The sequence below is a fragment of the Lactuca serriola genome, chromosome 4 (genome assembly GCF_051521515.1).
Source record: "Lactuca serriola cultivar US96UC23 chromosome 4, Lser_US96UC23_V15, whole genome shotgun sequence".
NCBI classification, from domain to species: domain Eukaryota; kingdom Viridiplantae; phylum Streptophyta; class Magnoliopsida; order Asterales; family Asteraceae; genus Lactuca; species Lactuca serriola.
This window is the reverse complement of record NC_136411.1, coordinates 144698044-144770132: the sequence shown is the minus strand read 5'-3', so window position 1 is coordinate 144770132 and position 72089 is coordinate 144698044. Positions and strand designations below refer to the sequence as shown.

At 35.8% G+C, this 72089-nt stretch overlaps 1 protein-coding gene and 1 long non-coding RNA gene across 5 annotated transcripts; one reads left to right on the top strand and one right to left on the bottom strand.

Annotated features, from left to right (window-relative positions):
- Window positions 1-43788: 43788 nt before the first annotated feature.
- Window positions 43789-45202, bottom strand: LOC145102672 (uncharacterized). 3 transcript variants are annotated; one of them, XR_013706225.1, is made up of 3 exons: window positions 44989-45202; window positions 44820-44888; window positions 43789-44023 (listed from the first exon to the last, which is right to left on the bottom strand). It is a non-coding gene; the product is annotated as an uncharacterized LOC145102672 (long non-coding RNA). The 3 variants fall into 3 exon arrangements; XR_013706224.1 differs by having other exon boundaries at window positions 44473-45202; XR_013706223.1 differs by having other exon boundaries at window positions 44820-45202.
- Window positions 45203-46179: 977 nt separating this feature from the next.
- LOC145102671 (protein BONZAI 2-like) lies at window positions 46180-52277 on the top strand. 2 transcript variants are annotated; one of them, XM_079040127.1, is made up of 15 exons: window positions 46180-46425; window positions 47341-47388; window positions 47546-47694; window positions 47777-47825; window positions 47998-48054; window positions 48210-48398; window positions 48495-48629; window positions 48814-48875; window positions 48968-49185; window positions 49686-49762; window positions 49850-49987; window positions 50070-50234; window positions 50339-50452; window positions 50746-50842; window positions 51779-52277. In XM_079040127.1, the coding sequence occupies exons 1-15, from the start codon at window positions 46282-46284 to the stop codon at window positions 51877-51879; spliced, it is 1743 nt and encodes a 580-aa protein (XP_078896253.1). In that variant the 5' UTR covers window positions 46180-46281; the 3' UTR covers window positions 51880-52277. The 2 variants fall into 2 exon arrangements, with proteins under 2 accessions (XP_078896253.1, XP_078896254.1); XM_079040128.1 differs by lacking the exon at window positions 46180-46425 and having other exon boundaries at window positions 47527-47694.
- The last annotated feature ends 19812 nt before the right edge of the window (window positions 52278-72089 follow it).

Below are 72089 nucleotides of genomic sequence, written 5' to 3'. Positions count from 1 at the left end.
ACCAATAAAACGAACAACATTGGCATGCTGAACCTCCCTTCACACACATACACACATAAAGCTTTGTTTATTAGTTCAATTAATAGGGTTTTAATTTAGAGTTTTTTAAAATAAAGTTACCTGAGCATGGCTACTTCATGAGCGGATTCATTCCCCAATGTTTCATCATTTAAATGTTCAGATCTAAGAATCTTGACAACAACATGTGCTTCACGGATGTTGAGCTCTATGTCGGAAAGCAATGCTGAAAGCTAGGAGAGAGGAAGATAGGTTAGGATTGTGCTTCAAGAAAAGGATCAGACATGTTTAATAGCAGGTTAAATATCAAACTAAATTACTGCAAACTGTTAAGTGTTGACATTTTGACAATGGAACAAACACCATTATCTGATGACAGCTGGACCTTTTCATTTAGTAGTGTGTTATAGCTTTCATGTAGTCGAGTTGGTTGGTTGGAATGGAATGGACACGGTAATAGAATAAGCAAGGTAATGGAATGTGTTATTACATTCCATGATCAAGTTTGGTTAGCCTATAGGAATGGAATACAATGTATAGTTTTAATGGATCTTTTATTAGAAAAATAAAAATATTAAACATAATAAAAGGTCGTCAAAGCCCAAAGTTACTCTTGGTTATCTGAACATATGAGAAAAAAATGGCAACTTTGAATTGGGTAGGAATTTTCATCAGAAATGATGATGAATCAAATACTAGAAAAATAAAAACATGGAAAACAAAGGTATGTCCAAGAAAGAAAGATTCCAGGATACCTGACTGCGGAGCTTAGGCTTGTCGATAGCAGAAAATATGACTTCATGAATTGGCATATCTGGAACATCCACTCTGCAAACATTCATGTCATGAGTGATGAGTCATGACATGCTAATTTATTTCCCCCATATCAAGAAACATCTATGAATCTTATATAACAACATCAAAAACAAAAGAATGCATAACAACACAAATGTTGACAGATAGGATTATGTTGGTTTCTCATTTGAGGCGTCCAACTCCTGAGAAGGCCTCTTCCTCTGATCAAGAAAAAGTGGAGGAGGGTCAGCAGACGAAAAATGAGTCCCAAGAATTAGCTGGGATGGTGCCTAAAACTGAAACTGCTGGTGAAAGAAACAGTGGTACTGGTAATGATGATCAAGTTCCTCCTTCTATTCCTTTAAATGGCTCTGGAGTCACACCTGCAGTAGATGATGAATATCAAGGGGGCACATATGCAACTTTGGGACAACCTCATGATATGCAGTTTGATAGCAATGATAGTGGTGTGAGGGATGTTGAGGCCGTGAGCCAAGAAAGTAGTGGAAGTGGAGCTACATTAGGAAAAAGCCTTCGGAGTTTGGATGTTGAAATTGGAAGCGCTGATGGCCATGACGATGGTCCCACAAGGAGAACAAATGTTCTTCCTGAGTAGCAATTACATCAATGTTAATACCATATGAAGATATATACATATTTGCTTGATCTTCCGATAACAACAAGCAGCGATTGGAAGAACTTGCGTATTCAAAATCTTATGGGAAAGTACATGATTGTATATTTCAAAAATAAAATGACTTTTAACAAAAATTTGGAAAGACAAACCACCCAAATCGGAAAAAACTCTTACACAAATCAAACCATGTGATCTTGATAGAAAAATAAAAACTGAATACAAATTAGGGCTCACATAATCAAATCTCGAAAATGAAATCACCTTTAAGAAAATGGTGGAGCAGGTATCCTTAGAGGATTTGAGCTGAGGTGACCGACTTTGTTTCGGGGAAGGGAAAAGAATCGGTAAGTGCCAAAGGTAGATAGGAACAAGAAAGAATGGGAAATCTAGATATCGATTTGTTTGGAATGAGAAACTGAGACACCATAGCATCCCCAAAGCATCCCCAAATCAAAGGCCCCAATGGAGATTCATAAGCATCTAAATGAAGAAAAAAAAAGGAGAAGGGAAACTCTTGCAGAGGGAAAACCTTGATGATTGTAATGGAAATGATATCGTCGCATCCATTTGAATCACCGAAATTGTGATGAGATATAGTGGTCATACCTTCCGTTAGATGTGGTGGAGTTTTTGTTGAGCCGTGGTCGCCATAGAGATGTAGAATGGAAGGAGGCGAGATCTAGGGTTTGAGTATGAGAAAGAATTATTATAGAGTCGCCGGTGATCAGATATCATCAGTCGTACTCCAGACTCTCAGATCCTTGGGTTCGATGGTGAAGGCGGCGACTTAGGATTTGCAAAGAGAAGGGAAGGAGAGAGTGATCGGCCGGTGGAGATGTAGAAGAGAGAACGTGCAGTAGAGGAAGGCGGGGCAAGTTCTTGAAAAAAGCCCTAAAAAAGGTAGGCGGGGTTTTTAAGTAATTGGGATTTCATTTTTCCCTCTGGAAGGAACGCGCTGCTATTAATTTATAAAGCGATAGCCTTAGACGACACACGGTTTATTCTAGGTGCCCTCAGTGTTTTTTTAGACACTAATTTCAAGGCACGCAAAAATGCGTGTTCTAAATCCTTTAAATTTTAAGAGAGATGACATTATTTTTAGGGCACCCACAAATGCGCATCCTCTATCAGCGAGTGTCATTGAATGCGCGTCATTAAAGGGCTTTTTTCTAGTAGTGCAGAATCTGGAGAAGGGAAGAATGAGCGTTACTGAATACGCTGCAAGCTTTATTGAGAAAATGAAGCTTGTTTCTCACCTCGTCCCAACTGAACTCTCCAAGGTTAACAAATTTGCCCTCGGATTACCAGCGGACTTTGGTCCAAAGATCAAGCAAAATACCATTCTGAAAGCCGCCATCTGGGTTGCTAAAAATGTGGAGACCCAGATACGAGAGAAGGGTCTGGAGAGAGCGGAGGTGGGAGAGAAAAGGAAATTTGACGGATCCCCGAGGTCCAGTAAGAAGGGTAAATTCTTGAAGTCTGGTTTGAAAGGAGGAAGAACCGAAGCAAAATGGTGCCACAAATGCAAGAAGCACCAGGGGAAATGTGATGGAGGAGTCACTTGTTTCAAGTGTGGAAAGCCTGGGCACTATGCCAACGAATGCACGTTCACTAAGAAGGTATGTTATGAGTGCAACGAGGAGGGGCACATTTCAAAGGATTGCTCGAAGAAGAAGGAGGCAGGAAGACCCAACATACCACCGAAGCCAAAGCCGAGAGCCTTCCAGATGACGCTCGAGGCTACGAAGGAGGCAGCAGACGTCGCTTCAGGTACCTTTCTTGTAAATGGTTTGCCTGCAAATATACTATTTGATTCCGGAGCCAACTACTCCTTCGAGTCGCATAAATTTAGTGGGAAATTAGCATTGCCTGTAGAAAAACTTGATAATGCCCTGATTGTAGAAGTTGCCAGTGGAAAATTCGTACCTGTTAGTAATCGTATTAGGAACATTGTCATCGACCTAAACGGAAACGAATTCCACGAGGAGCTATTACCCATAGAGCTAAACGGTTTCGACATCGTTTTGGGTATGGATTGGCTTAGCGCCAACGATGCTGAGATCCAATGCCGAAAGAAGATAGTAAAAGTAAACCCACCCGGAAAGGAATCATTTATGGTGTACGGGGACAAACGCAGAGTGAATTTTGGAATCATCTCCCTGATGAAAGCCAGGAATTGTTTGTCCAAAGGATGTGCATCATACTTGGCATTCGTAATCGATGCTAAGAAGGAGAAGAAAGAGGTGCAGAATATATTGGTTATGTGTGATTATCCAGAAGTCTTTCCCGAAGATCTTCCCAGATTACCACCTGATAGACAAGTGGAGTTTCGTATAGACTTGTTACCAGGAACAACACCAATAGCGAAAGCACCATACCGATTAGCACCAACAGAGATGAAGGAGCTTATGACGCAACTTCAGGAGCTGCTGGACAATGGTTTCATTCGACCTAGTTCATCACCCTGGGGAGCTCCGATGTTATTCGTAAAGAAGAAGGACGGAAGTATGAGAATGTGTATAGACTACCGAGAGCTAAATAAGGCAATTGTGAAGAACAAGTATCCATTGCCGAGGATCGATGACCTATTCGATCAGCTGCAAGGTTCGAGCTACTTCTTAAAGATCGATCTTAGGTCAGGATATCATCAGCTGAAGGTGAGAGAGCAGGATATTGAGAAGACTGCATTCAGAACTCGATATGGACACTACGAGTTCTTGGTTATGTCATTTAAACTAACCAATGCTCCTGCAACATTCATGGATTTGATGAACAGGGTTTGTAAACCATTCCTCGATAAATCCGTGATAGTGTTCATCGACGACATTCTCATCTCCTCAAAAAGCCAGGAGGAGCATGGCAAGCATCTACGAGAAGTGTTGGAAGTATTGAAGAAGGAGACACTTTACGCTAAGTTCTCCAAATGCGACTTTTGGATACGAGAAGTCCAGTTCTTGGCTCACGTGGTTAACCAAGAAGGGATAATGGTTGACCCCGCAATGATCAAGGCTGTGATGAAGTGGGAACGTCCGAAAAGTCCCACAGAGGCTCGGAGCTTTCTAGGATTAGCTGGATATTACCGACGATTTATCCAAGGCTTTTCTTCGATATCCGCTCCATTAACAGCTTTGACCCATAAAGGAGCTACGTATACGTGGAGTGAGAAACACAATGAGGCATTCGAGAAGCTAAAGAAGAAGTTATGTGAAGCACCGATACTTTCTCTGCCCGATGGAGTTGAAGATTTCGCGGTTTATAGTGATGCTTCTAGAGTCGGGTTGGGTTGTGTTCTGACCCAAAGAGAAAAGGTGATAGCATACGCATCAAGACAATTGAAAGAGCACGAAAAGAACTACCCCACTCACGATTTGGAGTTGGTAGCGGTAGTTTTCGCTCTAAAGATATGGAGGCATTACCTCAACGGCACGAAGTACAAGCTTTTCACTGATCATAAGAGTCTCCGTTATCTCTTTAATCAGAAAGAATTAAACATGAGGCAACGACGCTGGCTAGAGTTACTCAAGGACTACGACTGTGAGATACTTTACCACCCCGGTAAAGCAAATGTTGTCGCTGATGCTCTCAGTCGGAAAGTCAGCCTTGAAAGGAAAAGGCCAAGAGCGTTGAGAATTGAAGTCGTCTAGACGATTGTGGAAAGCATCAGGAAAGCTCAAGAAGAAGCTTTAGAGAAGAATGACCGAAAGGAAGAACGTTTGGTCAAAACATTAGCGTTCGGTACAAACAGTCAAGGACTAAAGGTATTCCAAGATCGAATTTGGGTACCTAAAACAGGAGGAATAAGAGACCTTCTGATGGAAGAAGCACACAAGACCATGTACTCGATTCATCCCGGTAGCACTAAAATGTATAGGGACCTAAAACCCTACTACTGGTGGCCGACGATGAACCTCGATGTTGCAAAATATGTGGCCGAGTGTGTAACTTGTGCAAGGGTTAAGGCACAACATCAAAAACCGTATGGGAGTTTAGAACCTTTACCTGTACCCATGGGTAAAAGGGAAGACATCACCATGGATTTTGTGACTAAACTTCCCAGGATAAAGAATGGACACGAAATGATTTGGGTAATCATGGATCCTTTCACCAAGAGTGCACACTTCATAGCAGCCAACGAGAAGTGGTCTATGGATAAGCTTACAAATGCTTACGTGAAGGAAATTGTAAGACTTCACGGTGTTCCTCTTATGATTGTATCAGATCGTGATAGTCGTTTCACGTCGAGGTTTTGGAGGAGTCTACAAGAAGAGTTGGGTACAAAGTTGTGTTTGAGTACTGCTTACCATCCGTAGACTGATGGTCAGAGTGAAAGAATGATTCAGACACTGGAAGATATGCTGAGAGCATGTACCCTTGAGTTCCAAGGGAGCTGGGACGAGCACTTACATCTGGTAGAATTCTCCTACAACAACAGTTTTCACTTGAGTATCAAAATGGAACCTTATCAAGCCTTATATGGAAAGAAGTGGCGTACGCCGTCTTGTTGGCTTGAAGCCGGAGAGAAGCATTTTATAGGCCCCGAGATAGTCCATGAGACTGCTGCGAAGTTGAAGGTGATTAGGAAAAGAATGTTAGCAGCCCAGGATCGTCAGAAAAGCTACGCTGACAAGAAAAGACGATCGATAAACTTCGAAGTTAGGGATTTGGTTTTGCTAAAAGTCTCACCATGGAAGGGACTTATACGATTTGGGAAACGAGGAAAGTTGAGTCCAAGGTTTATTGGACCGTTCAAAGTTCTTCAGAAGATTGGGAACCAAGCTTACAAGCTCGAATTACCCGAAGAACTATATGGTATTCATAACACCTTCCATGTGTGTTATGTGAGGAAATTCATGGGAGATGTTCCCGGCATAATTCTAATCTCAGAGTTAAGGATGGATGAGAACAAAAGGTTGATCTAAGAGCCTGAGGCAATTGTTGACCGTAAGACTAAGAAGTTACGACGCAAGATGGTCGACTTAGTGCAAGTCCGATGAAAACATTCGAATGGGCCGAATCTCACTTGGGAAACAGATGATGACATGATGAGTCGCTATCCACATATGTTTGCTGATGCATGATTCCGGGACGGAATCATCTTAAGGGGGAGAGAATTGTAACGCCCGGGTTTCAGGGCTAAGCATTTTTGACAATGTAATAGTCTAGGTCAACTATTGTAACTCTTTTTGAAGTAATAAAGATGTAATATTTGAGTATTATGTGAATTATGTGTATTTATGTGCTTATTATTTAATTATAAGTGTATAATTAATAAAGAATAAAAATAAGCGTCAAAATTAAAGTGTGATATAAACCCAATATCTTTATATAAAGTTTTAGTGGTCGAAACAATGATTCCGGGGATATAAAGAACGCCGAAATCCGAGTTATAACGAAGAAGTTATGGCCCGTCGAAGTTTTACGGCAAAACCGGCACGACACCGGGAGACGTAAAAAGTGAATTTATGATAGAAGACTTTTTAGCCTTAGTGATATAAACCAAAGTTGTAGAGTATGTTAAACCGAGAAAATCCATAAAAAGGACGCCCAAATCTGACTTCGTATGAGGAAGTTATGATTTTTCAAAGTTTCGGCTTAGCAGTGTACAACCCGAAACTTGAATTTTAGTTCGAGCGGTTTTTGGCTTACGCGACCTAAATGAGAGTTGAAGATCTCATTAATAGGAACTCAACGGTAAAAAGACAGACGAAAACAGAGTCCATGTGAAGGAGTTAATCTCCTCTTACTGTTAAATTTAAGATCGGTCAAGAATTAGCCGATGGAGTCTAAATGAAAGTTGTAGATCTTGTTTTTACCTACGCGTGGAAAAACGGAGCTCGTATGCGAGAGTTATGATTTTTCTAAGTCGGGAGGCTGCTGTGCGAAATCGGGTGACGTGGCGCAATCCTGGCCGTTGCTTCCTCCCCAAGGCTAGCCACCAGATGGTGACACCTGGCCTGGAACTCGACGAGTTTGAGGCCAACTCGACGAGTTTTTGGCTTTTCCAGCCTATAAAAAGGGAGCCGGGGCACCCTCATTTCTCACACATTTCCCCACTTCTTTCTCTCTCTAAACTCTCTCTCTAACCCCCCCAAACCCCCCTAAAAGCCTAGGTAAACCCCCTAGCACCCGAAGAAGCCCCGAGGCTCCCGGAATCCCGAGAAAAGGGGTCTTTCGGTTTCAGAAATGCTGCTGCGAGCAAATCCCGGTTTTCTTTAAAATCTGATGTAAGTGAGCTACGCTTACGCAATTTTTAATATAGCTTTCAAATAATTATAGGAATGTTATTAGGTCCTTAAAATAATTATTTGGGTTATTATTATGAGTTATATTGAGTGTTATTTAACGCTTATATAATAATAATAATAGTCAGACTATTAATTTGTCGCGGTTATCGTTAGACTAAACCTTAGTGGCATTGATACTAGGTTTTATCGAAAGAAAATTGTTTTAAGAGTATCGAAGCGCTGTCCGAGTGTTGAATCACCACCTTTCAGGTGAGTGCATATTCACTTTCAGCTTACACATAAATATGAAGTATTTTATATAAATTACGTGCTATGTGTGCATAAACTTGCTATCTATGATGGATGAACATTGTTATACATGTTTTCAATGATTTAAACTATATATGTATTTTATATCTACGAAAATGTTGGGGTAAAACATGGGTAGATGTAATAGGTGATGTATGATAAAATGATGAGAGGCCTTGATGTTGATGTTGTTGATTCTGTCATCTAGCGGAGTATGGATGACGACCACGGACACTTCTAGACAGTCAAGTGGAACACTAGCAGGCTCGCAACCTGTAGGTGTTTGTGAACGATGTGTTCACCGGTATACTCCATCCCCCACATGGTTGCCTTTAGGACATTTATTGCTGAGGAATCCCCTTAGCAGTAGTGTCCATCCCGATGATGATCCTTAGGCTAGGTCCCTTATGATAGGTGTTTAGGGACGTAAAGTGAGGATAACGGGAATGGGTAATCGGATTATTGTTGATTGATGAAATTAATAAACTTATTTATTGTGGGTTGAAAACCCTATGTGCTCACCAGGCTCCCCAGCCTGACCCACTCAGTTTCTTGTATTACAGGTAGTGGCGTTCGAGCATAGATGTGATGTTTTGGATGAGGGATTACGAATATAGGCCTTTAGATACGAAATAATGTAGTAAGGCTTATATTGTATTGTTTATGCTTTTGATATGTATCAAACATGACATCCCAAGTCTTTTAATGAAATACATTTCCTTGGAAATGCTTTTGATAAATCTTTATCATATTTGTTTTGGGACAAATTCCGCAACACTTTTATTTAAAATGTTACTCTGATTTTCAAACAAAGCATAAATAAAATCGGTCTTTTCTGGCCGTGAAAATGGGAATGTCACACGGTTTTTATAAATATGGTTTTAGTAATGTTTTAAAAGAAATTTTTAGTCGTGAAAATTGGGTCGTTACAAAGAGCTATGAATAGGATAAGAAAATTAGTGTTAAGTGTCATGGATATATATATATATATATATATATATATATATATATATATATATATACTTGGAAATTCTAAGGGTTGTCCTAAAGACAACCCAATATTGTGGTGGATTGGTTAGAAAATCAAAATATATTGTTGTTGCAGGCAATGAATATATATATATATATATATATATATATATATATATATATATATATATATATATATATATATATAGAGAGAGAGAGAGAGAGAGAGAGAGATAGAGAGAGAGAGAGAGAGCTAGGTTCAAATGTTTCTCATATCTATTGTGTGTTAAAATGCACCAATAAGAATTTAGTGAAAATTAAATTATCATTTAATCAAATAAAGATAGATATTAAATGATTTCTATAATTATATGTATATTAAATGATATTCATAATTATATGTATATTAAATGATATTCATAATTATAATTATTTTTTTATGAAAACTAATTAAATTTGTCATTAATATCAGCAGTAATATTCTTTCAAACTGAATTCGCATATATTTCTTCATGTATGGGTTCGTATTTTTTTTTCATGACCAACTCACTCTAAATACAACAAAGTTGCCTAAAACATGGAGAACGAGAGTGTATTCTTATAGAATGAGAGTTAATTCTAGAAAATAAGAATATATTTTTAACGGAATGAGAGTGTATTCTAGTAGAATACACTCTCTTTCTTCATATTTCATGCAACTTTGTTGTATTTTAAGTGAGTGACTACATAAACAAAACACGAACCCATAAATGAAAACATAGATGCGAATTGATTCTGAAAGAATGTTGTTGTTGACATTAATGACGAATTTAATTAATGTCCAAAAAAAAGAATTACAATTATGGATATCGTTTAATATATACATACCAATATGGAAAATGAAGTGATTTGTACACAATAGTTTTTTGTCATACACAACAATTTATGTATTATAAAGTTGTATAATACAACATTTTAAAACACCAATTGTTGTGTATGGAGAAAAATTATTGTGCACGGATCTGCTCCCTTATGGAAATCATTTAATATCTATCTTTATTTAATTAAATAATTATTTAATTTTATTAAATTTCTATTGGTGCATTCTAACATATAATAACTGCAAGAAACACATGAACCTAGCCATATATATATATATATATATATATATATATATATATATATATATATATATATATATATATATATATATATATATATATATATATATATATATATATATATATATATACACACACCAAACTTATAAATTAAATTTCCCCGAACCGCACCGACTATTTATTTAATTTCTTTATTGTTTAATTAAATTTAATAAGTTTTTTAGGCCATTTATGTAAAATGAAAATTGAGAAAACACTTTTTTCGTATTAATATTTACGTAGTTCATAACAGTTGTCCTCAAACTAATGAGTAAGTTCATGGTGAACCATGAATCACTTTTGTATTTGTTTTAAAAAAATGGTATATATGAAATCGTAATCTAAAGCGAACATGCATATTAACATATTAACTGTAAATAAAAGTGTCTTATTTTATCAGAAACGTGCATTACATGAAAACATTATTACGTAGGGGATGCATTTGTGGAAGTGGAAGAGGGTATTAGTCGATGGTGCATGGAGGAGAAATGATGCTCCCCAATCGGCTGGCTCGAAGGATATCTATGATTTGAAGTAAATCAAGTATCTTGGAAGAATATGCGGAAAATAAATTATTGAAAATAATATATTTGAAAGTTTATGAATTTTCAGAAATACAATAAAACCAAGTTGTACCTGAACTTGTTGATTCTTTTCTATATGTATAATTTTCCATAACGATGCTTTATGATAAGTTGTCGTCCAAAAATTTGATTGATCTTGTTTAGGCTGCCGAGATTAGAAATCATTCACATGTATACATCAATACATGTGAAAAAAACTTATATTAACTATCACAAACCAAAAACCATCGTAGGGAACAATATGAAAGGTCAAAATACATAATCAAACCTTACAATAAAAAAAATTATCTTTTAAAAGACTTTCAAAAGTTCATTTATTAAAAAGAAACATATTATTTGGAAAAAAAACATATTACAAAAAAGATAAATACTTTTAGATATTTGTTCAAACTAAGAGAAATTAAATTGTCTCTTACCTTTTATGCATGCAAATATTCATATCCACTAATATTATGACACATGACACCATTCTATATTTACTTAACTATTTCATTAAGAGTATATATTAGGAATATATCAAATTAAATTAACTTGAATTGTGAAATGATGACATGTGTCATAATGTTAGTGGGTAGAAATATTTGTAGGCATAAAAGGTAGGAGACAATTTAATTTCTCTCAAACTAATATCGTATAAAGACATGATATCTCATATTTTTGTCATTATATAATATCTATAATATCTCTTGCCTACAAATCAAACAATTTTATATGGGACATCTGGAAAGCTGTAACATCCTAAAAATATGAGTAAAATTTTAATTTTTCAAATACAACCCAATAACCATAATTGTTTACAAAACATTGTTTCAAAAGTGATAGTCAATAATCAGAGTATCCCAAAATCTCAATAACATAAAATCTGAAGGATGTGCACGATCACACATTCTCCTTGCAACGATCATCTGAAGTATCTGAAATAATAAACTGAAACTGTAAGCCAAAGCTTAATGAGTTCCCCCAAAGTACCACCACACAAACATATTTCCAAACAAATATTGGGTCCACAACCTCCTGGTTGGATTATGTCACACCCCCAACCGAGACGGAACATGTCGGGAGTGCGACTAAGTTCATGGATCATTGATAAGTTGAATATATAGCACGAGTACAATGGTAAACAAAACAACATTTGTATTCAATCATTAAGTTTGAATACATGGTTCTTACAGATAATAATAGTACAATAGTTGCCTTAAACAGGTAAGTAGATAACAAAAACTATATAGTTAGGTCGTCTGTAATCCATGACCAATCTTTTGTCTAAACGCTTGTCTAATGATCTCTTGATAATACATGTAACTTTGAGGGTCAATACAAAGGTTGGTGAGTGTCACATGTTTTCTAAAATAATGATATTTTTAATATGATCTAAAAAGTATTGCCTTTGTTGTAAATAAAACCGTGTTTGGAAATGTTTGATAAAAATACAAATCTAAATTATGGTTTCTAGATAATGAAATCTAGCATTAGTACAAAAATAACCTACAGACACACCAAAAAAGTGTGACCATATGCATATAATGACATTTTTTTTTTCACTGAAAGTATGACGAAATATGACGTCATCATATGGGTCTTATGGTCACTTTAAAATATAGTGTACGTATGATATGAAAACATGTGACCGTATTATAAAAGTGTGGCAATTGTGTACAGAATTTTGTTCCTAAAATCAATCATTTTATCCAATATTGTAGCGTTAAATCGTCAGTAGACACATTTATTTAGTAATTGTAGTGACTGTATATCACCAACTTGCAACATGCATCTTGTTTTAGTGTGGTTGTTTTCTAATATATTGTCACACAGTTTAAAGTTTATTAAGACTATTGCCTATCTTTTGCAAACTTGTAATTACGGTGAGGATGACCATGTTCGTTAAATGGTCACATGTAATTAATTCCATAAGTGACGATTTGCTAATAATTAGTCAAAAAAACAATCAATTTTTGTGACTATTGGGTATCATATAGACACGCACAATTAAGTGAAACACACTCATAAGAATCATAAAGACACACATTTTATTAAAATTAAGGACTATTGGGTATCGTATAAACACTATTGGGTATCTTTTAGAAACATGTAATTACGGTGAACATGACCATGTTCGCTAAATGGCCACATGTAATTAACTTTGTAAGTGACGATTATGGTATTCATTTGCCGCATAATTTTTTTAATGTTGTTATTGTTTAACTTATAGTAAAAAAAAATTTAGAAAAAACATCATTTTAAAACAATTGTAGACTCATAATTCTTGTATATTATGATTATTGTTAACCGTTTAGCCACATGTTAAAAAATGATGTAAATTAACCATTGTATAATTTTAGAAACATTGAAAACCTATAAAACATGGCCGAATTTATAAAAAAATCCACAATAATTCAATTTTTATTGTTACTTTTTTCTATATTGTAGACACATCAAAATAATATAAATTAAAGTAATCAAACCCAACAATATGAAACAATATCAAAATTCAGAATTTGATATTAGTAATAATTTAAATCCAAATACATACACTAAATTCCTAATTAAAATACCAAAAAAATTATACTAATTGCAAGTATTTAAATTATGTTAAATAAAGCAAACACATCATAAACCAAAACCTAGACATAACTAGGGATTCATCTTATTGATATTGTTCCTTGTCTTCTTGAGAAGGGTATCAAATGATCTGTAAGTTGGTTTCCTTTTCTTTGAGTTTTGAATTTCATGGTCTTGATGTAATATCATATCTGGTACCTATACCAATAACATTGAAACAAAACAACGAGTTCATTAAAAACTTAGTAGACTAGTTTATGAAGAAAAAAAAGCGTAATGCACAAAGAAGTTAACATAAACAAACCTTTGAATCGACTTTCACAATGTGTTTTGGCCATGGAATAAAACTTTTATATGCATGCCCAAATATTTTGAATTCTACAGTTTCATGGGGTAGAAATGAATCTCTTTTTACCAATTCAGCAATGGAAACTTTATAGCAATCATCTTGTAGAGGAATTCCAAGAATGAATTGTCTTTTGATGATAAGTGAACAGTACCACGAGCAACGATGTTCCTTTTATCCGGATATGATAGACTACACTTGATTGGCTACAATGATAAGTAATATTAGAATCAGAAAAAAAAAAGACAGAAATGTATATTTAGCATGAAAAAAAACACTGACCCGGTGAAGGTTTTTTTTTTTTATGAAATTGTTGGTATCTCAGGATTGATAGTGGAAGTCTTAGACTCAACGGCTTTTCTGATGGGTTTTGTATAAGCCTAATATAAAGATTTAAGACATATATGTAAAATTATATTTTAAAATAAAAGAGAAATTAAAATTAATGAAAACTGTAAAGTTAGTATGTACCGGTGTTGCAGATTTTAGGGAAGGCAATTATGTATCGGGGGTTGCAATTGCAAGTTTGGTTTGAATTATTTTCTTGGTAGGTTTTGCAATTACCTAAATAAGTTAAAGTCCTAAATGAAAAAGAAGAAATTAGTACAAAAAAATATAACAATGATGATCTTGTGAGATGATGACATACTAGTGTTAAGGGTTCTGATGGTTACTTGGTTTTGAAATTAACAGTAGTTTCACTACTTTCAACAATCTTGTCACTTGAAATACTCTAGCAAATATAAAGAAACAGGGGAATATATATATATATATATATATATATATATATATATATATATATATATATATAGAGAGAGAGAGAGAGAGAGCTAGGTTCAGGTGTTTTAACTAAGTATTGTGTTATTGTATGCATCAATGTGGGCCAATCAAAATTAAATAATAAAATAAATAAATAAGGGTAAGTTAGTCATTTGTTTAATAACTTCCAAAAATAATCTCTATAATCATGGTATCTCTCTAGTTTAAATCTCGTTCCCCTCTTTATCTAAAAATCGATTCTGAAAACCCTAAATTGAAAAAATCGACCACCACCATATGCCTGTTTTTCCGATTGCTGAGCACCACCATCATCTTCATCGCTGATAACCACACCATCATCGTATGACTACCCACTTCCTTCCTCATAGCCATCGTTGCCGACGATACCACAACTACCCTCTTCGATCAAAACAAAAGGGAATGACGAACGAGGAAGACAAGAATCCAACCAGAGACCAATACTGATATCAATTCGAAAGTCAAAGGACAGGTTAGGGTTTATCTTTTCGTTTTATCGGCAAGGGAGCGTCAAATCCAAATCGAAAATTGGCTCCTGGTACTTTTCTTTTTTCAAATTATCAATGTTACATATAATTGATCTCGTTGATGAAACTTTCCGTAGTTGAAATTGACTCGTAATTAATTTGGATCTACAATTGATTTTGAATGATAATTCAAAACACACATAAACCACTGATGACAAACCCAATTTTCCAATCCAGCTTTCTCAGGTATAATCATGCACATAAAACATTCGACAAAATGCATCAATGGTTCGGTGGAGGCAGGGAAGAAGAACTGAAATCAGATGGGTGTTTGGATTGAGGCTGTGAAATCAATGGGCAAGCAGAAGAATAAAGAAAGGGTTGTTGCTGGCTGGATAATCACAGATTTCTTTAATATTTTTTCTTATTTTGATTGATTTACTGTAAATCAATGAAGTTTAATCGATAGGTTTAGATGAGTTTTTGGGTTTGATTGGTTGAACACAAATCATGGTTGTTTTGGTTGCTTATTTGACAGATGAATGCTTCAACTGAATTGAAAGTTGTTTTCATGCACACCAAGTGCTCACTAAAATGCTTCAACTCAATGGTATTTCTTCGTTTATAGCATTCTATCAGAAAAGAATGTTTTTTATGATAATCATGAACATATTCTGTGAGAATTACCCGAATTAATATAATTATTGGTAAATGAATTCCAATTCTATCAGAATAGAATCACGGATTCCAATTATGTTGGAATGGAGTATGGATATTTTCTCACTAATTTATTCATTGTATTTGTTTCTACAGAAGCTAATGCTTGAAGAACGGACCACGAAATTTGAACGACGTCTCTTAGCAACATTATTCTTGTAGAATGTATTAGTGTTTTTGTTAGATTTTGATGTTTTTTTTTTTTTCAGATTTGAAAGTTTTTTTAGTTTTATTCTTTAAAAATAAATGTAATTCTTAGCAATTGTTACATGTATTTTATAAGAATTAATGTAATTTTTGTTTTAACTCTTCAATTGATGGTTCGAGAATTTTGTTATTCTATAAGAAATTTTGTTATTTTTGAACATACTCAAACATATTCTGTCAGAATGTCCGAACTAAAAACCTTATAATTTGTAAAATCGGACTTTTAAAATTAATAGAATCTTTGATCCCTTAAAATATGCAAATTTCCTTTATTAAATCTATGTTAACTGACTAAAATACCCTTCTAGTTAAATTAGATGGTATTTTTCAATTATATTTAATTAAATAATATGTATTAATCACTTTCTTAGAATAAATAAAATGATTGACTCACATTTATGCATACAATAACACAATAATTACTTTGAATAGAATAACCTAAGCCTATATATATATATATATATATATATATATATATATATATATATATATATATATATATATATATATATATAACGTCCGTAGATCCGGGTTAGTCAATTTAGAGATAATAGGGGTCGAAAACGACTTTTCGACAAAACATTATTTAGAATAAATAATCTTAACCAAGTTGTAGAATATGTCTCAAGGGTTCCGTACATATAAAGAACGCCGAAATCCGAGTTATAACGAAGAAGTTATGACCCATCGAAGTTTCGCGACGAAACCGGCACGGCACCGGGAGCGTAAATAGTGAATTTACGATAGAGAAATTTTTAGCCTTAGCGATCTAAACGAAAGTCGTAGAATACGTTAAACCGAGAGCTGCCATAAAAAGAACGCCCGAATCTAACTTCGTATGAGGAAGTTATGATTTTTCGAAGTTTTGGCTTAGCGGTGTACAGCCCGAAGTTCGAATATTAGATCGAGCGGTTTTTAGCCGACACAACCTAAACGAGAATCGAATATATCGTTAATAGTAGCGTAATGAGAAAAAGACAGACAAAAGCGGACGTTGGATGAAGAAGTTATGAGATTTTAACGGACCAATCCTGTCCCGGTCTGTTAATAATATAACTTTTAAGATAAAGTCAAAATTAGCTGACGAAGTCTAAACGAAAGTTGTAGAGTACATTCATGCCTATGCGTGGATATAAAGAACGTCAAAAACAGAGCTCGCACGCAAAAGTTACGAATTTTTAAAGTTTGCACTTGAATTTGCGAAGCCTATAGCGAAACCGATGACGTGGCTCGATCTGGGCCATCCATCGTTGATCATGGAACACGCTTCGGATTGCTACACGCCACCCTCGCTACGCTCTGTTTCCGAGGCCAATTACGCCCAGCGTACTTCTGTTATTATCCGTCCGAGGTGCGAGCTGGCAACCCTATCCGGAGTTACGCCCAGCGTAGTCCGAGGAGTTGCAGCCTATAAATAGTTGCGAATTCTTCCGAGTTTTTCACTCAAAATATCTTTCTCTCTCTAAGTACTTTCTCTCTCTAGGTTTTCTAACCCCCCTAAAGCCTAGGTGAACCCCTAGCACCCGAAAGAAGCCCCGAGGCTCCCGGAGTCCCGAGAAAAAAAAAAAGGGTCTTTCGGTTTAGAAACGCTGCTCCGAGCGAAGCCCGATTTTCTTTAAAACCCGTTGTAAGTGAGCTATGCCTATGAAATTTTTAATATAGCTTCTAAATAATTATAGTAATGTTATTAGGTCCCTAGAATATTTAATTGGGCTATTATTATGGGTTATATAATGTCGTTATAATATCTTTTTAACCACTCGCAGTACGGGGGTTCCAGTTTGGAGAGTCGCTTGGGTTGCTGGATTCAGAAGTGCTTATATGCCAAAATGATCCTGCCCACCGGTGTTCCATGTCTGTCCTTGTCTGTATATATAGTGGGTGAAAAGTATTGTGTCACGCTTATATAATACTAATAATAGTTAGACTATTAATTAGTCGCGATTAACGTCAGACTAAACCCTAGTGACATTGATACTAGGTTTTGTCGAGGGGTAATTGTTTTGACATAACGAAGCGTTGTTCGAGGGCAGAATCACCACCTTAACAAGTGAGTGCATAGTTACTTTCAGCTTACACATAGATATGAAGTATTTTATAAATTACGTGCTATGTGTGCATATTATCTGTATAATTGTTATCTATGTTGGATGAACGATTTTATGCATGTTTTAAATGACTTATACTGTATATGTATTTTATATCTATAAAATGTGTTGGGTAAAACATGGGTAGATGAAATAGTTGGTGTGTGACAAAAACAAAATGAAGAGAGGTGACATAGACCATGAGATAAGGGTGAGAGGTGAACCATGAGAGAAGCCTTTTACCCAAATGTTGGCCCCGTTATCTAGCAGAGTATGGATGACAACCACGAACTATTCTAGACAGTCCAGTAGAACACTAGCAGGCTTGCAACCTGTAGGTGTTATTTGAACTGTGTATTCACCAGCTGTACTCTAAAAACCCATTGACATGTATTGCGAGTGGATTCTCGGAAATGATACTGTCGATAAACGAGATAAAAATCCATTGACATGTATTGCAAGTGGATTCTCGGAAACGATACTATCGATAAATGAGATAACCTTGACATCTATGGATTTAGTGCCTGATGAGAAAACCCTGGCAACTATGGATTTAGTGCATGTTGAGTAAACCCTGGCAACGATGGATTTCATGCCTATTCCTTAGGATAATCCTTAGGAAAGAATGAACGAGGAATAACTGAGTCTTAGGGTAGATCCTTAAGAGTAAAGAAGATAATGGGAATGGGTAATTGAGTTAATTGTTTGATGATTAAGTATAATAATTATATTATTGTGGGTTGAAAACCCTATGTACTCACCAGGTTTCCCTACCTGACCCACTCAGTTTATTTATATCACAGGTGTTGATATGAAGTCACATTACACTGAGAGATTAAGGAGATATAAATCACTAGTGATAATGAATGTAAGTTTTGTTTATGTTTATGTTTCTGTATTGACGATGCCATCTCAAATGTTTTAAAATGAAAAAAAATACTTTTCTTCAGAAATGTTTTGATAACGTATTTATCATGTTTTACTGGGAACAAATTCCGCAACATTTTTATTAAAAGAAGTACTCTGATTTTTATAAAACATAAACAAAATCGGTCTTTTCTGGCCGTGAAAATGGGGATGTCACAATATATATATATATATATATATATATATATATATATATATATATATATATATATATAAGAAATGCAATTTACAAGTAACATTGTCAATTGATGTTGTTTATAAGATGACTTACAATTGTTTGAGGCAGATTTGGAAAGTCGGCTCCTTTTGTAGTAAGATGAGCCAAAACTAGATTTAGTGTTTGATCTTGTTCATTAACTTTATAGACAAAGCCTTGAGCTAAACATTTTTTTTCTCAAGCTCAAGTTTTCCATTCTGCAGTGCAACTTTAAGATCTTTAATTTCCTCTTTAGAAGATCCTTTGCTGCGAGGAACATTGAAATATATGTTGTAAGTGACTACAGTGCCAACACCCTTTAAAAATCCGCCCTTTTCCTCGCCAAAAACTAAGGTCATGGCATCCGTGCCCGGTTCAACATTTAGTTGTCCTTCTTTTTTCTGCTTTTCATGTTCCATCTAGCACACAAAATATGATTAATTATTGTCCTAAAAAAATTGATACAAATGGCCTTAAACTAAAAGTAATAAAAAAAAGTTTAGTGAAGTTACTAGTTTATCCGCCTTGAGTTTAACATCTTCATCTTTAAATTATCCTTTACTTTCACGTCCTTTACACCACATAACCTTGGGGGCATTTCTTCCTTTGAAATCACTTCCTCTTCAATCTTGATAAAAAAAAATTGTAAAAAATATAAAGCAAAATCATGTTAACTACAATGCTATGAAGTTAACATCATCGGATCATATAGCTAAAGACCAAGCTTACCAACTTTTGCCTTAGAGTTGTATACCCCCCTCGTCCCATCCGATGAGCATACTTTGACATCTTTCGCGCTTTGATAGTCCTTTGTGACACAAACTGTAAAAAAAAAAAGATTTGTCAAGCACTTTTTGGTAAGTTTATGATAAATAAATAAAAATGTTTTGGAAAAAAATTATAACATTAAACTCTTCAGATTGCGTATGCGTATATTAGAATCTGAATTGCTAATGTACTAAATCTTGTTTCCTTCCCCATCTTCGGTGTCTGAATCATACATTTGTGTTCCATCATCTTGCTCATATTCCAGATCATACTCGGGCATATCATCATGTTGTTGGTTGCTCACCTCCATGATTCTTTTCATTAGTGGTATGTTAAATGAAAAGATATAAGTAACATATAATACTGACAAAAATTTCACATAGGCATTTCATCGAACACTTGATGTGCAACAACCACAATAATATGAAGAATGGAAATTTTCGTTATTTATGTATACTACATCAATCAATATAATGAAGAACATTGAAATCATAAACAGATAGTATACTTACACTTGAATTCATGCAGAATGCGTACTTACTAATGTTGATTGATTAATTAAGAAAAGATAAAATTCTGGAATAAATCAATGTGATTTAAATAGTATAAAATTACTACACCATAAATGGAGGTTTGTTACTAAAATTACCGAAAATTCCTTGAACCCATGGAATGATATTCACAGTTTTGGCGGTGAGATAGATGAAAACTTCCCACCTTGATTTGGAGCCAAAAAATGATATCGAAACAGGTTTGCCTCCCATTGTAATTGCGTAATTTTCTTAACATAACCAAATCTTTTCTAGTTTTTGATCTGACCCTATACCAAGAGAACCGTAAAACTGTTTGGAAACATGGACTTCCCTATACCAAGAGAACCGTAAAACTGTTTGGAAACATGGACTTCTGGCAATTGAATCCTTATATATGCATTTTTTATTTATTTTAATATAAATAATACACATTTGGTCCTTGTATATTAATAATTTTAATTTCAGATATAATTGTATGAGTATTGGAAAAAAAATATGTAACATTTAATCATATATATATATATATATATATATATATATATATATATATAAAATAGAAACAATTTATATTATATTTATACTTTAAGATCCAACCCCAATTCACATGTGCCACTGACCTACTCAGCTGTAACCAGCCCATACAACTAACTCATACATCCAAACCCTCATTCACCTGTGTCGCTAACCTATCAAGCTCTAACCCATACACCTAACTCATACATCCAACCCTAACTCAGCTGTTCTACTAACCTACCCAATTGTAAGCATGTACCGACCCACACACCTACCTCACACATCCAACCCTAACTCACCTTGTCACTGACCTACCCAACTATAACCCACACACTTAACTCATACATCCAACCCTAACTCACCTGTGCCACTGGCCTACCCAACTCTAACCCATACACCTAACTCATACATCTAACCCCAAACTCACTTGTGCCACCAACCTACCCAGTTGTAACCGGCCCACACACCTAACTCATACATCCAACCCTAACTCACATGACCCACCCATCTCTAACCCATACACCTAATTCATACATCCAAACCCTAAATCACCTGTTCCACTGACCTACCAAACTCTAACCCGTACACCTAACTCATACATCGAACCCTAACTCACCTGTGCCACTAACCTACCACGCGCTAACTCATTCACCTAACTCATACATCCAAACCTAATTCACATGTGACACTAACCTACCCAACTCTAACCCACAAACCTAACTCATACATCCAACCCTAACTCACCTATGCCACCGACCTACCTTGTCGTAACCTGTACAAACACCTAACTCATACATCCAACCCTAACTCACATGTGCCACTGACCTGCCAAGCTCTAACCGATACACCTAACTCATACATCCAAACCCTAAATCACCTGTGCCACTGACCTACCAAGCTCTAACCTATACACCTAACTCATACATCCAACCCTAACTAACCTGTGCCACTGACCTACCCAATTGTAACTGGCCCACATGCCTAACTCATACATCTAACCCCAACTCACCTATGCCACTGACCTACCCAACTCTAACCCATACACCTAACTCATACATCCAAACCCTAAATTACCTATGCCACTGACCTACCAAGATCAAACTCATACACCTAACTCATACATCTAACCCTAACTCACATGTGCCACTGACCTACCAAGCTCTAACCTATACACCTAACTCATACATCCAACCTTAACTCACATGTGCCACTAACCTACAAAGCTCTAACTCATACACCTAACTCATACATCCAACCCTAACTTGCCTGTGCCACTGACCTACCCATACACCTAACTTATACAGCCAACCCTGACTCACCTATGCCAATGACCTACCCAGCTGTAACCATCCCATACACCTAACTCATACATGTAAACCCTAAATCACGTGTACCAATGACCTACCAAGGTCTAACCCACACACCTAACTCATACATCCAACCCTAACTCACTTGTACCACTAACCTACCCAACTCTAACCCATACACCTAACTCATACATCGAACCCTAACTCACATGTGCCACTGACCTACCCAGCTCTAACGCGTACACCTAACTCATACATGCAAACCCTAAATCACCTGTGCCACTGACCTACCAAGCTCTAACCCATACAGCTAACTCATACATCCAACCGTAACTCACCTATGCCACTGACCTACCCAACTCTAAGCCATACACCTAACTCATACATCCAACCCTAACTCACAGGTGCCACTAACCTACCAAGATCTAACCCATGAACCTAACTCAAACATCCAACCCTAACTCACATGTGCCACTGACCTACACAACTCTAACCCATACACCTAACTCATACATCCAACCCTAACTCACCCGTGCCACTGACCTACCCAGCTGTAATCGGCCTACACACCTAACTCATACATCCAACCCTAACTCACATGTACCACCGACCTACCCAGCTCTAACCTATACACCTAACTCATACATCCAAACCTTAAATCACTTGTGTCACTGAGCTACCAAGCTCTAACTGATGGGTTTTATACAAAATAACATCCTATGTGCTTATGCAAACCCTAATGTTTGGATCTAGGTTTCTCTATTATACATGCAATTCATCCAAGACTTACAAACCCTAGATCTAGTGATATATTTCGAAATAGACATAAGCAAACAGATCTAGATGATTACCTTCTTCTTCAATGGCTTGAATCTTCTTGTCTTTGGAGCTTAGAGTCATAATTGTCACTCCTCTAATGGTTAACAAACACCAAGAGCAAAAGAATGACTAATGAGAAGGATGAGGAGCACCAATAACATCCTAGGGTTCTTCCAAAAGAGTTCACCACATTTTTGGGGCCATAGGGGTCTTTATATAGTGAGGCCATTAGGGTTATCAAACAAGGAAACCCTAATTTGACTGCTTAGGCTCCAATCAGCCCATGAAATCCCTTTAGAACACCCCTTGGACGAATTACTTATGGGCTTCCCATAGAATTCGTCCAACCTATGTTCCAAGGTGATACATAGCCCAATTGCAATTATCTTATAATTACAATTCCAGTCCCCTAAGTTTAATTAATGTCTTCTAGTCACAAAACTAATTATCAATTAATTCTTGACTAATATTAATTAAACAATATGATTTATCCTTTAATATATTATTCATATAACATATTAATAAATCATAATTAATCCTCTTTCTCCATAAATCATCCTATCAAGTTGCTTTGGTGAAGGCAACCCAAAAAGACCATGCACAACCGGGTAAAGTACATACCAAATATAGTTACGATCTTAGACACTAATCCAACACTAACCCATACATCCAACTTATACATCCAACCCTAACTCACATGTGCCATTAACCTACCTAGCTTTAACCCATACACATAACTCATACATCCAACCCTAACTCACCCGTGCCACCGACCTACCAGTTCTAACCCATACACCTAACTCATACATCCAACTCTAACTTACATGTGCCACTGACCTACCTAACTGTAACCGTCCTACACACCTAACTCATACATCCAACCCTAACTCACATGTGTCACTGACCTACGCAACTCTGACCCATACATCTAACTCATATATCTAAACCCTAACTCACCTGTGTCACTAACCTATCAACTGTAACCGGCCCACACACCTAAATCATACATCCAACCCTAACTAACTTGTGCCACTGACCTACCCAAATCTAACCCATACACACATCCAACTCTAACTCACATGTGCTACTGAACTACCATGTTGTAACCGGCCCACACACCTAACTCATACATCCAACCCTAACCATATTTGATCTCAAATTTATTACTATACGTACAAATATATTCTCAAATTTATTAATAAATTTGTAATTCTATTTTTTCAATAAACCCCATACGTAGATATATAATAATGTACAAATTAAAAATTAATTTTTAATGTATATGGTTACAAAAAACATAAACAATATTAAATATGATAATTACTTAATACTATATTAAAATATTATACATATATATATATATATATATATATATATATATATATATATATATACATAATGATCATCATTGCCGTCGTTCGAACTACTCCTCCTCTGCAATTAGTCAATAATGAATGATGATACTCTGCGTCGATGTCTCTTCAGCTGCGATTCATCATCCCTATAAACCCTCCGAATATATGAAAATGTTCATTCTTACACTTGGTAGACACGAACCTTCATCATCAACCGACGATCATTTACAAAAGAAAATTTTCTTGATCGATCAATGGCATGACAGATGAGCACCGATCCATGGGCGAAGAAATGGTTTCAACATTGGAGCATTACAAAGGAACCACCAACCACAACTCCAATCATACAATACGGGAAAGGTAATGATAACAAATAATGATTAGAGTGGTTCGTGGAGGAAATTTTACCGATTTTACAGGTAAATCCTATGCAAAAACATCAGTATCTTACATTACTTGGGTCAACATCGAATTTCTAGACATGGAGTTGCTAGGAAGAATTTCTAAAAGTCTGGGTTATGAGACATTTGGTTACTGGTATTATATGCCAACTGAAGAGCAATATGGGTTGACCATGACCCCTATTATAGATGAGAACGTGTTGGGAAATTTCAAAATGATGGCTAGGGCACACAAATTTCGTGAAATTGAACACTTGTATGTAGAGCACAAGACTAAACTGTGCCAATGACTTTCCTCCATTACTATATGAACTCATTATCGAAGAGGATAGAAACTCTTATCCATCTCTTGGTCACAGAAGACCCAAGAGCAACAGTTGATGATGGAACTGCATACATCGAGAAAATGATGAACATGGCAATTCCAAGAGAAAAAACTGAAGATTTGATGGACATGGCTAAAGAGAATGTCATTGTATGGAAAATGTTGTCATGTACACAAGTTTAATATGTTTTTGTTAAGTTAGCTTAATGGATGTTAATATGATATATATGCTATGAAAATGTAGATATAACACAACATCTAATATTGTAGTTATTTTGAAACTCTTTTTATTATGGTAATATAATATCATTGTAATTCACAAATTGTCAATATTTTATTATGGCATTGTACTTTGTAGTTGCAGTTGGTTTAAACACATTTTCATAAAGAACTGATGTGCATTAGTGTCTACGATAAGGGTTACTATAGTAAAGTGAACAATTTTGAATATGGAATTGTACTTTAAATTTAACCATTTGCCTCTTTAGTTTTTATGTTAATTACTTATCATTAGAAAGCTAAAAAATTATTAATTAAATGGTTTAAGATGGAAGGCAAGCAGGGGTGTAATTGTCTCTTTTTTTCAACTCAGGAGACTAAGTAAAAACGTTCAATAAAAAATTTTCAGAGTGAGTGTAATCAGGGGTATTTTTGTCTTTTTTTATGTTAAAACAAAGATATCAACTTAACAGTTTAAGATGGAAGGCAAGCAGCGGTATAACTGTCTATTTATTTTCAAGTCAGAAGAGTAAGTAAAAATGTTAAAGATTTTTTTTTACAGTGAGTGTAATCAGGGGTATTTTTGTCTTTTTTGTTTTTTATGTTAAAACAAAGAGATCAACTTAACAGTTTAAGATGGAAGGCAAGCAGGGGTATAATTGTCTATATTTTTTTCAAGTCAGAAGAATAATTAAAAATGTTAACGATTTTTTTTGACAGTGAGTGTAATCAGGGGTATTTTTGTCTTTTTTCTGTATTTTTATGTTAAAACAAAGAGACCAACTTTACAGTTTAAGATAGAAGGCAAGCATGGGTATAATTGTCTGTTTTTTTTTCAAGTCAGAAGAATAAGTAAAAATGTTAAAGAGAAATATTTGACAGTGATTGTAATCAGGGGTATTTTTGTCTTTTTTATTTTTTTTTATTACCAAATATAATATGTAATATGTATTTATGGTTTTCTTTTATCATATCCAAATATATTATGTATTAATACGCAACATAGTTGGTCAATGAAGATGAATTTACCACATATTTATTCTAGAAGATTGTGGGTTCGAACCCCACTTACAACATTGTTTTTTATAAATTACATGTTTGTTAAGTCTGTCACACATTAGATAATATCCTTAAGTAATTCCTCTATCATTACGTAATTTCCTTCATATATTTTCCTTTTTTTCGATATATCATTGATGATCCATACGCATTGACTAAATATGCATATTCATGCAATATAATTTTTCTTTGACGTATTCTCTGGTCAATACAAAGTCGTTGCTAATACAGAGTAACTTCTATACAAGACATTGACACAGGTATGCATACATCACATTTGTATATGTTCTTCAACAACATAAAAAACAACACTTAATATAAAAAAATTTGATATTTGGTTTGATAATGAATTTAATTAGTATGCATATATGCTATAATCTACAATTAACGTTGAATTGGCTTCCATGAATTGGATTTATATTGTATATCGTGTTATTCCTTTATGTACATAAACTGTTTGATAAAAAACATCAATGGATATGTGATCTTAATTACTAAATTCATGTATGACTTTTGTAGCATCAAAATGGACAAGTCTTGGATGGGATCATACAGAAACATATAGACTTATGTAAAAGGCGTTGTAGAATTTAGGGTCACGACGTGAGGAGTAATTAAACAAAGAGGTTAAATGATGTTGATCTCACAACGTGAGCAGTAAGAAGCTCATGGTGTGAGATATGCTGCAGCCTAAGCCCATGATATTTTAGGGTTTCCTTCGTATTTAAGCTCCATGAACCTCATTTTAAGGTTTCTAAACAGCCTCCTTCATCCCTAAAATCATAAAAACCCTAATCCTAGCATTTCTTTGTGATTCTTGAGCTTTTGGTGGATTGAAGAGGAAGAGATCACCATGGAAGCATAGTTTCAGCTTGGAAGTTTCATTTGTAACCCTTAGCAACACTTCTAGACCAATGTGAGTAATCAAGATCCAAGCTTTATGTTTCCATGTTGCTAGATCTAAGGTTTTATGCATATTTATCCAAGATCTTAAGAGTTAGAGTGTTGGGACTCCATAAATTTGGCAACTTTATGGGCCCTTACTGCCCCTTGGTGCTTATATGTCATGGATCTGGAGTTTAAAGGATGTTTGAGTCCATACTTGAGAAATTACCTCATTTTTCTTCATGAATGACCTAGTTTGAGATCGAGTGATAGTTTCATTTTATTTATTTCTTTTTATAGTTTATTTTAGAAAATTCCATCTCATTTTAGTTAATCTTCATGCATATTTTCTCTTTTTTGTTATTTTTCTCTTTTACCGGGTGCTTTCCAGTCTTTTAAGCTTATTTGCAGGATTTATCAAAGACTATTTGTTATTGGAGGTGTGGAAGGAGTTCGGGACTATTGGGGGCTTGCAATTTGTTCGTGGACTTGAAATGTGGCGATTGGGCTCAGTATCAATACAAGCGGGATACACGTTGGATTTAATTTTGGATGAGGACTCGAGTTGAGGAGGATTAAAGAAGCATTGGACCATCATTGGAGGCTTTGGAATAACATAATTGGGCTACCAAGAGTTGTGCCTGTGGGCTGAAGATGAATGAGAAAATTTGGGCTGGACTGTATTTTAAATGGGCCAAGGCATGCAATCAGCGAGACCCACGCGGTCCGCGTGGATCGTGCTCTGGTGAATCCGAGTTTTGAATTTTTGACTCTATTTTGGGAAGGTTGGTGGGGAACTATTGAATTCGAAAGAAAACACTTTTACTGGAGATTTGGTGGGGATATTCATTATCAACACCTTGAAGAACAACTCTAATTTTCTCTCTAGAAGGCTTGGGAAGATTTTGAAGATTGTTGTCATTTCATTTCATCTTACACTCTGAATCATGTTTGGTATCTCTAAACTATATTGTATTTCTTTTACTTTGGCCATGCTTGGCTAGATTTTCATTTGGTTGATTAGGGTTTAACCCATGGATGATTAGTTGCTTTGAAGACTTATTATCATCTTGTGTTTGAAGTTTATGGAAATGTTTTTTAGTTAAAAATCTTGTTGTGTTTATTTTTCTTTGATCATGAGCTTAGATGAATAAATGCTTATTTTTGTTGACTAATTTCTTGGTTAAGTAATGGGCCCTCAAATTAGTAAGCAACAAATGGTTTATATGTTTGTTTTCATTTCATTTAGACCATATGAATGTTTCCTCGATAATGATATTGTAAGCATTTGATTATCTTTTGGACTTGGTAACTCTTAGAACTTAAAGCTAATCGATTTTCACAAGATTATATGCTTCATTGATTTTGTGACTTTAATTAAGGAAATGTGTTAAGAGCTCCTCTACCTATTTTAATAACAATTAAGAGTTGAGGTAATTTGTGTTTATGGATTACTATAGCCAAGTTAATTAATTCACAAGTGTTATTCCATTTAGTGTAATGATAAAGTCAACCATGTCTTCCATGTGTCACACCCCAAAACCGGAACGGCGGAAACGTTTTGGGTGGATGACGTCATGTCAAGTATCACAACATATGCAGTATAGTAATCAAAGTACAACAACCATTGCATTAATAGTAATAATTTTACATCGGTTACATGCTATAGTAATATCAAAGTAATACAGAAACTCGTATAGATGCAGCTCGGTTCTAGGCTGGCTTCACAAAAGCTCCCGGGTGTACCTGTCTATTGCTGACCTGAGAATAAAAGTTATTTTGAAAGCGAGTATTAGCATTTTTATAAATGTTGGTGAGTTCATAAGTATCTAGTGTCATTTGTGTAAGTAAGCATTTTATTCAAAATAACTTTATAAAAAGTAGTAGTTTAGAATCTACGGTGTATTAGCGTCCTTTCCAGAAAATCCTATATTTTCTAATTAAAAGCAATCTTCTACCAAGACTCGACAGTGTTATGTTTTAAAGAGAAACTTTCCCTGAAATACTATCATTACCAAAATACGGTATTTGACTTTAAAGAAAGTAGGAGAATATCACTAGTAAAACTACTAGGGGAAAATAAAGTATGCCTCAGTAGAAAATACTGCTGACTAAGGCAAAAGAAATCATAGACTCCAGGAGAGTATAGAATGAATGATACGCCTGGCTCAGTCTAACAAGACGAAACACAGACCCTAGACGGTATCAAATGTACGATACGGCTAGCAAAGTCTAAAACAAAGGAACACAGACCCCAGACAGTATCAAATGAACGATACAACTAGCAAGGTCTAAAACAAAGAACACAGACCCCAGACAGTATCAAATGAACGATACAACTAGCAAGGTCTAAAACAAAGAAACATAGACCCCAGACAGTATCAAATGAATGATACAACTAGCAAGGTCTAAAACAAAGAAACACAAACCCCAGACAGTATCAAATGAACGATACAGCTAGCAAGGTCTAAAACAAAGGGTAATCCTAAGAGTGTTGTTTCAAAAATACAGTGTTAATTCTCGTTACCTTAAGGCCATGAATTATAAGGTAAACATGGAGATACTCGTAACCATACTGATTGACACTAGAGTACTTGACGCCCTACAAGCGTCGGTATAAATGTGACATTTATCACCCCTTGGCTTGGTAGGCCGTGGACTGTAGCTAGCAGTCAGGGTGCAGGAGTGTCACTCCCGTATAGATCTATACACATAATGCCTGCTCTCCCTCCAGGAGACTCTGGTTACCAACTTGACAACGGGTAAATCCGTGTCCTGAAGATGCATCTCGTATTCTGAATTCTATTAGAGGCGCTGGAGAAATGATATAGACTCGCGAATGAACTGAATCCTTTGGAATTCTCATACTAGAAAGAGTAAATAGAACCTCCTAACTATTCCTATAATAGTTACTAGTGTCTCTGATCTATGAATGATGAATGGAAGGATGCCCTTGCTACCCAAGGGAAATGAACTGGTCGATGTAAACCTTTATGTCTATACGTGTATACATGATATATAACTAATGTTTAAACGACCTTCGGACGGATATTCGATACCCACCAGACCACATCCCAACGAGGAAAAGGAAATAGGGCGAACTAGCCTTCCTAAGTCTTTTAAACATTATTTATATAACTATACAAACACAGGCATGCATTTAACGAAGTAGAAGCCTAGAAGTATAGAAGAAAACTTTGGTAAAACCTTTGGAAAACCTTTAAAAATAAGAATTTACGACTTGATATCGTTATGTAAAACAAGCTTTAAAAACCGTTCTTAAACGCGTTTTGAATATAATTTGATAACACAATATAAGTAAAGAAAACCTTTGTTTAAAACACTGCTGTAACTGGTTTAGAAGTAAAACATACAGCACGAGAGATAATTTGAGAAAAGATTTAAACAAGTAAAGACGTTTTGGAAAACCATCTATAGTATTATACTTGGTAAAACAGCTGAAAGTGTGATAAATCCTTGTGCATGCGGGTTATTAATCACATATGATTGATATGATAACTAGCATGTTTTAACTTGTATTCCCCCCCCCCCCCATAAAAGCATGTAAAAACATTTAAAAGGTTAATTCAGGGGTATGAACTCACCGGTAGTAAGTGGATCGGATGGAGGTGCCGGTTGGGTGCTCGGTGTCAAGTAAAGACTTGAACACACTTAGTAACCTATTAACATATGATGACATATGTTTACATACAATTAGTAATTATAATACTAATTAAACACGTATAAGCATCCTAATGTGCAGAAAACACTTTGATCAAGTGCTAGGAGGCTATTGGGTTGCAAATAAGGGAGTGTATGGCCTAGTTAGGGAGTTTACTCTTCAAGAGTAAACTCTTTATATAGTTTACAGCCCTAAGACCATATCCCCATGAGTTTACGGCCGTAAACTCATGGGTGGTGTGCTCTTGGATGATTTAAGTGTTGGATTAGTGTCTAAGTCCATAACTATTTTGGTATGTACTTTACCAGATGGTGCATGGTCCTTTTGGGTTGCCTTCACCAAAGCAACTTGATAGGATGAATTATGGAGAGAAATGATTAAATATGATTTATTAATATATTAAAGGAGAAATCATATTGTTTAATTAATATTAGTCAAGAATTAATAAGAATTAAGTTTGTGACTAAAAGAAATTAATTAAACTTAAGGGACTGGAATTGTAATTATAAGATAATTGCAATTTGGGCTATGGATTGCCTTATATTAAGGAGTGGACGAATTCTATGGGGAAACCCATTAGAAATCGTCCAAGGCCTTTAAGGAAAGGAGTCCATGGGTTGCTTAGGGCTTGAGCATCCAAATTAGGGTTTCCTTGTTAGATAACCCTAATAGCCTCACTATATATAGAGCCCTTATGCTCCAAAAACGTGGTGAACTTATTCTTTAGGGTTTACACACGTTTTTGAGAGCCTCCTTCTCTTCTCCTCTTCTTCATCCTCTTGCTCTTGGTGTTTGTGAGCCATTAGAGGAGTGACATTTGTGACTCTAAGCTTTCTAAAGTCATTACAAGGAGTATTTGAGATTGTTATTGCTACATAACAATCAAGGTATGATCTAAACCCTAATTATATGTTATATTGATTATCATATGCTAGATCTAGGGTTTATAGTCTTGGATGAATTGTATGTACAATAGATAAACCTAGATCAAGCATTAGGGTTTGTATTAGCACATAGGATGTTCTTATAGCTAAAACCCATCAGTGGTATCAGAGCCTAGATTGGTTTCTATTGTATTGATGCATTATGTAGCTGAAAATCGTTTTCTGGCCTTCTGTTCGACCTGACTCGGCGAGTCACCACCTGGACTCGGCGAGTCAGCCCTACTCGGCGAGTTCCAAAGTGTGACTCGGCGAGTTGGAGCGTCAGACAGAGGAAACTTCGGATTTTGTTGTTGTTTTGCTTAAGGATTATTATCATATTCGTTTTAAACCTATAAAATACGAATTTTATTGTTTCTTAATGAATATCCCTGCCAAAACACAAGATAATTACCAATTAATTAGATAATAACTTACTTATATGATAAAGATTGGATTATTTGTATTAATTGGGTAACTTATTTTGCAAGTAATTGAAATTAGGTCAAATATAGATAATGATGAAATTAATTGTTTAATTTATATTATTTGTTATTTGATCCTTGTGTTGTGAAAAGTTTCAATTTTCCCCTTTAGGTTTTATAGTTTAAATTTGAACTCAAAAGTTTAGTTTTGAAATTTAAATAGTTGAAACCCTAATGTTTTGAAAATGTTTCAAAACTTGCCCTCAAGTTTTGGAATTTAAATTTTGATTAAAAGTTTAATTTTGATGTATATTTAAATTCTAAACCTAAATGTTTTGAAATGTTTCAAAACTTGTCCTCAAGTTTTGGAATTTAAAAGTTGATTAAAAGGTTTAATTTAGGAATGTTAAATTCTAAAACCCTAGTATTGTTTTGAAAAGTTCAAATCACACCCTTATGGTTTTATTAATTAATTAAGGTGTATAATTAAAAGAGGTTTAATAAATCCATAAAATTTTGGTTTACAATTTAATTGAATTAAAAGTATAATTGTTAAATTTGACCTCCTAGTATTTTAAAAGTGTAAAATACACCCTATACTATATATAACATTAAAAGTCTAACATTATATATATGTATGAGGAAAAGTCAGTCTTACCATTAGTAGGCCTCATTCTCGAAGCTGGTCTATAAGGGGTGTTTAAGGAAATTGCCTATAAAATGGCGATTGAATGGGTATCCACTCTTACCCACCACACTCTTGACTAGTGGAGGGTCGTTAGCCGCACGGGTAGGATAGGACAAAAGCTTCCATTATAAGTATAATGAAGTACGAAAGTAACTAAATGTTTTACAAATTCCCAAATCTTAGTTACTTAGGCAAAGTGAATTGATCCAATTCCATGAAATTACACTTTGTGCCCTTGCGAAGATGTTAGTGGAGCGCGTGTGGTTTACCGCCACACTAAATGGTTCTAAGTAAAGGTAGCAAAGGGTGACTCAATGTTTGTCATAGTTCGGTGGAGCGTGTGTGGTTTACAGGCACATCGAATAGGTGACTGTAACATGTGAGGGCACCATGTAAGTTTGCATGGTTATTCACACCCGCTTTGTGATCCTCGGCATCCCAGTCACAAACTAGAGGGGCATATCGAGATTTAAAACATGCCATTGAAAAGTTCAATGAATCTCAAAGAATCTAGGAGTTTTCATAGATTTAAAACTTAAATTTCTTTTTCGTTTTTCATGGTGGAAATTAGTGAATCGTCATTCACTTACCTTCAAATATTCTGCAACTAGATTACGGTATCCCTTTTCTAGGTTGTAGCGTATTGTGTTGGGTCCTAGCCTTAGTATCTCATGTGGGTGATTTACTAAGGACTCAATCAATCAACTAACTTGAATTCGTTTTCTCCCGTTTTGTAGATGTCAAAGTACGACAACTATGGTCTTCCCAAATCCCATGGAACAAGCATTCCACATGAAGATGATATTCCACGATTCGATTGAGGAATAAGAAATCATACTTCACTTCCTCCACCTCCTCCAATTATTCTCCTTAACCCACAAGTTCGAAGACTTGAAAAGTTCAAGCTCACTCAAGCCCTTTTGGCAAGTAAACTTAAAGAAGGAAAGTCGGTGTGTGCACACGTCCTAGGGATGAAGTCACACATTGATAGGTTAAGAATGTTGGGACCCGTTGTCTGTGAGGAGATGGCTGTTGACTGGGTTCTTCAGTCACTTCCTAACTCATATAGTGAGTTCGTAAGAGAGTACTATATGATGAACTGCGATGTGACCCTTATAGATCTCACCTATATGCTTATTGCTGCTGAATCAGCAATGGTTTGGCGCAATAGAAAAGCAAAGTTGATTGGTGAATCTGCCTTCAAGACCTCCATGGATATAGACAATGACAACGAAAGACATGCTATGATCGAAAAGTTTGATCATAAGAGAAAGGCAATGTCTGAAGTAGTTCCATGTCCTGTTCCAAAAGAGTCAACTTGCTTTTATTGCAGAGAGAAGGGGCATTGGAGACGAAGCTGCCCTATTTACCTAAGAGATCTAAGAGATGGGAGAGTCAAAACGTATGGCTCTGCTTTAGGTAAAATCCATTGACTAACTCTTTTAAGCTCATATTCTAGATTCTTAATACAAAATATGATAAGATTACAATTGATGTTTTGTAGGATCGAAGAAAAGAGAGGAAACTTAAGGGAAGAAGTGAGCAGAATCTAACTGTGAAGAAATGGATTTTGATCGCATTACTTGAAGATTAGATTCTTGAGCTACTACTTAGAGTTAGAATTGGATTGCTAAGAAAGATGTATTAACATAGTTTTTCAATGAATTGCATTGTAAGGACAAAATTTTTCCGCAATAAAATAAATTTTGATTTTATATTATTTATTTATCCTTGCAATGGCGTGTATGAAAAATTGATGTTAGAATGTTTCTAATATTAGCAATAATGGATTTGATTCTTAATTATGTTGTTTGTGGAAATGTCAAGAATTTACCAAACAGGGAGAGTTTCTCATCGCCCAAGTTTCAATTGGACAGAAACTTGGAATCATGCAACTTGGTTGCACGATGAATGAGAAATTTCATATTTGGGAATTAGACTAATTCATTGACAAAGTGTCAAGAGAAGGACTAGGAGATCGAGTACACAAAGTTGCGTGTTGATCAAGTCCACCATAAGAGTAACAAGATATTCGTCGTGATTTACTAAAGGTTTAGTAAATATGATTATACTTATAAGATTAAGTGTAATTCTGAATTGATTGAAAAAGTTTAAATCAATAGCATAACGAATAAGAAGAATCAAGTAGGCAGAAAGATAAAAGTTTCTCCATTCTAAGAAGAAGGGAGAGTACCTTTTATGCTTTATGATAGGTCTTAATGATTAAGAACCATATCTCAATTGATCCTCTAAGTGAGTCTTAGTACAATTGTATGTCTAAGAAGAGGAATCAAGAATTGAAGAAATGGTTAAATCAAGAAGTCAATCATACTTCGTTCCAAAACAAGTCTTAGAGTTAAGATTGTGAAATTGAGTGATAAGTATTAAGAAGGTTTATAACATTCATCAAATGTGGAAAGTTGTGATGTCTAGGATAAGACAAAGACCAACTAGGTCCAATTTATGAAGTATTTTGATAAAAACTACACTAACTCTTGAATATTTGTTTGTCAAGAAATGTTTATTGACAAGAGAATCTTATATGTCAAGGAGTCATTGGGAGTCTTAATGGTCTTGAAAGGTTTCAAAAACAAATCAAAATAAACCTCATCGATCATCACTAGCACACGAGTTGAGGTTTACAACCTATCGTGTTGACGCTATTTTGTTTCTGTGTCGTTCCAATTGAATTAATTATGCATGTGAGTTCTATGAGTTCTCATTTGAACGCATAAAAGGCAAGCATCTTGATCAATGAAAAGTACATTGATAGGAAAGGGTGAGCTGCTTAACTACTTGGAAGACATGGTGGACAGCTGTGCTACCATAAGGCAAGAAATCAAGATTAAGAAAGTTCGGTCCATATGAGTTTGAATTTGTCGTAAACTTTGGTTTTGACAAATTCACATGGATAGGAACACATACACCATTAAAATCTAAGTGTCATAAGATTCCCTCCTTCATGAAAATGATTGTGAGGAAATGCTTTCACTAAGAGAGATTTTAAAAAGATAGTGATTGTGAAATTGAATTCTCGAATTCGATTATGGTTACGGTATCCCTTTCCATGATCCGAATTGTGAGATTTGACAATTAGTCTGAATTGTTTAGACACACATATGAACTATCTAAGGCAAAGGTGTATAAGTTTAAGAAGCCTTGATAAAAGATTATCAAAGCATTGGGTATTAGAAACATGAACTTAAGAAATTCAATAAGTATTGTTTTTCTGGAAGTTAAGTTGGTTTCTAAATACATGTCAAAGCTAGTGGGAGCATAAGTGTTATGTTTATAATAATCATCATGATAGTGGGAGCATAAATGTTATGATTGCATGATTATTATGGAAAGTATTGCAAGTTAGCAATATTAATTATAGAAAAACAAAAGTCATACTTTGCAAAGTTGTAAAGGTTGAATAGTTGTTTTGCTATAATTAAGGGAGAGAATATTATGCTTCATTTCAAATCTAAAGGCTTAGGTTGTGGAATGTTAATAATTTAGTCAAGGAAACATAGTGTGTTCTCAAATTTCGATTATGATTATGGCATTCCTCTTCATAGTTCGAATTTTGAGAACGTAGCACATAAAATATTATGGCAGAAGATTGATAATGTATCAAATCTTTATGTAAGACATTATGCATCGTGTCCAATACGCTTCGGGTATAGGATCGATTGCAAATGCTATAATATTTGACCATTCTAAAATTTTCCAAATGTCTAGCGCATTTAGAGGGAAAAAGGACAAGAATCGGTTTTGACTCAGATAATTAAAAAACTATCAAAGGACAATCCAAAGTTCGCCTAGGATTGGTCGCTTGTGAGTAGTTGGAAGTATAGTATTGGATGGACCATATCGACATTATTATGAATAGATAAGATTCTATTGAGAATGAGTTGTCATATGGTAAGTATGGAAAGTTTTCCATATTGGGAATTGAATATTGAAAATCTATGTCTAGATTAGAAACTTTTATGCAATAGGGTGTTCAAAGGAATATACTTTGAGTGAGAGACATTATATCTAAGCAATTGTCTTGTAACAATCTCCGATAGAGGACTTTGTAATTTCATTGGCGATAGTCATTGTGACTTTAGTGCAGTGATATTACAAAAGGATCATTGCATAAAATGTTAGAATCTAGCATATTCCATAAGTAACAAGAATTTGATATTCTTTCACTTGTGAAAAGGATTGGGAGTTGTGAAATGAGTATGATTGGAAATGTGTTCATTTGATCTATTTCACAAAGTAAGAACCATAGGTAAACATTGTGTGCACGCTAGGAGCATGGGACAAGTGTAATAATTCAAGTAAAAGGTTGATTACCCGAAAAAACATACAATGAGTAATCGATATGGTGATAAATAAAAGGTGTTTTATTTATGCTCAAAGGTTTGAGGCCATATGAGATTAGTATTATTCTTGTGTTTCACTTTGCATGTTTTGACTTCCTGAATAATTTAATTGGTTTAGAACAGTCAAATTATTCGAACGGGCCACAGTCGTTCATATGTTGGAAGTAGGTATGAATGAAGACTATCGTGAATTGGTGTGTGGATTGTCTAAAGAGCATTAGACATAAGAAAATGTTTGCTGCAACGTTCATGAGTGCTTATGAATACGATTTGAGCATTGGATTAAACCCACGCTCACTTGGATCACTCCATGAATTGTATCACAAGTGATTGGTGAGACGATAATATCTTATATTCTTAAAACCGAGATGTGTGAGTTGTATCTTGCAAATCGGTTGCACATTGATAATATGTAAACGCACCAGTAATTTGGTGTCATAAAACATATTGTTGTGTGTGATTCGGTCAGTGAGTGCAAGCGAGCATTGAATCAAAGTTTATCCGTTCCTTTTATTCAAAGTAGGATAAAAGCGATATCTTTGGGCCCCTCGATGATTTAGTGATGACAAACGTAAATGCTCGGCCGGGCTAGGGCTAATTTGATTTGTTCAATTAGTCAGTCGTCATAAATCGGAAGTCGAGAAATAGTACAGAGAGAATGATTAGAAATCATGTCTCATACGATATCTAGAATGGAGCAATATATGATCCCTTATCTAAAGGACACACGTATCTGATAGGATCAGAGTTGACAACGGCTTTGGAAAACTACGATTGCAGATCGGGATTCGAAGTCATACGCAGAATAGTTATTAGACTTATCCAAGTGGGAGACTGTTGGATTAGTGTCTAAGTCCATAACTATTTTGGTATGTACTTGACCCGATGGTGCATGGTCCTTTTGGGTTGCCTTCACCAAAGCAACTTGATAGGATGAATTATGGAGAGAAAGGATTAAATATGATTTATTAATAAATTATGAGAATAATATATTAAAGGAGAAATCATATTGTTTAATTAATATTAGTCAAGAATTAATAAGAATTAAGTTTGTGACTAAAAGAGATTAATTAAACTTAAGGGACTGGAATTGTAATTATAAGATAATTGCAATTTGGGCTATAGATTGCCTTATATTAAGGAGTGGACGAATTCTATGGGGAAACCCATTAGAAATCGTCCAAGGCCTTTAAGGAAAGGAGTCTATGGGTTGCTTAGGGCTTGAGCATCCAAATTAGGGTTTCCTTGTTAGATAACCCTAATAGCCTCACTATATATAAAGCCCTTATGCTCCAAAAACGTGGTGAACTTATTCTTTAGGGTTTCCACACGTTTTTGAGAGCCTCCTTCTCTTCTCCTCTTCTTCATCCTCTTGCTCTTGGTGTTTGTGAGCCATTAGAGGAGTGACATTTGTGACTCTAAGCTTTCTAAAGTCATTACAAGGAGTATTTGAGATTGTTATTGCTACATAACAATCAAGGTATGATCTAAACCCTAATTATATGTTATATTGATTATCATATGCTAGATCTAGGGTTTATAGTCTTGGATGAATTGCATGTACAATAGAGAAACCTAGATCCAAGCATTAGGGTTTGTATGAGCACATATGATGTTCTTATAGCTAAAACCCATCATTAAGGTCTTATCTCACTAGTGGAATTAAGCTAGGCTCAAATCTAGGGCTTATGAAGGGTTTAAGGCCTCAAATAGACCATTCATGGGAGTTTACGGCAGTAAACATAGAGTTTACGGCCGTAAACTCTTACTAGCCCCTTTCTTTTGTGTTTTGATGGTTTATACTTGTTTCTAGTCAATTATATAGGTCATAAGGGGTGTTAGGGGAATCATATGACCATTTTATGGAGTTTACGACCCATGGACCAATCCTAGGGGGGTTTACGGCCGTAAACTCCTAAGTCCTTGGTTTAATTGATGTTTAAAGCCCCTACTTCGATGGTGGTTGGTTCTAGACATTTACCCAAGTCATAGGAGGTGTTTGAGGGCAATTCTAACACCTTAAAAGGTGTTCACAGCCCTTGAAGAGGGGTTTACGGTCCAAGAGTGTTATTGGGCCGTAAACTCATGTTTACTCTCCATATAATAAGTTTTTGGTGTTCTAAGCTCATACATGTAAGTCTACAAGTCATATCTAAGCCCTAGGAGTGATTTGGAAGGGTTTTGGGGCTTCAAAACCCCACTTATGGGTGTTTACGGTCCAAGAGTGTTCTTGGGCCGTAAACACATGATTTGGGCCCTAATGGATGTCTTAAACACGAATTTTCATGTTAAATGAGCTAAACAACAAGTTAGGGTAGATCACTTACTAGTTTGGGGCTCGAAATGGGCGGTTTATGGATCGAAAGCAACTTGTAGAGAGAGAGAGTGTAGAGAGAGAGTGAAAAGTCTCAAATAGAGTCCACTCACCCTTATATAGGGGTTTGAGTTTGTGGCTCGGTGGAGATCTACCCGATACTAACGTTAAACGGGGATTTTGGTCGCACCCAATTAAATGGTCGTATTTTGACTTGGTTGTAACTAAAACTTTTCAAGGAATTATTGAGGGTGTTTCTAACTTGTTTCAACCCTTACGAAGTCATAATAAGTCCCAATTTAATTAACCTAGTCCAAAAGGTTAACGGACAATTAATAAAGCGGTTTTATTAAAGGAAGATGTGGTTAAAAATGACGGGATAAATTTCGGGTTGTCACACCATGTGGTGTACCCAAAATCAACCAATTTCACTTCATTGAATTTATTCAAATCTTTTACTTGTTTACTTGTCATATTTACATTATAGCTAGTTTAAATTTTTTCAAATAATCAAAAAGAATTACCCCCCCCCCCCAATTTTACTTTTACTTTTGTTTTACAAGTACTTGAACAAGTGATTTACATAGAGATTTAAATTGAACCAATCTCCATGGATACGATCCCTTTACCACTATACACTATTTTAGTGTGTAATATTTAGGGTATTAATTTGTTGGCCCCGACAACCACCATCGAGTCTTATATTAGAAATACAAGAATTTAAAGCATCGATTTTTATGATCCTAGGAGTATTAGGAAGCCTCCTGGAAAAGATGGACGAATGGTTTAATGAATTAAGAGGTTTTTGGATCAAAATGGCGTACAAATGGATTATCACGCCGGAAGATGCATGTCACATCGTGAGGATTGTAATACCCAACTAATTTGTCCAGTAGTAGATCACGACGTGAGGCTATAGATGGTTACGTTGTGAGGGTCTGGCTGTTGACTTTTGTTGACCGTTGACTTTTGTTTATCTCATCTATGAGTATATATTGTTAAGCATTCCTTGGTTTATTGGTATTTAGTATGTTGCTATACTTTGATGATCTGTTAGATCTGTGTCCTGGTATATATCATGTTGCTATGTTGTAGTGACCTGTTAGATCTATATCCTGTTATATAGGATGTTGCTATGTTGTAGTGATCTATTAGATCGATATGGTTACCTGTACTTGCTGGTTATCATCTAGTGGAGTTCCTTAGGGACTGTATTTAGTCATGTAGGATAGCCTAAGAACTCTTGATCTAGGATTTCTTGCATGTTCCTCGTTTGGTTGTGGCTCTAGAGTAGGATCATCTGTTCGGGTGGCTATCTCATATATGGTTACTTATGGTTATGCATTTCATGGAGGTTACGTGGTAGCGGGACAGTATGCTGTGAGAGGACTAGTAGCCAGTAGCGAGCTATATGATTGATGTTTGCATATATTACGAGCCTACTTGATCCTTGATTGTTCATATGTCGACATATGGTGGTAGTGGCTTGAGGCGGTCCTGCTTTGTGTTATAGACCAAGATACCCAATGCAGGCCGACTGTAAGCCGAAGGCACGGAGGCTCGGAAAGAGCGGTTTGGTTGAGGCGGTAGGCCAACAAACCCTGGGTATTACAACTCGATGGCTGAGTGGACTCGATGCGTACTTGTATGTTTATCGTATGGGGTGTTTTGGGGGAAACTCACTAAGCTTTATGCTTATTTACTCGGTTGTTTATTGTTTCAGGTATCATCGGTCATCATGGGAAAGTGAAGGCGAAGGCGGGACTGTACACACTCATCAGCAACATTGAGGATTTCGTGTTCATTACAATACTCTGACTTTTAATAATTGTAATTAGAAACAAATGGTTTTCTTAAAATGGTTTTACAATTGGATAATTTTACTTTAAATAAAATGAAAATTTTTGGTCGTAAAAGAGGGTCGTTACACCCTAGCCTCTCCTTGAGATTCTTGAGCTTTTGATGGTGTTTTGGTGGCTTGAGGAAGAAGGGATCACCATTGGAGCATAGATTCAGTTTGGAAGCTTCATTTGCATCTTCTAGCCACATCTTTGGACCATTGTGAGTAACCAAGATTCAAGATTTATAATTCCTTATTGCTAGATCTAAGGTTTTATGTGTGTTTATCCATGGTTTGATGGGTTAGAGTGTCGAGACTTCATAAAGTTAGCAACTTTATAGGTCCTTAGAGTCCCTTGGTGATTATATGTGATGGATCTGAAGTTTGAAGGATGTTTGAGCTCATGCTTGAGGTTTTGACATTCGTTTTCTTCATGAATGCCCTAATTTGAGCTCAAGTATTGCATTAGACATGCAAGACCTTAAAGCATCAATTTTTATGGTCTTTAGGGCGTTAGGAAGCCTTCTGGATAAGATGGATTAGTGGCTTAATGGATTAAGGAGTTTTTGCATCAAAATGTCATTCACACTGATCTCATGACGTGAGACTATGCATGTCATGTCGTGAGGATCAAGAGTCTCGATTATTTTGTCCCTTAGTGGCTCACGACGTGAGCCGTAGATGGTCACGTTGTGAGGGGTAGTTGGCAGTTGACGTTTTAATCAGTTTGACTTTGAGTTAAACTTGAAGGATTTGGGTTGTTGAATAAGATTCTACCATGTTTTGGTGTTAGAAGGTTAGGGGGAGCAAGTAGTGCAGAAAAAGGAGTGAGTCACAATGTTTCCGGGTTCTTCAATTCATGTGAGTTTTCCTCACTGTACCTGTGGGTCGAAGACACAAATGTTGATCCACTAGTTTTGGATATGTATCCTTGTGTATAGAATGTCGTTGTACTGTAATGGGCTGTTAGATATATTTATATCCTTATATGTTAGGATACGACATTAGTGTTATGTTGGTTAGAGTACCAGTAGGCTGGTTATTGAGTTGTCAGATACATTTATATCCTTATGTGTTAGGATGCAACATTAGTGGTATGCTGGTAAGAGTACCACTAGGCTGGTTATTGAACTGTTAGATATGTTTATATCCTTATGTGTTAGGATGCAGCAGTAGTGGTATGCTGGTTAGAGTAGCAGTAGGCTGGTTATTTTCTAGTGGAATGCCTATGTATCCATGTAGGATAGCTTGAGAACTCTTGGTCTAAGCTTTCTTGCTCGTTCCTTGTTTGGTTTTGGCTCCAGAGTAGGATCATCTGTTTAGGTGGCGATCTCACATCTGATTACTTATGGCTACACATTCCATGGAGATTTACTGGTAGCAGAACATCGTGTTGTGAGGAGTCTAGTAGGCGGTAGTGAGTCTACTCATTATACTTGCATGTGTGGTAGTATATACATGCTGACAAGCTGGGTCTCATTTGTTGATTGCTGTTATATATAAACTTAGTTGCTGATACTCCTGGACTGCTGATAGTCCCTAGGATTGCTGATAACCCATGAGGGGTGTTGTTAATCTACAGAGCGTGCTGTTAGCCCACTGGGACCGTTGATAGTACCCAGGGTTGCTGATCACCCATAATTGTTTATATTTTTGTGTTGTATGTGTTATTCAGGACTGTTAATAGTCACAGGGATCCTGATAACCTTTAGTTGATTATTATGTTATGTTGTATGAAGTATTTTGGGGAAACTCACTAAGCTTCGTGGTTACCCATCTGTTATTGTTTTCTAGACATCATCTGTAATCGTGAAAAGGCGAAAGCGTGATTGTACACATTCATCAACAACAATGAAGATTCCGTGTTTAGTATAATACTCTGATTTTAAATAATGTACTTTGGAAGTATTGGTTTTCTCGTCTTATATTATGAAAATAAGCAGTTTTTCCCTAATTAAAAATGAAAATTTTGGTTGTGAAATTGAGATGTTAAGTTTCATTAGGTTTAATTTCAACTCTATTTATAAGTTTCAAGGTCGCCACAATATGGAAATGCCTTTTCCACCCCGTGGGAGTTGGATTCCATAACATACATAAATTTATGATTCCCTACGTCGCGGAAATGACTTTGCCACGACGTGGGAACTGGGAATCCGAATTTGGCACAAACACGAAAGTTGTCCGAATTTTGTCTAGTTTTCCAAACATGCTGAATCTCTTTAATCGTAGTTACGTATCATTATATATGGCCAAAACACTAAATGGAGGCCAATCTGTCCAACAACATCATTTTTGCGTCTTTTCAACTCTGTTCTCCTCCTTGCATCACAGCTTTGATTTTAATTGTCATATATATATTAAAATATAACACTTTTACTCAAATATATTAGGACAATGGTCTAAAATACATAGTTAAATAAAGCCATATCAAAGTACATCAAAAGCCACCATTCAAGTTCCCTTCAAGATTCTCCATAACAAATTAAACAAACTTGGATGTTAGTTTTCACCTTTTTTTCAGGACATAATATCTAAAATTTCTATTTGGTAGATTAATATACCTATATAAACTACTCTAGATAGTACTAATACATACCTGCTGGTGCATTTGGCAAAGTGATGAGCAAAACCTGCAAAAAAATGTAAAGGTATATAAGGGTAGAATGGATTTAAAAAAATAAAATTACAAGAAATAAATAAATAAACCTTCCTAAATCTTGTTGAATATAGGAAGGGTATAGGTTGAAAAATATTTTAATTCCTATTTCCATTCTCATTTCCATTTACATGTTTATTTCTAGGTGGTAACTCAACTTTTAGACTTTGGTGTAATGCTCTTGCAAGCTGTTCATCCTCACTTAATTGAGAATCATCACATAAACAATAAATTAAAAAACAAATGCTCCATTAGTTTTGAAAATATTAAAAAATGGTACAATTGTTTGGGGTGCAGAAACAATGTTTAGAATAAATATGACGAAAATACATAGAAAGTAGAAGATGTTAACTACTTGTGTTAGATTTCCATCATTTCATTCTAGTTTTATATTCAAGATGTTCTTTACATCTAAACTTTCACCTTTTGGAAATCCCCAAATTAACCTTCAATAAACCCCAAACCTAACGAGCACTTGATCTCTCTAACCTCGATTCTCCACTACCTAGTCCCCTGGTAAGTCATTTATATCAAAAGAAATTGACAGATCATAGCCCAAAAAGATGTGTTTTATGTCACGACGAGCCCTTGTCGCAACACAAGTGGAGCCCCTCTTACGCTTACTGGGAAGCATTATGCCAATACAAAGCAAACAACAGTTGCAACAAAAATTGAAAATAAAAAAACGACTAACCCAAAATCCAAACGGACAACTGCTTCCAAGAACGAAAGCAACAACTATAGACAGGTACAAAATACAAATAACATACCCAACTCCGTAATCGAAATTGGCCGAAGTCGATTGTTGAATGCGAGAGTGGCTTCCGTTGTTGTGTGACCTGAAACCCTTGCGTGAATTGAAACCCCAAAATTAGTGGAAACGAAGAAGAAACGCAGAAGGAATTAGAAAGTAAGAGAAAGACGAAGTGAGATACGAACGACAATCGGTTAATTGATGATGCAGAGCAAGGATTGAAGACGCTTATCTCCCATTAACGGAGGAAGAATGAAAGCAGGCAAAACCTATAAGTGAGATGGTAATAAACTAAAACAAAAGTGTCAAAGAGACGAAAACTGACAAATGACAAAATTACTATGCTCAAAATCTTTAAGTGTACAAAAGACAATGTTCATATGCGAGATGACTTAGAATATTTCGTTTAATGACAATCGACACCAAGGTTTTTTCCCACTACTTTACATGTCTCTTGGTGGTTGACCTCTTTCTTGACTTTGCTTTCTAACGTGGCTTTTGGTTGCTTTTTGTTGAAAGGAACATGGGAGACCATCTTGAGTTGAGATGACCTCAGCACAATCTTTGCTATTTTATGAAAATTTATACGAACTTTAATGGTCTATGTGGAAATAAGAAAAACATTAAAAAAAAGGGTAAAAGACATTTTACATTAGTTACTAACCGTTTTGGCTGCCACTTAAATGACCATGTTACTTCATTCAATCTTCACAACTACATCAAAATTTCACTAAGTTTTTTAATTGAGGGGGTGTTTGGTTTAGCTTTTCAAAGCCAAGAGTCCTTTTTGGAAAAGAAAAAAAAACAAAAGATGTTTGGCAAACTACTTTTACAAGCTACTTTTGAAGTTTTTACATAAGGAAAATGAACTTTTTGGAAAAGTCAGGAAATCCTGACTTTTTGTAACTTTTTCAAAAAGGACTTTTAGGGTTTGAAAAGCTAAGCCAAACACCCCCTGAGAATGTCTTTTTACCGTAAAAGTTAGTCCGAAATCCAAAATGTTTTCCAAAGTTCGAAATAACCAACTAAAATATCATATTTCAAATAACGCCATTATTTTGAAAAGAAAATATTAAAATTGATTAAATATATTATAGAGATATAAATAATCATTTGAGATAGTCCGATTCATAATTATACTTTTCATATATCACCATCACAATGACATGTAAAATATATAATAAATTTGTCCCAATTATATCCTAACTGCTAAATAATAAGAAAATATTTCAGCAATCATTATTGAAAGCTGTTAAATACTTATAAGAAATTAACGGTCGTTAAGATATTAATTAATTAATTTAAAAGTCCCAAATAAAACGCGTTTTCTTGCGGCGAGGGACGACGCGGGGGGTTTACAACTTGTGGGGCATAACTCAACTATCTACAGGCTCATTTCTCCCCTCTTTCTTTCACTCCCTCACATCTCCTTGCTTCCTGTTTGCTCTCCCCTAACTAAACATCACCGGCCGGCGGCGATGGGTAATTGCTGCAGTGGTGATGGTGGTGGCCAATCTGCCATCGGTGGATCTTCTTCTCATCCAAATGCTAATGTTCATAACGACGCTGTCGATGGTTTTCTTAAATTTCGTGGCTACCATGGCCTTTACACTGAGATCGAGGTTTTCTTTTCACATTTTTTTGCCTCGTACTTGTTTTAATTTTAGGATATGTACACTTCAATCGGTTCTGTAACTTCTGGATTTTTCTTCTGTATTTGCTGGAATATGCTTTTGATACACCACCGAGTTCGTATAATAAAATCATCAACGTTGAATTTATTTTCGACATTACAGTAGAGGTGGAAACTGTTAGCTTAAGTGATTGGTTAAGCGTTCAGACCTCTGTGGCTGTGTGAATTGTTTTTGAAAATATTAATCGATTAGTTCCATCTGTTTTCCACTGGTGGAGGGAGCATTTATTCGAGTTCATGTACATTGAAGTTGAGGGAGATAATTTAGCAAGATATTGAGCTATCTATAGAGCAGGAGCAAGTAGTTGTGTACTCCCGTCACACCTCCACGTGTAACTATTAGGAGTTGAAGACTAGAAATTATGTATAAATCCTGGATTGTAATTTGTACCTTGTGTTCTTGAATTCTGAAGTAGAAGATGAGTTCATGTAGTAGGGGCAGCACTCTGAGTCTTTGTAGATCACAATAGAAAAACCGAATCTGATGTGAATCAGAATTAGAAGATCGTGGAGCTGGAAGATCATCCTGTTACAGGAGAAATAGAGGCCACGTTCAACGACATGTGGCCTAGTCAAGCCATGACTTTACTAGATAACTGCTGTTGCTTCATGGATTGTAGCACCTTGATTTTTTCATCCATAGATAGCAACAAGTGTCAAATACCTAATAGAAGTGATATAGATACTAACAAGCCTCTAATACCACCATGAAAATTATGTCAATTATCGAATCATGAAAATTATGACAAATAGTTAACAATGTGTTAGGCATTGTAATACAGTTATTGTACTTAATAATTACCTCAGGTTTTGTTTCTCTGATGCATTACACAAATTCTTGCAGCTATCCTTATCTGCTTCAAACTTGCGTGATCGAGACGTGCTTTCCAAGGTACATAGCTTGCTTTCTTACGAGAACCTAGGGATTTAAATCATTATTCATGTAATATTATATTCCTGGATACTGATTGCTTGTACTTTATACATAAGTCTTCATCTTTTACATGAAACCTTTCCTCCTATCTCACAGATATATGTTTCATTTATAGAGTGATCCTATGGCAGTTATATACACAAAAGGAAGGGATGGTTCATTACAAGAAATTGGACGCACTGAAGTTGTCCTAAATTCATTAACTCCCCAATGGATTAAGAAAGTTATCATCACTTATCATTTTGAGATGGTTCAAACACTTATGTAAGTTTTTGAAAGTCATGTCTTTATCTTCTTACACATATCCTTCCTTGTCAATTCCATTCACCATTAACTTGCATCACAGGTTCCGTGTGTATGATGTAGACACTCAGTTTCATGGACTAGAAGAAAAGGTATAATATACGAATCTATATTCTAATAAGTGGCTATTTCTTTTTTACTTATTGCCTTAATGGGCTTAATGGATTAAGCACTTTATCCAGAGAGCTATATACATGGCTGTTATTTTGGACTTATTCTTAGCAGAATGACTTAATGTTGAGCAACTTAATGTCTGTCTTGCAGATGCTTAAGTTGGAAGAACAGCAACTTCTGGGCGAGGGTACTTGCTTATTATCTGAGGTATCAGCTATCTATCTATCTGTTTTTTTTTTTTTTTTTTTTTTTTTTTTTTTTTTTTTGTATAACTTATAAGCAATGGAACCCTACTTGGAACATTTACCTTAGAAAATATTTGTGATATATGATTGGTTAAAAAGCTCATGTTTTCCACGTAGATAGTAACCAGACAGAACCGCACATTACCCATAGATCTTATGAAAAAAGTAGAATCTACAAGCTCCACTCATCCAATGAAATTAGGACAGCTCATAGTTCATGCAGAAGAATGTGCTGTCTCCAAAACTACAACAGAGTTGGTATTTAGGTGCATGGATTTAGAAAACAAGGAACGCTTCTCCAAAAGTGTATGTACTTTCTAATCAATAACTCTCTCATGTAATTTAATTATAGTATATTAATATAACTGCATTGATTCATTTCATATTGTTTTTTTTATTCAGGACCCCTTTTTGGTAATTTCTAAATGTGTGGAGAGTGGACATGCTGTTCCAATTTGCAAAACAGAGGTCATGCAAAATGATCTAAATCCTATGTGGAAACCTGTCTCCATAAGTATTTCACAAGTTGGAAGCAAGGTATAAACATGTTATTTTGGAACTTATTTAAAAGCTGTTTTTTTTTTTTGTTTAAAAACATACTTTATTATACAACACTTTATCCATACAGACATCATTATTCATTACACCTGCAGTTACTTTAAGAAACAGTCACTTAGCAATTGCGAGTTGCCATTTATATCTTTTCGTCAAATCTTTGCAGGAAACTCCACTCATTATCGAGTGCTTTGACTTCAATAGTAATGGGAGACATGAATTGCTTGGGTAAGTCATAAGTGAATTACTTTTATATTTGGTTTACTTCTCTATTATTTATTTACAAAAATGGTGATTTTTTTTTTTTGTGGTTTATTCAGCAAAGTTCAGAAGTCACTTGTTCAGTTAGAAAACCTATTTTCTAGTGGGGAGGGAGAGCATTTATTTGTACCCATCAATATTGGGAAAGACCATCAAACTAAGGTATTGAAGAGTTGCCTCTTTGTGGACAAGTTTTCTGAAAGTGTCCATCATACTTTCCTGGATTACTTGGATAGTGGCTTTGAAATGAACTTCATGGTTGCTATAGATTTCACAGGTATCCGATTCTGCTTTAAAAATGCTAATGTTATCGTTGCTTTCTTACTTGATAATTTTTGACTTTCTATAAACTATAATATGATGATGCGGATGTTCAAGGTACTTTTCTTGTTTTAGCTATATGAAAAGCTACTGGAAATATGTCCTATCGATTAAAAATTTAAAATAAATGTATGCTTCTTAACTCATATGTTCTTGAGTAAATTACGTTTTTGGTCTCTAAGTATAACTAATTCTCTCGATTTTGGTCCTAAAAGGTTTACTCTTGCTATTTTGGTCCTTATTTGAGGTTTTTGTAACGTTTTAGATCTATGTTCCAAGTAAAATGACTATCTTTTTGGGACCAAAATTGCATAAGCTAGCTATACTTGGGGACCAAAAATGTTTCAAGAACCTCAAGTTAAGAGCCAAAATTGTAAGAGATTTTTGGGACAAAATTGCAAAAATCAGCTTAACTCGGGGACCAAAAATGTAATATACTCTATGTTTCATTTTCAGCTTCAAATGGAAACCCTAGACTGCCAGATTCTTTACATTATATCGATCATTCTGGACGTCCTAATGCATACCAGAAGGTGAGAATCCAATTTTTTTTATAAACTATTTACAAAATATCTACACTTGAATAAAAGTATAATAAATTTATTTTATATATATTCTAGGCAATCCTAGAGGTTGGGGAGGTGCTCCAGTGTTATGATTCTGACAGGAAGTTTCATGCATGGGGCTTTGGAGCACGACCAATCGATGGCCCTGTCTCTCATTGTTTCAACCTAAATGGAAGCAGTGGGCACTCAGAGGTATGCAATAGTTATATATAATTTTGTTTAAAAAATTAATCTTATATTTCTAGTCTCTTCTTTTAAATATTAATGTTATCAGGTGGAAGGGATCCAAGGAATTATGAATGCATATGCAAGTGCGCTATTTAACGTGACACTTGCAGGGCCAACTCTATTTGGACCTGTGATTGCTGCTGCTGCAATGATAGCCAGCCAGGCTTTGGCTGCTAATGAAAAGAAGTACTTTGTTTTGTTAATCATCACGGTATCTATCTATCCATCATATCATTCATTAAACTACAAAAATGTTTTTTTTTTTTTTTTTTTTTTTTTTTTTTTAATTACTTTGTAACTTAATTGCTGTTACAGGATGGAGTGATAACAGATCTACAAGAAACGAAAGATGCCCTTGTGAGCGCGTCGGATTTACCACTCTCTATTCTTATTGTTGGGGTTGGTGGAGCCGACTATAAGGAGATGGAGGTACTGAAATTACTCTTTTGCCCATCTTGTTTTGTCCTGGCTTTATGGGAGTTTTAGTAAGGCTGTGCTTTTCATTCAACTTATTGGCTTTTTGGAAAAGCCAAGAGTTCTTGGTTTTTTGAAAAAGTCACTTTTTTGCCTAAAAAATTAGAGTTTACCATACGCCTTTTTAACTTGTTGACTTTTTGAAAAGCCAATAAGTTAATAAGTTATTTTAAAAAGCACTCCCAAACACCCCCTAAATGTGATTTTAGTCAATGGGTATGTTTTTCTTAATTTCTAATGTTTTGTAGGTTTTGGATGCGGATAAGGGAGAGAGACTTGAAAGTACAACGGGACGTGTTGCGACACGTGATATTGTCCAATTTGTTCCATTTAGAGACGTGCAAGGTAACTCATGGCTTCTTCTATATTGAAAACATCTTCTCTCTCTATAGCTCTATATACATGTGTGTAGATGGGATTCAACATGTTGCTAAAAACCACACAATGGACATAAATTAACTAAGCATTTTAGTGAAACCACCCCACCAAAAATAGATTTCATTTCATGAGCTCTCCTCATGATACATGCTTAGATTCCCTTTATATAATAGAATGTTGTTAGACATAGACATATATGGACTCCCAATACAAAAGATGCCAGTGTGTCAAACTTGTACATCAAACACATAAACTTCTTATTTAAAAGATGCCTGTTAGACTTATACTTCAAACATATAGACTCCCTATATAAAAGATGCCACAAAGTTCTTTAGTTGATTTAATGAACTCTCCTCACGAAACATGTCTCCTTGTTTATAAACATTTTTACAAAACAACTTCCACAACAATTATCCAATTCCCATAAGGTCGTGGGAGTAAGGGGAGGCAGCTAGATATACCAGTCTTACCTCCACCCGAGGGTAGATTTGTTAAGATTCTTTGAATTTCTGATTGGATAATGTAGATGTAGAGGGGTTGATTAAGATTCTTTGAATTTCTGATGTGTTCTCATCCTTCAACGCCTTGTATTTCTGGAACCATTATTTTTTGTCAAGATAATAAAAAACACAATAAAGGTAATTCTTGGCTCAACAAACCTTAGACCTCTAGCTTTATGATAGTCAACATTTTCATCGGAGTAGCTAGATAGATACATTGCATGCGTCAAAGTAAAGTCTTATTGGAGTACATTTGTTTGACTTTTGAGTTTTGAGTACAAAAAGTAACATTTAAACATGTGCTATGATCATCATTACTTTGAATTCCAAAAGGTTGGAAGTTTTGAATATTAAAAACCAAAACTTGACTTTTCCTCAAAATCAACTTTGAATTTGCTTGCAGGTGGAGAAATCTCTGTGGTTCAGTCACTTTTGGAAGAACTACCTTCACAATTCTTAACCTTCATGAAAAACAGAGATATAAAACCCTACAACACCACATGATTTCATACAAATTTGTAAATATTTTTATATATATATTTCTTTGTGCAATTTTTATTTTCATCTTCTTGCTCCTTTCTTTATCCTACTCATTCATGATTAGGATCGTGGGAAGGAAAAAAAAAAAAAAAAAAGGAGACAAGGACATGATGGAATGTATCACATGGTTTTGAAAAGATACAATTTTCATTTTTCATGTTGTGTGCTTAGAACCAATTAGCACATGACATGTGTGATGGTTTGAGAATTACATGTGTGTTGCTGTTGAGCTAGTTGACCATGCACATGTGACAAAAATGTAGAAACTTGTATTTACGACTGGTGAACAGTGGGTTGAAAGTTGTGGAGACATTGCTCTATTGAACAAACTCTAATTTTTATATTATATTTTTTTCTTTCCATGTTGTAATTTACCACTCTCCTTTTTTTACATGGATGATTACATATCTGGAATTCAGTTTCGCATTTTTTTTTCTACACACTGAGAAAGAAATTCATATTTAGCAAACTAAAAATTTATCCTCTATATATTTTATGTTGAATAATAGTATTCTGTTGCGTGTGGATTGTCAAAAAATAGGGATTTTTCTTTAAAAATTAATGTTTGATGGATTTCAATATGGACAACTTGAATTTCATTCTTCATGTTTTCTTTCGAAGAATAATTTGTCCTCATTAACGGTAAAACCATTACAGACAAACTAATCAGAAAATTACAAAAATATGTAATCTACCCCTTGAGACAAGATTGTTGACATCTAAATCACTCTTATCCCATCTCAATGGAATTACAGGCTTTGTTGTGGCTGAAGAAATATTCCATAATACAAATAGACATATATATATATAAACAGGTCCGGGACCAGATTGGAACCGAAAACCGAATAAGCCGTAAACTAAGAGCCGAGAACCGGACTGATACCACTAATCGGTTCTAGTTCGATCTGGTTCCGGTTTGTTTTTTCGGTTAAAAGTTGATTCCCAATTACGAATATATAATGTGGACCAAACACCCTTTTAGTTTTGAAATCAATCAAATAGGTTGACCGGTTCACAAGTTCAAAGTATATATAGTATTGCATTCTTATTTTTGTGGTATGATGTTATTAATCTTATTTAATAGATTAGTTATTTATGAGTTTAAAATAAAATAGATAAAAAAGTTGTTCATTAATCGCTCCAACCTGACCGATATTACCAACCGTTTTGATTGGTATTAAAAGAACATCCATTTAACCGGTTCGATTCAATTGTAACTTTAAGTTATTATCCAATCCATCTATTTTCCCACCTTTGGATTTGACTTTCCAAAAAAATTCAGCTTTTAGAAGATAAGATAAACACAAGGACATTGTGTTTGGCAGGGTCATGCTGAAAGTTAGGGTTCATACCTCTTTTCATTTTTAATTACTTGAACCAGAATTCCTTTACCACAGTTTTCAATCCGACAAAGCCTGCCATTTTCAAGAGTCATAAGGTCAAACATCCGTGTTGAATTCATTTCAATTATACCATATATAATACCATTTTCCAAAGTATTTATCTATTTTATAACCCCATCTTTATTCTTTTCATGTATCAAATATTATGCTTCAACCTCTTGTAAAGTTTGATAAATTCAATGTCATTCATTCCTTTTTCGTATTTTAATTAGGTGGGTAATTCAGTAATTTGAATTAAGTCTGCTAATTCGATCCATGCATACGTGCAACAATTGCTAGCAAGGCCCACATTTATATCCCTCTTTGTTTTTGTTGCCACTCACTTTTTCTTGTGTACCCATTTGAGAACACGCATGGGATCAACAAACGAACCACTTTTCCAACTTTGAAGCCATGGCTCGTGATCCAATATGACAGTAAAGTGACCAATATTGACCCTACCACACATGCATTTACATTTGTTTTTAGCGTTTTTTTGTTGGATCTATATCACACACTTCTGTGTGAAACTGAGGATTATCGTCCAAAAAACATAAGCAGATATATTAGACAAAAAAAAAAAAAGCTTCAAAGAAGCAAAGCAAAAGCAACAAACAAGGTATCGGATTTGAGATTTCACATCTGATCTGATCTCATCATGTATATGGAAAACGATACCAAACTTACATGTGGAAAACAACATAACATAAAGACAAGTTGATCAAGCGAAATGATTAATTATAATACGTAGAGAGTATTTGTTTTTGCAAATCTCTTTCAACTTCATATAGTTATACATTTTTTTAAGCTGGAATTAAATACAAACCAAATGCTAGGTAAAAAATATTGCAGCATTGTCTCGATTCATCATTCATAATCATTTTTGGCAAAACAAGAACATGTAATAAACTATGACTTTTATACACATCTAAAAAAAATTTTTATACACAATTTACCATTAAACTAATTCCATTTGTTGTTCAAAAACTACAAATACAACGAGGTATTGCATGCTTATTTGGCATCTACGTGACAAGTAGTGGCGGATCTAGAAAAATAAATTAAGGTATCCAATAATACAACTATATAGTAAATTTTGATCAATAACTTAAAAAAAAAGGCTAGATAACACTTAACTTTTTTTTTTTAACCGGGAGATAACACTTACTATCAAGAGAAAAATTTACAAATGCTGTCGTGCGGGTGCTTATATATAGTTATCAAGCTTGTAGTTGGTTTTGTAAAAAGATGTGATGAATAAACAATTTGTATTAAACATGTCAACATGAGTTCAAATACTTGTAGCTTTTTGGATTTAAACACTTATAACTTGATTAGAAATTTATATTTTATGAGATTTTTTTTGGTTGGTTTCATTTATTAATTATAAGGATGTAAATATTTTTAAAAAGTTTCTATTACGTCAAATATTGTAATTGTGCTGAATTCTTGTTTTCTTAGGTTGGAATTGGTATTTGGGTATGCAAGTAATTTGAGAAGGGTATGCATTATTAAACATCATATATATAAATATATTTTTTTTCAATAAAAAAATAAATACTTCTAGTAACTAACCAAGGGTATGAAATTGCATACCCTTTCAAAGCTATAAATCCGCCCCCGGTGGCATGTGAGGTGCTTGGTACCTAATTTATATGTTATATACGATGTCTTTCTATAACCTCTTCATATTGTTGCACTAAAATTAAACGGCCAAGCAAGATCGAACAATGTCTTCTTCCTCTAACTACTCCAAACCAAATCAAGCAATGCAATTTGACAATGGTTACATTCCTGAATTAGGACATCATTGACCGAGAAGGCTAGGGTGTGCCCTAACTCTGTGGTAAGAGAATCAAACAATGCCTTCTTCATATATTTATGGAGCGCCTTGATGATTTTCTCTTTAGATTTTGTTTGTAGGTCAAGCTAGCATTTTTTGGTCCCTTTTATGGTATTCTTGGAGTTTGGAGAGTGTAACGCTTGTTTCAGGTATCATTTATTTTTCAAGTTTTTTTTTGGGTTTTGCACTGGGACTCGACGAGTAGAGATTGATATTGGACGCGAGACTCAGGGTCCACTCGATGAGTTGGAAGGCCCAACTCAACAAGTGACACTGTAAAGAAAAACCCTAATTTTCCGAGTTTAGTACCCTATTTAAAGAACTTAACCATTGGGGCTGACCTCCTTACTCAGAGAAACCCTAGAACTGCCTCCCCCTCTTGTTTATTGAAGTTTTGAGTGTTATGGTGTGATTTTTGAAGGAAGTCTTGAAGAGAGAAGTAGCAATCTTGGAGGAGTGATCATGGATCTAGAAACTCTACATCAAGGGCTGCATTTTGAAGGTATAAAGCCATAACCTTGACATGTAGTGTTTTAGATCTCATCTTTTGGTAGTTTAGGGCTTATTTTGGAACTTTGGGTTGGATGTCCCAATATAAGAGGCTTCTAGAGGTTAGGAGTGTAGATCTGACCTCTATAAGACCTCTAGAGGATTAAAGTTGCAAACTTTAATAGCCTCCATGTACCATTCATGCATTATGTCCACAATGAAGGCTAAAATGGATCTTGGAGAGTATTTCACGCATGCGTAGACGTAACGTTAGAAACTTTACGTGATTTGTCCACCCTTGGACATCAGATCTGTGTTTGGGTCAATGGGATGGGAGTTTAAAGGCTTAAGGGGTCAAGACCTTCCTCAAAGGAGCTAGGGTTTGAGTCTAAGGCTTATTAGATAGTCTTTGGGGGTAAAGTTGGAAACTTTACCTTTCTAGACGTCTCTATGGTTATGGATCTGTTGTATGGAGCTGTGGATTCGACTGAAAGGATCAATTATGTTAAGACAAGGGAAGACTCGACAAGTGCCCTGGCAACTCGGCAAGTTGGATTCGGTTTTCCCGTTTTTGGTCTGCAGAGTAAACTCGGCGAGTTGATAAGATAACTCGATGAGTTAGATCAGATTTTTCCCGTTTTCGGTCTAACGAGTAACTCGGCGAGTTGGTTAGATTTTTCCCCGGTTTTCTGAGCACAGAAGGGACTCGACGAGTTGCTAGATGCACTCGACGAGTTGGGACAATATTGACTGTTGACCTTGACTTTGACCAAGTTTGACTCTAAGGGTATTTTGGTATTTCAGGATTTTGACAAAACTAGTTACATGTTGATTATAGGAAGTTGAGTCGGAGTTGCGCATGGGACTTATCTGATCTTATCTTATTAGTTCAACATTCTTGTGGGGTGAGTCTTCTCACCATACCAATGGGTCTAAGGCACCAAGGTCGGCCCATTTTATGATATGTGGATTATTGATTGATTATGCTTTATGTTGGTATGACATTTGCATGAAAGACCCTGGGGGCTTCCCGTGGCAATAGATTGAGACATGTGGGGGTTCCCATGACATTTGGTGTAAGACCTTGGAGGGTTTCCAAGGCAACCTAATATATTTGCATGATTAGCTTGTATGATATTTTCTTAGTTAGTGAAGACCATGTAGGGGTTCCCATGGCAGGAAGACCATGTGGGGGTTCCCATGATGGGTAGTCGAGACCACGTGGGGGTTCCCATGATGGGTAGTCAAGACCACGTGGGGGTTCCAGTGGCATTAGGTATAAGACATTGGTGGGTTTCCATGGCATCCTTATATGTTGTATGCATGGCTTATATGGTTTATGTATCATTTATAGTCAATATGGACTATATAGATTGTGTGGGGTATACTTTGGGGAACTCACTAAGCATTTGCTTACAGTTTGTTGGTTTGTTTCAGGTACTTCCGAGCCTAAGGTCAAGGGCAAGGATTGATGGCGCGACCTGCACTCTCTCAAGCGTTTTTATGGGACACTCTAATATTTGAAATAAAAATGTTGATGTTATGAATTTGAAAACAATTGTTCTTGAGATTTTATGGTTTATTAGAAATGTTTTGATTATTTAAAAATGAAAACTTTCTTCGGAAAAATTGGGTTGTTACAGGGAAATTCCAGAACCTACTGTGTTGCTTTTATGACTTCCAGACCTTGGTATTGCTAGAAAGTTGGGATTTTTGTGCATCACATCACTTCATGCATGAGATATGGTTATTTTGGTCCCTTTAAGAGTTAGGGTTGGAGATCTTGATGGATTGAGCCTTTGGGATGGATAAAGTTGGACACATTATCCATATAAACCACTAGAGGGATCAAATATAAGAATGTTATCCTTTGACTTGTTGGGTTAAGGATTTAATGGATTATATACACTGCCTTGAGAAGCGAGATGTGACCAAGGAAGGTTCGTGTCACAGATATTGGACTGATTTTGCGACTGTTTTGTCGCCAAGTGGTAACAATGCAACCAAGGGTTGGCCGCGTCATGTTGACTTGTTTTATCACTAACTTTGAATCGGCCGTTGACTTTTGACTTTTGGTCAAACATTGAAGGATATGAGTTTAAGACCGAGGATCATTTTCTGATGGATATTAGGTGGATCGTGCTATTATATTGTCGGTGGACTCTCGTGTAAGGCTTGTGGTTGATCAACTAGCTCCATGTGAGTTTTCTCACTATATTGCATACATGTGACATTATATATCCTTTGTATAATAGGATATATGTACTGTTAAGATACGGATATGCTAGTAAAACATATAGTCTTTGTTATGTATGTGATTGATTGATTGTATGATATTGTTATGTGTCATGATTGGATGGGTATTCGTATTATTGGTTGATCTCTAAGTGAATGTCGTAGGGATTCTACGGAGATTAAATTAAATAGCTTGAGAACTCTGGTCTAGGCCTTATTTCATGATTCTTGTTTGATTTATTGCTCTCATGTTGGATCATATGTCCGACTGTCTATCTTATTTATTACCTACGCATAGTTATGCATTCACTTTCAATATTAGTAACGGCCTTGGTATATGGTTGTATGACAGAAGAAAGTCGGTGGTTGTATGACGGATAGGAGTCGGTGGCTGAGAGCCGGTAATAGAGTAATGATAGGGTGCCTACGGTTGATATCTATGTACGTATGTCATGCTTAGGAGGATTGATGGTGGATCGGATGAAGCCAGGAGCCTTTGCTTGTATGCATTGTATGCATGGTGGAATATGTGATATATTGGGGAACTCACTAAGCTTTATACTTATGCTATTAAGTTAAATGGTTTTTAGGTTGTTCGTGGGAAGAACGTGACGTAACTGTACATTTGCATCAAAGATTTTTATTATTCGACTTCTGCTGTTTTTTGTGATTTAACTTTGTTTAAACCTTATGCTTTTGAAACAAATGAAAAATATAACATGTTTTATTAGATTAGGTGTCTAAGCCCATAACTATAATTGGTACGAACTTGATTTGATAGTAGCATGGTCCTTTTGGGTTGTCTTCACTTTAGCAACTTGACAGGATGACTTATGAAGAGAGGGGTTAATAAATGATTTATTAATATATTATGAGAATAATATATTAATTAGAGATCATATTATTTAATTAGTATTTGTTTATAAATTAATTTGGAATTAATTTTGGGATTAAAGGAACTGATTAAAAGAACATGGACGGTTTTGCAAATCATTGATAGTTGCAAAATTTGGCTACTGGACTCCTTTTGGATGGAGTGGAGGAAATCTATAGGGAGGCCCTATAGAATTCGTCCAAGGCTTCTAGAAGAGGAGGTCCATGGACTACTTAAAGCCTAAGCAAGAAATTAGGGTTTCCACCTAAAAACCCTAGTAGCCTCAGCTATTTAAAGACCCCTACACATAGGGTTTTCGGCCAATGCTTAGAGCATAGAAACCCTAGCCGATTTTCTGCATATTCCCTCCTTTCTCCTATCATCCTCTTGCTACAACTGTTTGTGAGCCATTAGAGGTGCAACATTTGGGGCACTAAACTTTCGAGAGTCAAGATCAAACAATGAATTCTTGTTATTGGTATATAACAAGTAAGGTAATCTTCTTAACCCTTTTAATATATGAATTTCAAATTATATATGCTAGATCTATGGTTATAGCTTTGGAATTTCGTTTGCATGTTCAATTCGTGAAAAACTTAGATCCAAAGCAATTAGCTAGCATGATCACATAGGATGTTGTTATGCTCAAAACCCATTAGTGGTATCAGCGATTAGGATGTTTTTCAGTTGAATTTGATCCATTGATGAATTGTCCAAAGCAGAAGCAAAACATTTTCGCAATCTGTTTGCTAAACTCGACGAGTTCAATGAGGAACTCAACAAGTTAGGTCGACTCGACGAGTTCATAGCCCGACTCGACGAGTTGACTCGTCAGATGCCTGATTTTTCGATTTTCAAATCTTGTTTGGATTAAGATAATTATCATAATTCGTTTTTAATGCCTTAAATTAAATTTTATGAATTGTAATCTGATTTCCTTATCAAATAAGATTGATTTGGTCAAATTTTAAGATAATGACAAAATTATTTTATTAATTTAATTATTTAAAATTTGATCTAGTAAATTTGAAAAGTTTCAAATTACACCCTTTAGTTTTGGAATTTAAAATTTAATTAAAAGTTTAATTTTGAAATATTAAATTATAAAACCCTAGTATTTTAAAAGTTTAAAATACACCCCTATACTATATAAAATTAAAAATCTAATATTATATATGTATAAGAACAGTTAGTCTTACCGTTAGTAGGCCTCATTCACGAAGTTGGTCTATAAGAGGTGTTTAAGGAAGTGGCCTATAAAATGACTGCCATTGGGTATCCATTCTTACCCACCGTACTATTGACTAGTGGAGGGTCATTAGCTAAATGGGTAGGATATGACATTAATCTTCATTAATAAGTATAATGATAAATATAAAGTAACTAAACGTTTTTTAATAAATTCTCAATCTTAGTTACTTTAGGAAAATGTGAATTTGATTCCAATGGGTAGGTTAACTGGCACACTAACTTGGACTAACAAAGGATGACAATGGGTAGCTTGTAAATTATCATTGATCAATGGAGCGTGTGTGGTTAACCGACACATTGATTAGGTGGTAAATGACAACGAAAGTACCAAACTAATTTGCATTGTTATTCACACCTTATTTGTGATCCTCGGTATCCCAATCACAAATTTGAAGGGCTCAATCGAGATTAAACATGCCATTGATCAGTTCAATGAATCTCAAAAGATCTAGGAATTTCATTTCATTTAAAACCTAATTCATTTTAAAATTTCGTTTTCATGGTGGAATTGGTAAATTGCCATTTACCTAACTTCAAATAATTTACAATTGGATTACGACATCCCTCTTCCGAATTGTGAATTATTGTGTAGGGTCCTAGCCTTAATATTTCATTTAGGGTATTATATTAAGGATTCCTTATCTAATTAAAACTTGTCCTTCTTCTTTTGTAGATGTCTACCTCAAACAACACTCCCGGTTCCTCCAATAACACTTTCTCGCTCTTGAGCATATGTGAAAAGATGACATTCGATGGGTCCAATTTTAATGATTAGATTCGAAACATCCGAATGGACTTACGGTTCGAGGACAAGGAATATGTCCTCGAAAAAGAGCTAAACGAGATCGATGAGTCCAAATCTACTCCTAAAGAGATAACTGAGTATAAGAGCCACTACAAGGATGCGACCAAAGTGTCGTGTATTGTGGTGGCCACTACGACTCCTGAGCTACAGTGGTTCTATGAGGACTATTTGCCTTAAGAGATGTGACAGGACTTGATGGAGAAGTACTATCAAATAGCACATCAAGAGAGGTATGAAATAGTCAGGTCACTCATCACCACCAAGATGAAGGATGGAGAGTCCATCACGAGCCACCTGCAATGCATGCAAACATATGTGGATCGTTTTCTCAATCTGAATGTGAACTTTGATGAAGAGTTGGTTATTGACATAATCCTACACTCTTTACCTCCCTGCTATGATCAGTTCAAAATGACTTATCATTTTAGAAAATAGGAAGTCACATTGAGTAACTTCAAGGCTTGTTGAGAACTGCTTAAAGTGGATTAAAAGGAAAAAGTATTGAATCCACTCCTCCTACTGTTGTTGCTCCAGTCATGGCGATTGGACAAGGGAAGGGGAAAAAGAGGAAAGCTCCCTCTAAGCAAAGCTAGAAGGGAAAGTCTCATGATGGGTCTTCTTCTAGTGGGCCCAAAGCAAAGTTTGGTTTTGCTCCCCCTGCCTCAGATCCAAAAGATGTAATGTGTTTCTATTGCCAAGATAAGGGGCATTGGAAGAGAAGCTGCCCTAAGTACCTGCAGGACATTAACGATGGCAAGATCAAGCTTCCCTCGATAGGTATTTACACTATTTTGTCTAAAAATTCATTGCATTCTAATTCTTGGGTCCTTGATACCAGGATGTGGTTTTCACATTTGCTATGACTTGCAGGGACTAAGAGAAAGTAGGAATGTGGAGCTTGGCAAGATGAACCTAATAATGGGTTATAGAAGATCATCACATGTTACCAAGATCGGTGTTTATTCTTTAAAGCTTAGTAGTGGATTATGTTTAGACTTGAAAAATTGTTGCTACTCGTCAGAAATGACGTGGAATATTATTTATTTTCATGGTTTGTACAGACAAGGCTTTAGATATTCATTTAATAATGAAATTGGTTCTATTAATGCTTATTATAATGGTGTATTATATTTTGAAGCATTGCCTTGTGATGGTGTATATGAAACTGTGATGGTTGTAGATAATTTAGGAAATAGTGTGTTACAAATTGATTCGTCTAAAGGTTTAGACAAAGCATGCTTGTGTCATTGTCGTCGTGGACATGTCAACAAGAAGCGCACTGACCAACTCCAAAATTATGGAGTGTTGTGAAGCTTTCGTGAGACGAGAGACTCACGACAAGCTTGAACCTCGAAGTGAGCGGTTATTTTCATCGGCTACCCACAGAAGTCCTTTGGATACTTTTTCTACAGACCTAGTGAGAACGTGGTCTTCGTAGCACGAAGGGGAGTTTTCCGAGAGAGGGAACTCATATGCAAAGAGGATAGTGGGAGTATAATTGATCTTGAAGAAATTCAAGAGTCAAGTGATGAAGGAACCTTTAACACTATCGCTCAACCCGAGGAAGAAATTCTTGTTGAACCTATTGACGAGTCATTACCTCTAAGACGTTCCACTCGAGTTAGAATGGCACCTGAGTTTTATGGTTTCCATATTACTATAGATAGTGATACGTTTATCAGTGATAGTACATTGATGAATTTGGGTGAGCCTACTAACTACAAGGAAGCCATGGCAGGCCCTGAGTCTACTAAATGGAAAGAGGTAATGGACAACGAGATCCAATCCATGTATGACAATCAAGTTTGGAACTTGGTTGACAATGTACCTGGTCGTAAGACAGTTGGGTGCAAATGGATCTTCAATAAGAAGAAAGGCATGAATGGAAAGGTGCACACGTTCAAGGCATGACTGGTTATGAAGGGATTTGCTCAAACCCCAGGGGTTGACTATGATGAGACCTTCTCACCAGTGGCTAAGATCGAATCTAATAGGGTTATGCTAGCCACAGCTGCGTTTCATGATTATGAAATATGGAAGATGGATGTCAAAACCGCTTTCCTTAATGGAAAATTTGTTGAAGATGTTTACATGAGTCAGCCAGAGGGTTTTATAGATGTTGAGTGCCCTAATAGAGTGTGTAAGCTTGAGAAATCAATCTATGGATTAAAACAAGCTTCTCACAGATGGAATCTTTGCTTCGATGAGAAAGTCAAAGAGTTTGGTTTCTCTAGGAGTGAGGATAAGTCCTGTGTATATGTCAAAGCTAGTGGGAGTATAGTTAGCTTTCTAGTATTGTATGTTGACGACATACTGCTTCTAGGAAACGACGTTCCAACCTAGCAGGAAGTCAAGTCCTGGCTTGGAAAGTGTTTCACTATGAAGGATCTAGGGGAGGCTGCTTATATTCAGGGATAAGGATCTTGAGAAATAGGAGTAGAAGGCTAATTGGACTTAGTCAAAGTACTTACTTGGATAAAGTGCTAAAGCATTTTAGCATGGAGAATTCCAAGAAAGGAGAACTACCTATCCAGAGCAATACCAAACTAACTAAAACTCAAATTCCGAGTACCGATGCCGAGATAGCAGAAATGAGTCGGATTCCATATGCTTCCACCGTTGGATCAATCATGTATGCTATGACACACTACTAGAAAAATAGCCTTTTACGACGCGCAATTAATGACACACACTGATAGAGGACGCGCATTTGTACGTGCCCTAAATATTACTGTTAGTTTTCCAAAATTTGAAGGATAGAGGACACGCATTTTTGCGGGCCCTAAAATTCGTGTCCAACAAAAAAAAAATAAAAAAACGGAGGGCGCTTAGTTAAAAATGGGTGTCGTGTAGAGATGTCACTTTATATTTTTAATGAAACGCGCGTTCCCTTCTTTTGCAATTGGGGGGAAAGGAAAATCCAAAAAGTTTGAAAGGCCGCCATGTTACCCTCTACCTTATTACTCGCGTTCTTTTCTCTATCTCTATCTCCCACACTCTAATACCCAAAAAAACCCTAATATCATCGCTAATCCTCTTTTCTCCTAAAATAAAATCGCAATATCACCAAATCTCCGATCTTCCACAAGAAAATTTCTCCGGCCGATGTCTTTACCCACTCTCTTCCCTCACACTAATTCTCTTAGTTAAATATGAAAAAACCCTTAATTGGAGAACGACGACCACTTCTACTTTTTCCTGCACCAGTCGGCCTAAATTGAGGATTCTCGCGCCTAACAGTCGATATTCATGCCTAGCAGTCGATATTCACGCCTAGCAAAGGATTCTCCTTTCTCCCACATGGTAAAATTGTTCAATTTGGGAAACTGTTATGTGGCTTATCTTTGGTTTTGCTTTCTGTCACCATTTTCACTAAGTGACCACCGTGGAATAATCAGCAACCATCTCTTCTCTCTTCATCACTTTCAGTTATTCTACATATTGTCATTGTTTCACCTTTGAACATGTTCTTATTTTTTTAATTTTAACAGAGGAGGATGGCGGTGGTTCCTACACTGAGACAAGGTAACTTTTCTTGCGAAGCTATTTTTCGTTATCTTATTTTTGTTCTTTCTTTCTGGGACTTTGACTGGTTTACAACCATACATGGAATTTTTGATGGCAAGATTTTCGTTTTGTTACTACACAGAATGTGTTCGACAAAATGCCACATTGAAGATATAGAGCTAAGCTGATTCTTCTACAACAGTCTATTGCCCTCAATTAGGTAACTTTTTTTTTGACTCACAAGAAATCTGTCTCTAATCAAATTAAAAAGTTGGATAATCATGGTGGAAGTTGTATGACAATTTATGTGTTGTGATTAGTGAAATGCATGGGAAAGGGCCAAGCAGGTTGTTACCAAAATCATCATCATCTGTAGGGAATCTTTTGGTCAAAGAGCATGTGGTTAGGTCGAGTCTCTTAACATTCCTGCTGCAGAAACGGTTGCGACTGTTGTGTCAGGAGGAATCACAAATGCACGCAGTGGGAAACCAAACAAAGTAATCAATAAAGCCATGCTGCTAAGGTCTGAAAAGTGTCCAAGGATTGCTTTTCGAACAGAATGAAATAGCTCCTTAATTACTTTGAATACCAATGAAATCTTATTAAATCCAATGATTATGTGATTTTCAGGTGTTAGATGAGGTTAAATATTTAAGAAAGGGTGCTGATTCTTCCACAATTTCTTTTTATTCATCCACATAATTTTATGGTTAATTGACAAGTATGCCCTTCACTTAAAAAAAACATATTTTAATACTTTCAGGAAATTGGATCATTTCCATTTTTATCCAATGGAGTTGGCTAAAATTCACAGTGTAGACAATTTATATCTACTTTTTTTACTTTTTTCATTCATACGGTGGAGTTTTAAGCTTCAGTCCATAAATCCATTATTAAGATGAATTGTCTCTTCAAAATTAAGTTTATTCATCATGAAATTTTTCTTGGTTACCTAGGTGTTGAATTTCTCTATTGCTCCAGTCTATGTCTGATTTCTTCCTGGGGGTTAGCTGCATATGGGAATTATTAGCAATAAAGATCTCTGGTTTTTATTATTTCATGTCCCATTGGGCTGGGATTGACTCAATTCTTTTCGTGTGTGTATGTGTTACCACTAATTTTATACAGATGGCTTTCATGGTATGGAATAAATTTGGAGTTCGTTGTTTGTATTCCTTGTGTGTGCAAGTGGTACAAGGCCATAAACAAATCATTAGGTTTCTTTTTCTTCAAAATCTCTTAATTTTTAATTCAGGGGCATAATTGTCAGTTAACTTTAAAATTATGTGGATAAATAAAAAACAACCGTGGAAGAATCATCAGCCTTTAAGAAATAGTCGTGTTGAGCAAACAAGTCACTACTGTAAGCTTGAAGCTTTATCTTGGCTATTCCTGCTGCCTTGTTTGCATGTGATTATGATTGCCATTTTCCAAATTCTGCTATTGACAAGTCATACATGTTATTGCAGCACTGTTTTCACATGATAAACAGACTTAAGTAATGCAAATCTATTTAACATTTTTAAAATTAGGGCAATATTTTAATGTTGGTGTAGCATTGTTCTCACACAAAAGCCAAACTTGTAACAGGAAAATTGGATACACATACTTCACACTCTGATAGATGAAAGAGGTCCATGGTCAGCAAATCCATTCCCTAAAAAAATGTTACACATTGGAAGCACCTATGAAATATCCAAGTCAACAAAATAAACACACATTCACATAGAGATATGCACAATGGGGTTAAATTTTAATAAATAGTTGTAGTAATGAATCTTTTTTGAGCAGGTTCCTGAATTTCATAACACAAACAAAAGGAACATATGTATGTCAACAACAAGCCCAACAAGTGTGATAAAAGCATATTGCGAGCAATTTCACAAAGATTTCCTCATTTTTCTGAATTGTCGTGCAAAGGAGATGGTGAGTGGTGGTCGTATGGGTTTGATGATACTAGGGAGAAGAAGTTCTGACCCTCGTAGCAAAGAATGTTGTTACATTTGAGAGCTCTCAGCGATGGCCCTAAACGACATGGTTTTAGAGGTATAACTTGGCATTTATTCTTATGGCTATGATTTGATAAGTAGTTATTAGTAAACGGGAAAAATCATATTCTTAAATTAAGATTAGTTAATTTTAGTAATTAAAATCTCAACTTAATTGGCAAACTAAAATTATAAATGGACGTGAACATATAAAAACAAAATCTAGCAATCACAAACCAAATTAGAAACAAACAATTTAATACTGAAACATCGAAGCAATTAAATATAGCTTTATATAAGTGTATATTCTATAGTAAGTTTAAATCATAATTCTTGAAATAAGAAATGAATATTCAAGTTTCTTTGAGAAAAAGATATAATTGTATGATATCTTTTTTTAATTCTTTAAGAAAAAAAATCTTGTTGAGGCCTTCCACGCCAGTAGTTAAGACAAAATTATCATTTTAATGAAAAGCTTTGTCATCCTCCTTCAACTATTCCTACCAATGTGACTATTCCTTCTCTACCCGAAACAAAATCAGGGTTTGTAGCTCACATTACACAACAAATGAAACAACTTTTTCTTAAAGGAATTCGAAGGATTACAAATGGAAGTTTTTTGGAATCTGTAGAACTTGATGCTGAAATCAGTGAGCACAAGGCTTCCAACGATAAGGATTTACCGGAGAGATAGAACCCAAAGGCTCCAAAAGAGGAAGTGAACAGAGGAATTTCCATGAGAAGAAAGATCATTCTTCTACTACTAGCTCAATTGAGTCAGAGGTATGTCTCCTTATATGAAAAGTTGTTAAATAAATAAATAACCAGAATAGAGATTAGTGAGAACCTAATTTATTTTCTCAACAGCAACCGATGGCAACATAAAGGGATGGATATATGACAATATTGGTTCAAGAGTGGACTATGAGATTCCATTCCATTGTGCGTATAAATTTTGATTCCATCAGATTTTTTCAAACATACGATGGATTACAATTCCTTTAAATTCGAATTCCTTAATTTATTAATAATACAATGGCTCATAACTTTTATCTGCAGGCTTCTCCTTTTATACGATTTAACAAGGAAGGAAATCTTTTGGTTGTTTCAACCAGTGAGAATGGAATCAAAATTCTAGCAAATCAAGATGGGGTTAGATTACTATGAACAGTGGATAATCGTGCTTTTGATGACTCCAGAGTCGCATCTGCATCTTCCATGAAGGTAAAAAGATTATACTCTTTTCCTTTTTTGCCCTTGGTTTTATAAATAATAACATATATACTAAACACTCTTATAGGGACTGACTGCAATGATGCCAACATTTGGTGCTGCTGCCAGTCCTTGAAAAATGTAAGCATCTTTCACCATTTCAGTTTTCCATATCTCAAAGGATTAAATCATTAAATGCACTTTTATGAAAAATTCTCCCATTTCATGAAACAAACAGGTTTTTAGATGAAGTATGCAACCACACTTTATTCTAGAATTAAAATATCCAACATGATAAACAAGACCATTACTATAATTTTTTTTCTTAGTATTTAGGTTTTTGTTTAGTTATTTCCAACAAAAATGTTTCCATGATGAATCTTTTGGTAGAGACAATGTATAAGAATTACTTCATTGAGCTAATTATGATGCGATCCTTTGTTTATTTGTTTTCAGAGGTCAAGTATTGCTATCACCCAATTAAAATTTCGTTCACCAATGGCGTAATTAAGGTATCAATATCATCACTCTTACTTATTTGTCTATATCATTTTCATGAAAATGTTTATGTTGCGTATTATATATTCATATGTCCAGTTGTGCTTTCTATATAGAAAATGTTAACCTTGGTCTTTGCATTTTTTTGTTCATAGATTACAAACACCAATTTCTTTCAAACAACAGAAGATCTAGAGTTTAATTGGGTGATTGAAGGTGATGGATGTAAACTTGATTCTGGAACTCTCAGTCTACCAACATTAGAGTTTAATTGGGTGATTGAATGTGATTTTGGTTCTTGAAACGAGACTCAAGATATAATATTTTGGCATGGCTAGAAGCTTTGGAGGAAACGAGACTCAAGCAAAAGTAAACACACAGGAGTTATTGACACATAGTAAGCTAGATGATGCAATTGTATATAAATGAGTTCATTTTTTTATAACATTTACTCACTTTTGGAATAATTATTTGTATTTGACATATTAGTGAAATGAATTATCTTTGTTATTTATGGTATTTTATTTTGTATTATGAGATTTTTAATGTATTATTTAATTTGAAAATTAGTAAATCTTTAAATAATATTTTTTTAAACATTTAAAATTATGATACGCAAAAATGTATGCCATCTTCATTTATGACATGACCTTTCTTGACAGGGGCTTTCTTGATACGCATTGCGTGTCATTAACACGCGCGTCATAAGGTTATGACACGCGAATGCGTGTCGTCTTTCTTTATGACAGGGCCTTCCTTGATACGCATTGCGTGTCGTAAAGGCGCGTCGTAATTGCACGTCGTAAATGAGCGTCGTAAATGCGCGTCGTCTCTCTTTATGACAGGGCCTTCCTTGACGCGCATTTGCGCGTCGTCTGAGCCTTTTACGACGCGCAATGAGCGTCGTAAAAGGCTATTTTTCTAGTAGTGACATGTACTCGCCCTAATGTGGCTTTTGCTTTGAGCATGGTCAACCAATATCAAGGGAACCCAGGTAAAGCTCACTGGATAGCGGTTAAGAACATTCTTAAGTATCTGTGAAGAACCAAGGACTGGGTCCTTGTTCTTGGAGGCAATGATGACTTGAGAGTTACTGGTTATAGTGACGCCAGTTTTCAGAAAGACCGAGACAACTTCCAATCTCAGCCAGGTGGGGTGCTTACACTCGATGGAGGAGTAGTGACTTGGAAAATTTCCAAGCAGGATACCGTGGCTGATTCAACATGTGAGTTAGAGTATATAGTTGCGAGCGAAGCGTCAAATCATCAAAGGAGGCTATATAGTTGAAGAACTTTATTCGATACCTTGGAGTTGTGCCAGCTATAAAGGAGCCTATAGAAATTTTCTACGATAATGAAGGAGCGATTTCCTTAACCAAGGAGCCAAGGGATCATGGCAGATCCAGACATATCGATAGAAAATGTAGCACCTGGTTCCTAGTATGTATTCTTGGTTATTAACTCTCCTTATATATTGCATTTTAACCTTGTACTCGGCGAGTTGAAGGACTAACTCGCCGAGTAGAAGCGGGACTAGACGCGGGATCTACTCTGTCTACTCGGCGAGTAGGCTCGTGGGACTCGGCGAGTAGACCCTGTCTGGACTAAAACCCTAACCCGGGTGTTTGCACCCTATATAAACGATCTAACCCAGCCTCCACTTCCCCTAGCACTCCCAAGGATCTGTAGAACGAAACCCTAGCCCCCTTTGTGTCCTTGTGGGTGATTTTTAGCATTGTGAAGGTGGTTTGGAGCTTGGGAGAAGAAGGAGAAGGTTGAAGAGTGCAAGAAGGGAAGAAGATCTGGAATCTACTCCATGAAGGGCTTCTATTCAGGTAGAAAAGTTCCTACACCTTGATCTTTAGTTCATTGAATCCCCTTTTTGTCCCTAAAAAGAGGTTTTAAGCCCTAAGAACCTAAATCTCTATGTGTTTATGGTTAATGTTCTGCTAGGACTTCGGATTTGGACCTTTAGGACATCCTAGTAGCATAAAGTCTATGTGGTTGAGGTGATTGAGGTCCCTATTGAGTGTAGGACCTCCTAAAGAGCTTGGAATTGCATGTTTGAGCACATAGGGCCATGCATGCACGTAAAGTTTGCAACTTTACGTTGTAAACATGCCCTAGGACCATAGATCTGTGGTTTTGAAGCATTGCATGTCTCAGATCTGGCCTACTCAGGAAATGGGTCGAGGAACTCGGCGAGTCCCAAAGTGGAACTCGGCGAGTTCTATGAAGATGGTCCTAGACTCGACGAGTTGGATGAACAACTCGGCGAGTCCTATGAAGATTGCCCGGAGCTCACCGAGTTGTTCTTCAAACTCGGCGAGTCATATGAACTTTCACAGAGCAAGAGGGGTTTAAGCGTTGAAGGTTCAACGCTTCGTACCTGCATGCAGAATTAACCGTGTAACGTAGTCCAAAAACCCCAAACCCTCGTATGGGGTGTTCTGGTGTGGATTGGAAGCGAGTAAGGGATCCGCTCGAGGAACTTGGCGAGTTGCTCGTAGGACTCGGCGAGTCGGGACTCGAGTCGGCCCCATAGTCCCGAGTGGTGAGTCAAGGGTGACTCAGTGAGTGGGGAGAGGGACTTGGCGAGTAGGACCAGATTAGTAAGGGAAGGACTCGGCGAGTTGCTCGCGGACTCGGTGAGTCCAGTCAACTGGAAGTTGACTTTGACTTGGATTTCGACGTGGTCAAGGGTAAAAGGGTCATTTTACCCTAAGTACATCTAGCAGTGTTTGACTGATCGTTTTGTGGGAATTATAGCCGGAGGACGTCCGAAGCAGCAGCAGCAGCAGTAGACAGTCAGTTCCTGATCAGATCAGCAGCTACTTTGAGGTGAGTTACCTTCCAGTAACGGTGGGTCTACAGCCACAGTGTCGGCCCACCAGTAGGAGTTGTATGTAAATGATTGTCTCTGTGATATTCATCTAGGGATTACTACTACCTGTGTTATGTTTATGTGCTAGTATGATATGATACTATGTGCTAGTGACAGTAAGGGGAGATAGTCCCCGAGATATCCGGTCGGTAGGGCCGAAGGGGTAGTCATACTCAGCGATGTTAGATAGATTCTGATATTGTGATACATGTTATGTGGTAGTAGTAGAGGGGAGAAATAGTTCCCCAGTATCCATTCGAGAGGACCGAAGGGGAGGCCAGCACCCAGATATGCTAGGCAGTATCCGGTCGAGAGGACCGAAGGGGAGGCCAGCACCCAGGTATGCTAGGCAACGTCCGGTCGAGAGGACCGAAGGGGTAGGTCGGGCACCCAGATATGCCTGACAATATATGTATGTTATGTGATTATATGGTATGTGGTACAGTGGGGGAACTCACTAAGCTTTGTGCTTACATTTTTCAGTTATTGTTTCAGGTACCTCTTCAGCTAGGGGAAAGGAGCCGGCACGGTAGCGGCATATCACACACACTCTTGTTTCCGCAGTTATGAGTTCATTCTGGGATTGATACTCTGATATTTTGGTTGTTTACATGTTGTGGATTTCAAATTTGGGTTTTCGATGTGAAATGGTTTAATTGAACAATGTTTTAATTAGTAATGTTTTCTAAGTAATGTTTTAAAAACGGAATTTTTGGACGTGAAAATGGGTCGTTACAGAAAATATCATTTCATCAGACATCAGGTAGAAGAAGGACTCCTCGTCGTCAAGAGGGTATCGTCAAAAGAGAATCCTGCAGATCCCCTCACAAAGGGTCTGAGGAGGATTAAGCACATTCAACATGCAAGGAGCATTGGTCTGAAGGATGATATTAATTTTAGTGATTAGATAGAAATTTTTGAAACTTGTAACAATATAAATGTAATTGACATTTGATGATTATATAACGGAGATTTATTTGTAAGTAATTGTTTACTATATTTTGACAATTTTTTTTTATCTTGTGTTTCACTTTGCATGTTTTACTTCCCGAATCATTGGATTGTTCGAATTATCCACGGTCGATCATACTTTGAAAGTAAGTAATGAATTAAGACTGTCATGAATTGGCTTGTCGATTGTCTAAGTTTTTAGACATAACAATGGTTTGTTGCAACGTTCATGACTACTCCTGAAATGGGGATTTGA

Coding starts and splice junctions, on each gene's coding strand:
- LOC145102671 (XM_079040127.1), top strand. CDS start 46,282: ATGGGTAATTGCTGCAGTGGTGATGGTGGTGGCCAATCTGCCATCGGT. Junction 49,988..50,069: donor GAAGCAGTGGGCACTCAGAG/GTATGCAATAGT, acceptor TAATGTTATCAG/GTGGAAGGGATCCAAGGAAT. Junction 50,453..50,745: donor CCGACTATAAGGAGATGGAG/GTACTGAAATTA, acceptor AATGTTTTGTAG/GTTTTGGATGCGGATAAGGG.